The following is a 72089-nucleotide window of genomic DNA, read 5'->3' as shown; positions in this document are numbered from 1 at the left end:
TATGTTATTCTTCTTCGCATCATCTAGCAGCTGCTGGATTGATTTCTTGTGTTCCTTTACAATTTCAAAGCAGTTTTCCTTTTCCTCCTCACTAATTGGAATCTTACCTTCTATATCTGAAATTCTATCCTCACATTGGTTCATTCTGCTGTGCAGGCATTCTATAGAGTTTTTAATCTCTTGGAAATCTGTTTGTATCTGTTTTATGGATTCCATTTTTTTCCTATGTTGGGATTCCATCATATTCCTCAGATCCTCTATTTTTTTATCTGTGTCCTCTCTAGATTAATTAATCATGTCTTGCACCATGAGCAAAATCTTTGCTGTTATCTGAGTAATTATTTCTGATTTCATTTTTCCCAGATCCTCTTTTGTTGTCAGTTCAGGGAGTACAGGTGGTTGAGTATCAGATTGTTCCATGTTGTTTCCCTTTGGGGTTGCTGTAGGTGATCTGGAAGTCTGTTTTTGAGGCTTGTTTATGTGTCTTCTCATTTCCATGGGGGAGGGGGGGGTTCTTCTGGCGCCCACATGGCTCACCTTCTCTGTCCTAGGAGCTTGGGATGGCAGCGGGGGAGCTTCCTTCTGGGTGATGGGACCAGCTCAGCTTCTGTGCCCTAGGAGCTTGGGATGGCAGCAGGTGAGCTTCCTTCCAGGTGCTGGGTCCAGCTGTGCTTCACTGCCCTAGGAGCTTGGGATGAAGAATCATTCCTTTTGACAGCTGTATTATAATTACATTTAATGAGTGTATCATACTTAATTCCACTTCTATATAAAGTCAATACATAACTATTATAATCTTATAATAAATAACTTTGTGCACATGTATCTTTGTGTTATTGAAAGTGTTTCTCTAGGGCAGCCTCCTCAAAGTTAAAGCTCTGATTCAAAGGACATGATTTTATGTTTAGATTTTCTAGATATTTATCAAAATTCCTTCAGAAACAATTATTCCAGCTTGCATTTTTGCTGGTAGTGCATGAGTGTAATGCTTTTTCTAAAACCTCATTGAGGGCGGGGAATTTAGCTCAGTGGTTCCGCTGCCTGCCTTGCAAGTGGAAGGACCCGAGTTCAGTCCCCAGGACCAAAAAAAAAAAAAAAATTAAAAATAAAGAAAAATAAAACCTTATTGATATGCTTTGTTGTTACACTTTTTTAATTCTTGTCCGATTGACATGATATGAAATCAGAGTATTTTAATTTGTATTCCTGTAATTATGAGGGAGTCGAAATGATCTTAATATGTGTGCAATATATATTTTCTATGTCTTTGTGTGGCTGTGGATTATCTATTTTTGTCTCTGTCTGATATTTCTACTGGAGTTTGTGTCCTTTTTTCAAAGTTTGAGACTATTATACATTTAAAATATTAGGTTTGTGAGGTATGTCTATGATTTCTGTTTTGAAGTATATTTCTGAGTTTTTTGGCTTTCTTTTTACTTTTTAAATGTTTCTTGCCAAACACACACACACACACGCATACAAAATCTCAAATATATACATATATACTCAAAAATGTTCAGTCTTTGGTTTTCATTCATATCTATAAATATTTTCTTAACATTAAGAGTAAAAGAGAATTCATTTATTTTTTTCTAGTACTCTTGTATTTTATTGTTGATTTTGTTATTTTAACTTTATATATCTGATCTGTTTGAAGTTTATGTTGTTTATGGTTAGAGGTTTTATTTTAATTTTATCTCTTTTCCAAATGGTTACTCAGTTATTATAATACCATTTACTAAAAATAATAGCAATAATCATTGTCCTCAGTGATATGGGATGCAGCCTTAATCATGTATTGATTTTTAAATGAATTTGGGTTTAATTCTGAATTTTCAATTCTATTCTAGCAGTGTATTTTTCTATGCAAGCATCATTACTATGCTGCTTTAATTAAACAGATATTGTGTTTTAATGTCTGGCAAAGATTATATCATTTTATAGCTCTTTTTTCAGTGTTTTAATCTTGTGTTTGTTTTCCCATATGAATATTAGTATCAGCTTGTCTAATACTATAAAATGCCTTAAATTTTTGTTGTGATTATTTGGACTTTATAAATTAATTGATGAGAGTGGCTATCTTCTAATGCAGAATTACTTTATCCAAGAACAAATTGTGCCTTTCTTTTTGTTTCAGCCTATTTTTGAATCTTTCAGAAGGGTTTTTTAGTGTTCCTCAGATAAATTTGCATATTTCTTGATAAATTTATTCCTAAGAATTTTAATCTCCCATTATTCTTTCAAATAGAGTTTTCTCTAACATTATTTCTCATTTATTATTCCTGTATGTAAAGATAATTGCTTTTAATATGTTAATATATTATTATCTTACTGAATTTGAGTACTGTTTGAGGTAGTTTAGGTTTAAGTACAGGTTTTTCTGGAAATTTTTTGGTATATTAACTTATAACAACTTGCTGTCACAGTAACTAGTCTAGTCCTAAGAGACTCAACTCATCTCATCAAGATCAAATCAAGTCTTTTGAGAAGGGACAAATCATTTCATGAAGGTTCAGCCTCCATGTTTTTTTTTTCCATTTAGTTTATTGGTATATTTTAGGTATACAATACAATTACATTCATCATTGGGATCTTGTACCTTTACATGATGTATCTTGGTTCTTATTTTTTTCCCCATTCCCCTGTCCTCCCTTCACCCCCTCCATCTTTCCCTATTTACAAAGACTTTATTTCCATGTTTTTCCTTTTCTCATATTTTTTCTTTTCCCTTCTTTCCATTCCCATCCATGTTTTAATCATCTCTTAAAAGCCCCACCACCTCTCAGCACTGTCCCCCTGGGAACCAACTTTCAATATGAAATTTGGTATGGACAAACCAAATCCAACTGTAGCAAGCTGCAACCTTACATAGAAGATCTATTATTATACTATCACTCCTTATTTCTGAATCACTGACATTGAGTTTAGAATACCAAGAACCATTTTGTTGAAAAAAAAACCTTCTGGTTTGATCTCCTTCATGCTCTTTTAAGAACAGTGGAAAGACTCATAATTAACTACATGATAAATTATGGTGGTAGCAGAAGTGTCATTGAGAAATGGTGAAAGTTTATACAAATTTTGAAACTAGGGTCAATAGAATTTGTTCTTGTTAGTGATATGTCTTGTGAATGACTCATCTTTAACATAAATACACTCATCTGTAAACAGGAATACAATTATAAGTTTCTCTCATAAGAAAATTGCCACAATTAAGAAACCTGGTATACATAAAATGTTTAGTATAATGATCTCAATATAGTGAGTGATGAACTCAAATCATTTATATTTTAAGGGCCTTATAAGAAATCATATGGCAGTAGCTTCATCAAATCTAATGCAGTTAGCTAACCATCAAGAAAGCCTGGATTTCAAAAATGGGCATTTGAAATGAACAGACATTTCTCAGACAAAGAAGAAGAAGAAGAAGCAAATAAACATGAAAAAATGTTCAACATCACTGGTCATTTGAGAGATGCAGAGGAAAACAACGCTGAGATTCCACCTCACCCCAGAAAGAATGGCTGCTACCAAGAAATTAAACAATAACAAATGCTGGCGGGGGTGTGGAGAGAAAGGAAACCTTCTCCACTGTTGGTAGGAGTGTAGACTGGTGCAACCACTGTGGAAATCAGTATGGATATTCCTCAAAAAACTAGGATTAGGGATCCCATTTGACCCAGCTATTCACCTGCTCGGTATATTTCCAAAATAATTAAAAGCATCATACCGCAGTGATATATGTGCACCCATGCTTATAGCAGCAAAGTTTGTAATAGCTAAAACCTGGAAACAGCTCAAATGTCCATCAACTGGAGACTGGATAAAGATGTATTCATTTGGTTTTTTTTTTAATAAAATGGAGTACTACTCAGCCATGAAGAATGAGAAACTAGAGACATTCACAGCTAAATGGATGCACCTTGAGGCCATACTCTTGTAAAATAAATAGGACACACATGTATAAATAACAAATTCTCTGGTGTGAGAAACTGAAAGTGTAAATGAGGACCAAAATGTATAATAGATATTGTGAAATAGGAGGATGATGTGCAAAGCGGTAGTGGAACTAGGGAGAGAGGCAGGGGAAAGCAAAGAAGGCAAAGAAAAGAAGGAAAAAACAGAAACAAAGCTTGTGTAAATAGGGAGGGGTGGAGGGGTTGAAGGGAAGGAAGGGGAATGGGAACAAATAAGAACCAAGATATATCACCTACAGATACAAATTCCTAATGATGAATGTGATCATAATGTATACCTAAAATGTACCAATAAACTTAATAACGAAAAGAAAGCCCAAATTTATTTTGACTTTACAGCTATGATATGGGCAAAATAAATTATCACTTTTTTTTGTCTCTTTAATTTATGCTCTACTTGATGATTCTTTCATGCAAATAAAGCAGAAATGTGATTGTACAATGGATGAATTTTGAAGTCAAGGTCATTTTCTTTGTTTTCATATTACCGACCCAAAGAGTGAAATTTTAAAGGCCTGGCTCATTCCTAAAGACCTTTTTTAATCTACTTGAGTGGCAGAATCACTAACAAGCTTCTCTTCTTGATTCCATTTAAAGGAACTTGAAGAGCTAATAGGATTGTCTACATCAGGACTAGTCATAGAAATAAGGTACTTTCTATGCATGATATATACTTTTATAGTCTTACTGCTCCCTTTCAGTACTAATAAAGCATTGTAGCTATGTGTAAACAGCCACATCTTTTCTACTACTTCAGCCTCATTCATTTGGTGACATCGGAAAGTTTCATGATAGTCTTTCATATCACTTTTTCTTGAATGTATGTTCTTGTTTAAAAGTATCTGAAGAGCCATAAAGGCTATATTTTCCTCAATGCAATATTCCTTGGATATATAAAATTTTAAATTCAGTTCTAGGAAATTGTATGTGATTTCATTGCACCATTCTTACCGATGCTTTCATTAAAATTATATATATATATATATATATATTTTTTTTTTTTTTTTTTTTTTTTTGGTACCGGGGATCAAACTTGGGACCTTGCAATTGCAAGGCAGGTGGTGGAACCACTGAGCTAAATCCCCGGCCCTAAAATGATATTCTAAGCAACTGATTTGATTCGTAATTTCTAACCAATATTGTTCCATAAGAATTTAGTCTGAGTTTCTTAGTCAGTAGATCCTATATCTACTTAGTTTTCTGCTACCATTTAGTGACCATAGGTAACATCAGCCTTCTCAGCAAACAGATTATTTCTGTATCTACTAGAAATAATTGCTCAGGAAAAGTATCAGCTATGAATCATCTGGTTTTGAGTGAGTGTGTATTGGGGTATATAAACAAGCTTTGGGTAGGAGAATAATATTGTTTTACAGAGGAAGTGGAGAAATTATTTTATAGAAGTAGACAGCAATAAACAATATCTAAATATCTAAACCACAACCAGCAGGGAAATTGATTTGCCCAGAGAGCATCAAGAAGGAATGTAGCTGTACTGGTATTCTGATTTTAACCCTGTATCATATGTTTCCAATCTTCTGATTTCCAGAACTGCAAGACATTACAACACATTGTAGGAACATGTTGTTTTAAGCCACTAAAATCATGTTAATCTTTTATGGCAACCATAGAAAACCAACACATACGGGTACTGTAATAGAGTTCTCCAGAGAAAGAGAACAAACAAAATATATGATGGGTAGGTAGATGGATAGATAGATAGATAGATAGATGATTTATTATGGGAATTGAGAATTGCCATGGTGTAACTTTGCAAATGAGAGAATCATAGACTCCAGTGGTGTAATTCAATCTAACCCCAAAGACCTGAAAACGAGGAGCATGTAGGATATAACACTCAATCTGAGCCCCAAAGCCTGAGAACCTAGGGATGCTGGCATAAGTCTTGGAGTCAAAGAGCTGGAGAATCTGGAGTTCTGATTATTGAAGGAAAGAAAATATGGATGCTCCAGCTCCAGAAAGGGGAGTGAATGTGTGTGCTCTCCTCCTGTTTGTTCTGTTTCGGCACTCAATGGATGGATGATGGTCAAACATATTGGTAAGAGTGATTCAAAAGATGACCAGTTTCAGAACACCTTCACCAGCACACCTAGGAATAGTGTTGTATCAGCTATCTGGATTTCCTTCAAACTAATCAAGCCAAAGACTAAAATTGGCAGTCATATGTCTATCTTTCATCATCTTGATACCTATACACATTTCCTTAAACTATATTCAAATCTTCCATTAAAGATAATAGCAAGGTAATAGTTCCACTTTACAGGATACAGCATCCTATAAACAACCCAAAACATACTAATTGCTTCCCTGTAAAAGGAGATAAAACCCTTAGGTGATGTTTACTCTTCCCCTGATATTCTGTAACATAAATACTATGATGTTAAAATTAATACTAGTAAAAAACTGATATAAATGCATTACCTCTTACATTATAGAATAAGGCAATAAAAGAAACAAAGAAGATAAAGATACTTGCTTAGTATATGTATATATAATAGTCTTCTTAACCAAGTAGGGAGGAAATGTTCCTGACAATTACAATCCTCAATTTTGTAACTGGTCTTGTGGTCACAGTTGGTTTATAACTCCATCTTCCAATCGCCATTCTACATTCTTCACCTAGAAGAGTGAGCCACAGCTTCATTTCTGAAGGGTGTTCATTTTCTATTGCCCTTAATCATGGGGCACAGTAATATTCTGAGATACTTTAAGGTATCTCATCACTTTGGACTCCTCAGGCCTCTGAGTCAGCAGGCCAAGCAGAAACCCTAAGATGGTGCCTTATTGCATCCTCTAGATGGAGCAAACACTGTGTCCTCATATGGCAAAAGGTCAGAGGGGCAGAAGGACCTAGCTAGTCCTTCTATTTCTTTTATAAAGTTACTAATAACCTCCTAAATAACTCACATCACAATACTGTCACATTGGGGTTTAAATTCTGACATGAATTTTGAAGAGGACACAAACATTGAAACCATATCAAATAAGAAACAGATTCTTCTGGTGGGCTCGTAGCATTTCTCATTTTAGCTCCTTTACATCTGGTCCTGTGAATTTTATCCATCAGAGAAACAGCATCATATGTTGGCTGCTAATTCAGAGCATGTAGAATCCTCTGGTGAATCTTGCTCCAGTCCTACAAGATACTGCCATCTAGCTGGTGCTATACTTGAGTTTTAAAATGGCCATTCCAAATTCTATCAAGTTAGCTGCTTCAGAATACTGGGGAAGTTGGTAAGATCAGTGCATTCCATGTGCATGCACACAATGCCACACTTCTATGTCTCTGAAGAAAGTTCATTTATCAGAAGCAGTGATAAGTAAACCTCCAAAAGTTAGTTCTGGCAGAAGCATTGTATTCAGTGAAAGCATGTAAAGATCCAGAGTCTTTTCCACTACAGACAAAATACTTTCTCTTCCACAATAGAAGCATTCCAATATAATCTACCTGTCACAAGGTAGCTGGCTGATCACTTTGTGGATGGTTCCATATTAGGTTCTCAGTGTTGGTTTCACTGCTTGCAGATTGGGCACTTGGAGTTGGCAATAGCCAGATTAGCTTTGATGAATGCAAGTCTGTGTTCCTAAGCCCATTATAACTTCCATCTTTGCCACCATAGCCTCATTGTTCCTCAGCTCATTGCAAAATTGTTGAGTCATGCTCCTTCCAAGCACCTGACCACATAAGCCATTCATTGCCTACAGTTTATAAATAAATATGTAAGTACAGTAAAGCCTTGGTTTGCTGAAAAATTTATTCTAAAAACATGATTGTAATTGAAAGCACTTGTATATCAAAATGAATTTCCTTATAAGAAATAATGGAAACTTAGACAATTTATTCCACAACCTCAAAATATTCACATAAAAATGATTGCAATACAGTGGTACCTTGGTTCACAAATGTAATCTGTTCCATGATTCTGGAAAAATGACCACATTTGTCTTTGTGTGGGAAAGATGGCTGTAGTCCTGTTTGTCACCCAATGCAGAGTTTGCAAACAAAAACTAAATTTTGCCAAACGCCTCTATTTTAAAACCAAATTGTTTGTAAATAAAAGCATTTGTGAACCTAGGTACCACTGTACTGTCATGTAATACAGAATAATAAAGAAAATACAAAATATAAAGAAAAATAAACAAATTAACTTTCAGTTACCTTTGAAAACCTTTGTGGCTGGTATGAGGGAGAAAAGAGAGAGGAGGGTTATTGGATAGGGTGACTTCCATTATCACTAATGGAATCACTGCTATCTATTGTCTCAGTGGGATCTTTTGCTTTTCAAGCAACTTTAACAAGGAACCTATCCAATGACACTTGGTTTTGCCTCCTTTTGAGGATTCTGTTGAAATGTGACATTGCATTGCTGTTAAACAGTTTCATCACTTGCCTGCTACAGCCTTATTCAGGTGGTATTTTTCTACAGAAGTTTGCATTGTTTCCCACATTTTACACACTTTCCAAATCTCATCTGATGCGAGGAATTACTCTGCCTTTTTCTTCTCCTCTTCTGCAGATGAGATCTCCTCCATTACCTCTTGCTGTTGGGAGATGACCATCCACAATCCTGCAGAGAGAGTGGGGGAAGAGAAGAACCATGATTCAAGATAATCCCAGTGAGATACAGACAACTTAAATCCTATAACCTTACTCTTTTTTTCTGATAGTACTGTTATACATATAATTTATAAACATTTAAAACTCAGCATTTTCATTTTTAATAAAACATATACTTTTATGTCATGCTTTAGATTTGACTTACCATATGTGTCATTGTGTTACACATATAAAACTCCTTTGCACAATGCTTTGCTCAATTATTGTCAAATGTGTTGCATTTTTATGTGTTATAGGTCTAACAATATTTATACACATATTGCTTTATAAACTGCTTTTTAATGTTATGTAACATGAAACAGGAAGAAATTTGCTTTCACTATGCATTGCACATTATCTACAAAATTATCTTTAACAGTGGCCTTTGATATTATCTCCTATATCAACATATGCAGTCACTTGCTGGCTTATTCTGTTTTATGCCACTCTAAGAAATTACCACAGACTGAGGAATTTAGAAAGGATGTCAATGTATTGACTCACAATCTTGGAAGCTGGGAAGTCCCATATCAAAATGCTGGCGTCTGGCGAGAGGCTTCCTGCAGCAGCATCCCATGGCAGAAGCCAGAAGAGCAAGGCAATTTGCACGTTTTTCATCCTTTACTTGTTCAGCCTGATACTTTTCCAAATATTTATATTCTGCTCTGCTTTTTATTACAAACCATTTCTTTAAATCACTTCTTGCTTCTCACATTTTGCTCTATGCAGTTGAGATAAGCCATGGAGCACCCTTAACAGTTTTCTGCTTAGACATTTCTTTCATCAAATATTCTAATTTCTTGCTTTAAATTTCTCCCTTCTATGAAGTCCTAGGATATGACATAATTCAGCCAAGTTCTCTGCTCCTTTGTAACAAGGACAGCCTCTCCCTCATTTTCTAATACCTTGTTCCTCATTTACATCTGAGATATCACCAGAATAATTTTCAATATCACAGCCATTTACAAACCTCTAAGAGGAATGAGGATTTCCCTACAGTTTTCTTCTTTTGAGCCTCACAAGAACCTACCTTACTTCTCCATTTGTGACAATTCAAATTTTCCCAATATTAATTTTTAAATGGTTACATTTAAGCTGATTGGCAACTAGATTTGCTTAGGAGCCACCCACTGGATTATTAAAGCATGCCTCTTGAGGTGTCTGTGTGGGTCATGAAGATTAGACCTTCAGTACTATATCTGGTCTGTGAACCTTTCCTCTCTGGCATGAACTGTGATTCCTGGCTTCCTGCTCTGCTTCCTGGCTGCTATGAACTGAACAACTTTGCTCTGCTGCACCCTAACCATGATGTTTCTCCCTTGGAGCCAGTAGACCATGGACTGAATCCCCTGAAACTGTGGACTAAATTAAACCTCTCCTCCTTTAAGTTGTATGCATTGAGTATTGTGTCCCAGTGACAGAAATGATAATGTTCTGTTGCATTCTCTGTCATCTACCTAGTTCAATTGCCACATCCATATTTTGGGGTATTTGTTCTAGCAAAACTTTATTCTCCTGATACAAATTTTTCCTAGTATGTTTGTGCTACTATATCAGAACACCACAGACCATGCAATTTAGGGAAAATAGAAATTTGTTTTCTCACAGTTCTGGAAGCTAGTAAGTCCAAATTAGTAGTAGGTTTGCTTGTGCAAGTAAGGTTGCTCTCCATTCTCAAGATGATGCCTTGCTATGTTCTAACATGATGGAAGGCAAAAAAAAAAAAAAAAGAAAGAAAAGGAAAGTAAGTGTATTGGTTACTTTTCTCATTGCTGAGAAAAATACCTGACACTCAAAAAATACCTGACACTCAAAGGTGAAGGAGGAAAGATTTATTTAGCTCACAATTCGTACATATTTCAGTTCATAGTTGGCTAGTTCCAAGGCAGAGTGGCATGGCAGAGGGGCATCACAGAGGAGAATCAGTTCATGGCTGGAAGAAAGCAGCAAAGCAGCAAAATTATGAAGAAGCAGTAAGTGACCACAGCAGCCCTCTTTCTGTCCCTTATATTATATTTCTATCCAGGCTACATTTAGGGCACATAGCATACACACCCAGGGAAGGCCTTCCCATTTTCCTCACCCAGAACTATGCCACACCAATTGTTGGACTAATTTATTAATCACACACCCTTGATCCCAGCATCACATACTTAATACTAGCATCACACACCCTATATCCAGCCACCTCTGAAAAGCCCCACCTACCACCACATGAGGCTTTGGGGGGGTATCTTGATACAAGCCATAACAGTAAGTGAGCAGATTCCACCACTTCTAGGGCAGAGGAGATGAGCCAATCCCAGTATCCAGGAGGAGGATCCCCTGTTTCCATTCCACGGCTCCTAAGGCAGAAGAGGTGAGCCAATCCCAGTGCCCAGGAAGAGGCTCCCCTGCTGCCATTCCACTGCTCCTAGGGCAGAGGATGTGAGCCAATCCCAGCACCCAGGAGGAGGCTCCCCTGCTGCCATTCCACCACTCCTAGGGCAGAGGAGGTGAGCCGTGCAGGAGCCAGCAGCAACCCCCCTTGTGGAAATGAGAAGACACGTAAACAAGCCTCAAAAACAGACTTCTGGATCACCTACAGCAAATCCAAAGGGAAACGAGATGGAACAATCTGATACTGAACCACATGAACTCCCTGAACAGGCAACAAAAGAGGATCTGGAAAAAATGAAATCAGAAACAATTTCTCAGATAATAGCAAACATTGTGCTGATAGTGCAAAAAATGTTTAATAAATCTAGAGAGGACACGGATAAAAAAATAGAGGACCTGAGGAATATGATGGAATCCCAACATAGGAAACAAACGGAATCCATAAAACAGATGCAAACAGATTTCCAGGAGATTAAAAACTCCATTGAAAGTCTACGCAGCAGAACGAATCAATGTGAGGACAGAATTTCAGACATAGAAGGTAAGATTGCAATTAGCGATCAGGAAAACAAAAATTGTTTTAAAATTGTAAGTGTCCATGAGAAATCAATCCAGCAGCTGCTAGACGATGCAAAGAAGAATAACATAAGACTGATTGGAGTCAATGAAGAAACAGGAGAGAGTGCAGATGACATAAAAAAAAACTGTTCACAGATGTGATGACAGAAAACTACCGAAGCAGGGGAAAAGAAATTGACATACAGATAAAGTGAGGCATATAGGACTCCAACTAGCCTTGATAAAAAAAAAAATCTACACATAGGCATATAATAGTTAGGATTCCAGAAACCCAACAAAAGAACAAAATTCTACAAGCACTAAGAGAAAAGAAATAAATCACATACAAGGAAAGCCCATCAGAATCACAGCAGACTTCTCAATCCAAACCCTCGAGGCAAGAAGAGCTTGGAGTGATGTATTTCAAGCCCTAAAGGAAAAGAACCTCCAACCCAGATTGATGTACCCTGAAAAACTATCTTTCAAAATTGATGGAGAAATAAGATACTTTCATGATAAAGAGCACCTCAAGAACTTCATGAATACCAAACTGGGACTCCAAAAAGTTTTAGACAATATCCTACGAAAAGACAATGAGGATCACAATCCCAGGAAGTCCAGCAGAATGAATCCATTGGGCGTGACAAATTAAACGCAAAGGGGGAGAATCCAACAAAAAGAAAAAGTCATCACAAGGCTTTTAAAACTTTTAACTTCATCTCCCTAACGAGTGTATAATTCAATCTTGTTATTGTACAGATTAGTATTTTTCTGATTCTAGTGTTGCACACCTTTCCTTGTGCTGTACTGGCTATTTATCATCTTGTGTCTACTTTTTAATTGGGTTGTCTATTAATGAGCCGTAAGAGTTCTTTATATATTCTGGTCATAGGTTATATGCATTGTAAATATGGTCTGTTTAAGGACTACTTTTCATCTTAATAATGTCATTTAAAGTTCTAAATTTTAATGGAATCTCATTTATCAAATTCTTTCTTTTATACATCATGTTTTTGGTATCCTAGGAAGTTCTTGCCTACCCTAAATTCTTAAATATTTTCCCTTATAATTTCTTCTTAAAGTTTTATAGTTTTATTCTTTCATATTTAGGTTCATAGATCCTTCAAGTTATTTTTCTGTTTGGAAACAAAGGGTTGAGGTTAATTTTTTATATACGGATACCAGATGTTCTAGTGCCATTTGCTGAAAACACTATCTTTTCTTCGGCTCTTGAATTGAGTTTATATTCTATAAAATGTTAATGTTAAATAATCTTTCAAAGCTCAGTGGACCATATATGTGTGGTTCTATTTCTAGATTCTCTTTTATTCCAGTGATCTATATGTCTTTCCTTACACCAACACTGCCTTGATTACTGTAGCTTTAGAAGAAGTCTTAAAATTAGATACTAAAGGTCTTCCAACAATGTTTTTCTTTCTTTTTCTTTTTACTTTTCTAGGTCCTTTGTACTCCTACATAACTTTTAAATTTCAACATCGAGGGCTGGGGATTTAGCTCAGTGGTTCTGCTGCTTGCCTCATAACCACGAGGTCCTGAGTTCGGTCCCCGGTACCAAAAAAAATTTAAAAAATAAAAAAATTTTAAAAATAAATTTCAACATCCAATTCTTCATTTATAGCAAGTATACATAGACCTGAATTTTTATATGTACCTTGTGTTTTCTAATCCTGCTAAATTAAAATACAAGTTCTAGGGGCTTCTAGAGATTTCTTAGTACTTTCTCTGTAGATGATCATTTCATCTACATATAAAGATTTTGCTTCTACCTTGCCAATCCTATCCTAATTGTGTCATTTTATTGCCAGACTACTTTGATTTAGGCCTATGTTTCAAAGCTTAATGGACACTTGAAGAGTAGGCATATCTGCCCTTGTTCCCCACCTTAAGGAGAAAGCATTGTATTTTCTCTATTCATATAAGGTGTTTTTGCTGGAATTATGGAGTACATGTCTTTAATCTGTTGAGAAGGTTCTGTTCTACTTCTAGTCTCCTGATAGCTGTTACCCTCAACAGCTATAGAATTTAGTCCAATACTTTTTCTCCAACTAGTGACAGGATCATATGACTTTTTCCTTTCCTCTGTTAAAATGATGACTTCTGGGGGTGGATCTTCCAATGCTGAACCAACACTGCCATCCTTATAAAAAAGACCCACTTTCTACATACTGCCAGAAAAGACTTCTAATAGTTTGTTTTGTCAAACAAATTTCTATCTATGTTCATACATTTTTTTCTATTATCTTTATCCAGTTTTAGGATTAGCACAATATTGATTTCCTAAAACAAGGGGAGAAGTGTTCCTTTTTTTTCTGCTTTAAATGTTTGATATAATTTATCAGTTAAAATGTATACAAGCCTGTTGTTGTCATATAGGTAGGTTTTCAAGTTAGGAATATACTTTCTTTAATAGGTGCTATTCAAATTTTATATTTCCTCCAGAGTTAGTTTCATTAATTTGTCTTCCAAAGTACTTCTTAGAAGTTGTCAAATTTATTTCAAAAATATTTTTGTAATATGCTTTCTATCTCCTTTTAAATTCTGTTAAATCTGTGGTAATGCCTCCTAGATCTTAATATTGTAATTTAAAAAATGTATAACTGATATTGTGTAACAGGAAGAAAAAGTCTAAAAGAGCAGAGGAATTGGGAGGGGTAGGGGGAGGGAAAAAAGAGAAAGGAAAAAATATGAGAAGAGGAAAAAAATGGAAACAAGGTCTTTGCAAATAGGGAAGGGTGGAGAGTGTGAAAGGAGGGCAGGGGAAGGGGGAAAAATAAGAACCAAGAGACTCATGTAATGGTACAAGATCCCAATGATGTATTTAACTGTATTTTATACCTAAAATGTACCAATAAACTTAATGGGGAAAAAAAACTCACTACTTAAATATTTAAGGACTTTTATAGAGCTGCTACCATGGCGGGTCTCAGTTAACCTCTATCACAGGCAAGGAAGGCAGACTGGGACATATCCTGCCATGCAGAGGGTTACCCTTGCAGCCAGACACAGCACAAATATTTATAAGTCCTTTGAAATGATCTAAAGGGAATAAAAAAGCCTCTTATGTGAAGGAAATAGCCAACAACTGACTCCTTACAGCAGAAGTTTAACTGGTTAGTAGCTTTGACTTTGTGTTTGTGGAAAATGAAGAGTTTGGGAAAAATTGGTACAAGCCATAAAACTACTTCCAAACACTTAGAAGACTCTAAGTCTGTGTGGATATTCTCAATTGATTAATGTTACCCAGAAACAAGCAAACAAATAATAAACAACCCCCCCTCAAAAAAAAACAGTAAGTGAGCAAATTGGTGTGTGACGTTTCTTTTATAGGATCCTTAATATTAATCACAAATTCACTTCTTCAAGACCCTACCTCATAATACTATCACATGAGAATCTCTTGAATACTGGTGTATTCGAACCACGGAAATTACTTTTCTATTGTTTAAATCTTTTCATGAAGACTTAATCACTAGGGATGGTTCAATTAAAAGTCACAGTTTTCATGATAAAATAATCATTCTGGAGGATACTTAGTTGAATTGGGATTAAGGAATGACACATTTTTAATTATTAAACAAAATAAAATTCAGTGATCAAGATTTCTAAGTAGTAGAAAAAAATGAAGCACCATTTTTTTCTTTTTTCTTCTTCCCTTTCTCCTTCCCCTCCCACCACCCCAAATGAAGCATCTTAAAATGTATTTTTCAAAAATTAGTAAAAATAATCCCAAGAAATTACCAACTGCTAATGTAATAAAGACATAATCCATTTTCAGCTAGACAAGTTTTTTTTTTATGTTTTCAAGTTTATTACAACGTCCTTTGATGACATCTTGAAGATGAAAATTCAGGTTTGTAAATGTTCATTTTTAAAATCTCTTAATACTCACAAATGAAATGTATTTATCATTACATTTATTATACTCCCAAATTAAAAATAGTGTTTAGTTTGAATGGATCATATCTATATCCCTTTCGTTCCTCTAACATCCTACCACCTCCAGTTAAAATTAATCTATTTTATCTATTGAACTAAACTGTAGTCATTAAGATTTATGAGCACCCACAAATGCCTCTCAATTGTTTTTAAACATGAAAAATCCTAATTTTATTGTCCTTGATACTGATATTACTAGAATTGCATGATACTCGATACACCTTGCCTTCGAAAACATTAGATTTTCTTTTAAAATAATCTAATTTATACCTATTTTAAATGAATTCTATAATGTAATTGGAAATAAATTGTTGTTCTTTCAGTGGAATCAGAGGGAATAGTATTAGATAAGTGTATTCCTTTGGGTTACAATTAAATCCTCTAAATGACACTCTATGACCTAAAGAAATATTTTCTTTTATTAACCTCAATTGTGATGATAGAAATTTCAAACTTAATCTCACTGACATTTTAGAGAAGAATTGCAGAGGATGAGAAATGTACTCAGTACAATGTGATGTAAAATAAATCAGATATAAAGTAAAGCACAAATAAATTAGCTGATGATTCAGAGATGGTTTAGACAGTACGTAGCTCATAGAGCCCCTAGTTTTCACATCATAGTTAACGTTAGGCCCCTCTAGTGATTCCTAGCTAAAGCCCAAAGATGGACATCTCCAAAAGTTAATGACATTTTTGGCAGTGTTACTAATCAATTCAACAACACTTTATTGTGACTAGGAACTGCATTGGCTACCCAATGATATAAATATGATAATACCCAGGATATAAAGACATGTCCTTATCACAGAGAAAAGTAAGACTCAACCTCTTTGCTACATACATAGTAATGAAAAATATAAGAATTTTTGTGAGAGATGTAGGATCCCACTAGTCAGGCTGAGGTGAAAGTGTAACCTTGGAAAGTCAGGTTCCACTGCTAAGTGACGAAGTCAAACATTTGAGTGACTGAGTGGTGGGGGAAGAAAGAACTTTCTTGGCAATAAGATGGCAAGTTACAAGATGGCGACTCTTGTCCCTCAAAAAATCCATCTTGCTTAGGGGTTGCAGAAGAATAATTGACTGTATTACGTGATCACTGGAGCAATCACTGATATAATCCACCACATTTGTACAATAGGTAGAGGTCTTCAAAGGTTTGTAAAACCCATTACCTAATTTGTGATTTCCAATAGTTTCATTTGGGATAGCAGATATTTCATTACTTTTCCCACATTACATTCAAATAAATAACAACTACAGTTCTTTAGGGCTTCATTCTTTTTTTTAAATTCTTTTATTGGTACATTTTAGGTACACAATACGTTTACATTTATCATTGGGTGCTTGTACCTGTACATGATGTATCTTAGTTCTTATTTTTTCCCCATTACCTGTGCACCCTTCACCCCCTCCACCCTTCCCTATTTACATAGACTTCATTTCCATTTCTTTTCTTTTCTCATAATTTTTCCTTTCCTTATTCCCTTTCCCCTTCTCCTCCCACCACCCCTACGCCTTTGGATCTTTTCCTATTTCAAATTATCAATTACTTGTTTTAATCATTTTAATCCTTATTTAAACTTTCAGTTTCTCACACTAGAGAAACTATTCTGTATTTACACATGTATGTCCTATTTATTTCACTTAAGAGTATGGCCTCAATATGTATCCATTTAGCTATAAATGTCTCTAGTTTCTCATTCTTTATGGCTGAGTAGTACTCTATTTTATTTTTTAAAAATCCACATCTTCTTTATCCATTTTCCAGTTGATGGGCACTTGGGCTGTTTCCAAGCTTTAGCTATTACAAATTGTGCTACTATAAACATGGGTGCACATATATCACTGTGATATGATTCTTTTATTTTTTTGTGGAAGATATCTAGCAGAAGAATACCTGGGTCAAATAGAACCTCTAGCCCTAGTTGTTTGAGGTATCCTCATACTGATTTCCACAGTGGTTGCACCAGTCTGCACTCCCACCAACAATGGAGAAGAGTTCCTTTCTCTCCACACCCCTGCCAGCATTTGTTAGTGGTTGATTTCTTGATAGCAGCCACTCTTTTTTGGGTGAGGTGGAATTTCAGTGTTGTTTTCATCTGCATCTTGAATGACCAGTGATATGGAGCATTTTTTCATATGTTTATTTGCTGCTTTTACTTCTTTGTCTGAGAAATGTCTGTTCATTTCAGATGCCCATTTTTGAATTGGGTCTTTGAAATTGTGGGGTCTGGTTTTTTTCAGTTCTTTATATATTCTAGATAGTAGATGTTTGTCTGAGGTACAGCAGCTAAAACCTTTTTCCCACATTGTAGGTTGTCTCTTAGCTCTGTTGGTGGTTTCTCTTGAAGTGCAGAAGTAGGGCTTCATTCTTTATATTATTGTACCTCAATGTTTGAGAGTATTTTCTATTTATTTTATGATATTTTTATATTTGTACTATATTTAATGTACAAATCCCAAGCTTGATGTGAGGGGAAGAAGCAGATGTTCTGTGAATTGGGGAGAGAGCTGATATAAGAGGCCCTGTTGATTGAGTAAACTAGAAGCTGGCGGTGTTGTGCCTGAGAAGACGGTGAGTGAGCCCAAGCTACTGCCCCACGTGTTCAGCCAAAGCCCAGAGATGGTAGAGGAAAGAAGGTCGATCGGCTTCCGGGATCCATTTAAGGAGTGACCCAGATCTGAAAAAAATGTTTGATAGAATAGCGCATAGTTGGACATGTGTATGTGTGTGTAATTTTGGGGGAAGTGAAAGCGGTGGAAGTGAGAAAGTTTAGCAGATGTTCCAGACCACAGTAAATAATCAAGAAGAAAGGTACAATCATGCAGAATTTGCAAAAGAAGAAAAATGAGGGGTGAAAAATATAAATAAAAATGAAGAGATAAGAAAGTATTGATATAAGTAGGAAAAAAATCTTCCAACAGGATAAGATAAACAACTGTAGGTAGGGAAAAATATTACTTAGGGTACTGGTGGTCTTGTCTTGTCTGAAACAAAGGATAAGCAAATATAAAGTTAAAACAATGAAAAAGAAAAACATATGTCTACGTTTTAATAGATAAGGCTAACCAAAAAAAGAATAAAAGTGAAATGTGTACCTCTAAGCAAGCAAAATAAAACAAGCTCTAAATAATAGAAGATAGGAGAGAAAGAAAGGAGAAACATCATCCAAAAATACAGTATTTATATGAGATACATTAAAGGTAAAAAATGAAACAGATTTTTAAAATAAAGGGATACCATGTGGTGGATGATTAAAATTGCAAAAAATCAAAATCAGAAAGAATAAAATAAGATGACAGGAGTGAGGTCAAATATTAATGTCAAAAGAAAAAAATAAGGATAAAATAAAGGAATGAAAAATATACCATAAATTTTCAAAAGGAAGCCAAGGTAAACATTTTATTATCTGATGAATAAGACACGTAGTAAAACAATATCATAAAGGACAAAGAAGGAGAGTACTCTCTGGTAAGAAGAAACAATAGATCAAGACGATATAGCAATTGTGAAACTAACAACCAGGCTCAAAATATATAAAGCACATCTGACAGAATTATAGGAAGAAGTAAATAAGTCAGTGTTGCTTTTGCTGAGGGTAACATAGCCTACTAGAAACCAATGGGTCAAGGAGAAAAAGTTAATAATTATATAAAAATATAGCAATGTCAGTAAAAACCCAATAAATGTTATTTATCATTAATGCATAGTAATAACATTATGGGGTATTCATTCTACCTATATCTGAATACTCATAAATAACATGTATATTCTGTTTAAGTGTAAATGGAATGTTCAAAAGCATACATAACAAAATGAATTTCAAATAATCAACAATTTTCCAGCATATATTATCTGATTATCATGCAATACTATTAGCTATCAAAAAATAAAGCAAAGATATCTCTCTGCTTAAGGTGCAGAAAATAAAAAAGAATGTTGTTCAAGCTGAAAATGCTGGATAATCTGAAAAATCACAAGTTCTCTTAAACACATTGGAGAACTAAGGACACAGCACAAACACCCCAAGTAAAATCTAAGTGAGGACAGGTACTTCTTAGGAAAGAGGGGCTGTGAACACTATGTACTGGAAGCATCTACTAGATGCCTAAACTTCAAGGAAAAGATAGCAATATTTTAATAAGTTACAAATCCCAAAATGTGGTCTCACATGAAAGTACAGAACTCCTAGGATATGCAAGTGCAATAAAAACTCCAATCCATTGCAGACTCTTCTGCAATTGGAGATGGTTTCTCTCTCTCAGTGTGGGCCTTGAGGTGGGGCATAGCAGCTCCTTTGGGAAAGTTGCTTAGCCCTGCTTCGAGTTTTCCCTTTTTGTCCTCTATGAGAAAACATCTTAGAGTGTTGGTAGAAGTGCAAAACTCCTTGGTGTTCTGGGGGCACAGAGGAAGCCCCATTATGGCTAGAGGAAGAGAACAAGAAACAAATAATAACAACAGCAAAGCCCCTCTGATCCTGGGGAAGAGAAAGATTCCATCCTGCTGAAAACCACAAGTAGATGTCCACAAGCTGGAGAATGTTCAGCACCACCAAGAAGGCCCCACTTCAGGGGCCAGGAATAAGGTGCTTGCTACCAAACTTAAATGTATCAAGTCTAGTTATCTCAATGGAGAATGTTTCCAAACCCTTAAGGAAGAAATGATACCTATTTTTATGTAAACGCCTCCAGAATGTAAAAGAGAACATAGCTCTCTTAATTGTATAAGGCTGAAAATTACTCTGGCACCAAACCAAACAAAGGCATCACAAAGAATGAAAAGTAACCTTACATGCATTGTTCATAAAATGCCACCAAGAAGAAAATGAAAAATAAAATATAACTACATAAAAAGAATAATGCACTATGACCATGTGGAGTTCGTCAGCTATGAAATTCAATCAATATAATCTGTCATATTGAAAACTGAAAAAGAAAAATCATATGATTGTCTCAGTAGGTGCAGGAAAAAGTGTTAAAATTTTCCTTGCAACTATTCTCTGCAAACTAGTAATAGAAGGAAATTTCTGTGACCAAATAAAGAGTAATTGAAATCCCCTGCAAGTAAATTAATTGTAAAATTTTGTTTAAATGTGACTGAAATTTTTCCAAATAGGATGAAAAACATGTCCAGAATATCCACTCTTGACACCTCCAGCAACAGTGTACTGGTGTTCTGACAATGAAATGAGATTAAAAAGATGTAAAAGATACCCATTTTGGAAAAGAAGAATTAAAAATGCCTTTGTTACTGACTACACTATTAGCTATGTAGAACCCACAACAAAGGTACAAGAATAAATGAAACAAGCAAACTTGTAGATATAAATCAGTACACAAAAGCAAATTGTATTTCTATATGCAAACACAGTCAGACAATGATGATAAAAAAATACCATTGACCATATCATCTTTGATACAAGGTACTTAAGGTTTAATCTCTCAAGATATGTAAAAGACAAGAGCTTAATTTTAAAAAGATTTGAGAAGATATTACAAAAATAGAATACATAGTGAGGACCGTATGCCCATGGGTTAATGGTGATGAACAACATTATGGAAATACAAATTGAAATCACAATGAGAAACTGTAACACTGTATAATTTTTTTTAAATGGCCCAAACAAGTACAGTGAAGCAGTGGTGGGACTAGAATATTCACACAATAACACACTGAGAGTATGAAACTAAAATGGTGCCATGAGTTTAGAAAAGGGTTTGTCAGTTTTGTGAAACAGAATGTGTGCCTGACTTATGTTCTAGATATTTCACTGTTATATTTTCACTCAAGATAAAAACAAATATATATCCACTCATTGACTTGTACCAAATGTTCAAAACAGCTTTATTTGTAATGGAAAAAAAAATTAAAACAACTAAAGTACCCATCAGCAGGTGAATACATAAGCACATTTTGGCATATTCAGAAAATCTAATACTACTACTCCACAGTAAGGAATGAAATACCAATTGTCTGGAATAACATGTATTCATCTCAAAATGGGCAGGGTGATTAAAAGCAGCTAGACATACAATAGTACAAAAAGAAAGCAGAACTTATTGTATGGTGTAATTTGTGAAAAAACATCGGAAATGCCTACTAGATAGTAGTGAAAGAAAGCAGATGAGTAGTTTATTGGGGATGGGGGCAAGGAGGAGTGGAAGAGAGAGACTGAAAAAGGGAAAATGAAACTTATAAAGCTGGTGAACATATTCGTTATTTTAACTGATGGTGGCTCAATGGATGCATATATACCTAAAAACTTTTAAGACTGTAAAATGTAAAGACATGTATGTTATTGTAAGTCAACTGTAAAACTATTAAAAATGAAAAGAAACCACACAGAAAAAAATGGTTGAAAAATTCCACAGATTAGGCCCAAAGTACAGAAGATATTAGGCAAGAAAATACCCCCCTCCAGTGGAAGAAGAAGTGTATTTGACTCATGGAAAGGCATATTTTTAAAGGTCTCTTCTTCAGTGGAAAAAAGCCAGTAATAATTAAAATGCATAAAAACAATTAGAAAAAAACAGTGTACAATTTCTTTTGTTGAGAATTTTATATTTAATTATGTCTTGTATTTAACTATGTTGAACATTTTATATTTAATTATGGCTGTAAAAACAAGAATTTTTAAACAAAGCAATGAGGGTATAAATAGTACAGCTTAGGCACCTACTAAATCACAAAACAAGTGTAATATTTTAATTTTTAGAATTTGTTTTACAGTACAAAAATAATGAACAGTAATTTCATTTTGAAAGATACTGTTCAAATTCAACAGAGTGTTTACATTACAATGCAGTAAAATTTTGTATGCCTCATTAAAAATTTTACATCTTACAGTTCACACTTTCTTTCACTGATTTAGACCTAAAAAAACAATTGGTCACATAAAATGACAGTTTGTAAAAACCTAAGTTCTTTTTTGTTATAATTACTGTGCTTTCATTTTTTTTAATACACTGCTATTTAAAAGCAGGAGAGTTTGTTCATAATTACTGCAGGAATTGTAGGCTGGAGAACATGTGAAGCAAGCTCAAACGACTCCAAGTGATTAAGAACATGCTTTAGAAAGGAGTAGGGAGCAGCTGAATCAGCATGCGTCTAGATGCAGCTTTTTTACAGAATTCTCCAAACTAAATTCCTTATCCAATATACAATTATTAAAATTAGTGCAACATATGCTAATTTGAGCTATAGATGTATTTGTGTGTATATACACATGTGAAGATACAAGGGGAGATCAAAATATACGTTGAATAATATACAATGAATATATACATTTAAAATAATTATTACAATAAAAGACACATTGCCATTAATCCCCTTCAAAGTATTCCCACTTGTTTCAAACACAATTATTCCATCCTCCGTGCCAATTTTTGAAGGAGTTCTGAAAATCCTCTTTCACGACTGTTTTTATGAGGTGTGATAGAAAAAAATATAGTGAATGCTCTTCCTCCCAAGTGCCATCCAAAAGAAAGGCAGGCTCCTAAAAACATCATGATGAGTCCCTGTCTACCTTATTGAAAGGGTCTGACAACATGTGACTTCAGGCTCTTCCTCAAAGTCAAAATGACAGTAAAAGGTAAAGCTTTCGAATCAATTCTGGACATGAAGCCAGCCACAACAGCACAACTAAAGACAGTCATGAATCATTCAAGTTCCCTATGTAAATAGGGAAGGGCGGAGGGGGTGAAGGGTGCACAGGTAATGGGGAAATAAAAAATAAGAAGCAAGATATAACATGTACAGGTACAAACACCCAATGATAAATGTAAACGAATTGTATACCTAAAATGTACCAATAAAAGAACTAAAGAATTAAAAAAATTTCCTTATGTCTCTTGAAGATCATTTCTTTTCCTGTACTGCAAGACAACACTCCTATTCTCGTCCTTTCCCCAAGGTCCACACAGCTCTCTTCAGTTTTCAATTTTCCCATCAGAAATCACTGAATAAACTTGGCCTACTGGGTATGTTATTACTGCATGTTGGAGTCATGTTCATTTTAGGGGGGAAAGTAACCAGTCTTGAGTTTAGTAGTGTCTGAGAAATGGGAGAGTTATTTACATGTTTGAAGATGTGCTAAGTATTTGCAGAAAATTACAGTCTAATACTAATAAATATTTCCAAGAAGAAGCTTGGCTTATTCAGAGGTGTGCTTGTTTCATGCATTGAGCTCTTCTCCAGATGTAGCCTCATCCACCAATTTCTTGCATTGTTTTATTGTTGACGCTGTTAGTGTCCTACCTTAATTCTTTCTCTCAATGCTTCCTGTAATTTTTTTTTCCAATACTGGGGATTGAACTCAGGACCTTGTGCTTGCTAGGCAGGCACAGTGCCACTGAGCTAAATTTCGGGCCCTCAATGCTTCTTGTATAAATGGTGCTTACCTTACATTTGAGACATTGATAAGGTTTGTTTACATAAATAGCTAACTCAGGTTTTCAGTTTTTTGGAGGAAAGATTGTGAATTTGTTTTCTGTCTAGATAGCTCCCAAGGTACAGGGTGTCTCAATCAGCTCTACGACCCTGGAGGAATAGGCTTGTAGGGCTACTCGTAGATCTTATGTTCCTAATCAACTAGCAGGTGCAGCCATATTGCCTTCCTTAATGTCTTCACAAATGTTTGGAGTAGTGAGTATTCCCTTGTGTTTCCTACGGAGTACTCACTGAGTACTTTCATCCATTTTTTATTCATCCAGATGTGTTATGTGCTTAAAATTTTATTTAAAAGAGGGTCAGGAGTATAGAACATAACATGCCAGAAGCTTAATATTATGATAGATAACTTTGAAAATATATGTAACATAGATCTCTCATAGAGGGATAATATCCCCAATATAGAAAGACTATTACAAATTTATAGGCAAAGGACAAAATTACCTGAAACAAAAAGAAAAATCATGAGCAGAAAATTTACAAGAAAGATATAGAATTAGCCTTTGGCCATGTTAAAAGATACTTAATTTCACTGAGGTAAGTAAATGGCAAGTGCTAAGTAAAACTTGCCTGAAAAATCAAAATTGACCTCAAATGGACACAATTGTAGAACAAGCAGTTAAAGGCATGAAATGGTTATTATAATTTTATTCTATATGTTCAATTTAGTAGGCACACTGAAGACATTACAAAGTCTAATTTATATGTGTACAGATGAAAAACACAGTGTTTCTGATGATAAATACAACTAATAAGATTAACAACAAAGGAAAGGATTGCACACTTGAATATTTAGCAGTAGAAGCCGTCTAGAATGAAGTACAGGTTTGTCAATATTTATAAAAGGTAATCAATTAGGATTTGTCAAGGGAATGCAGAGGTAGTTAAACATTAGAAAAGTAATCAATGTGATTCATGATATTAACAACCTATTATTAGAAAATACTGTGATCATGATGAATAATGCAAGAAAAGCATTTTTTAAAGTCTAATATTCCCTTTAAAAACATTAGGAAAGTAGGAATAAAAGAAAATGTTGTTTGAACCTGATGAAGGTGCAAGCATGAGAAGCCCAAAGCAAGCATCTTACTTAACAATGAGAAAAAGAATGTGCTCCAAATTTTGTGTGTGTGTGTGGTACCAGGGAATTAAACTCAGGACCTTGCGCTTGTGAGGCAGATGCGGTGCCACTGAGATAAATCCCCGGCCCTCCAAATTTTTAAAATAGAAAAAAATCTATCCTATTTCTATTTAACAATAGTAAAAATATTTTAGCCTGAACATTCAGGCAAGAATGAAAGAAAAATTTTTTGTAAAAGGCATATACTGTTGGGGAAATAAACAAACCTATTTCTTTGCAAATAACATGATTTTCTGAGAAAAATTTTAAAAGACCTTCAAAAAGGTATGTAGAACTAAGGAATAGGTTTAGCAAGTTTTCAGAATATAAAGTTTATATAGAAAGATAACATATTATTATATACTAATAACAAATAATTGGAAATTGAAATTATAAAAATAACACCATTTATAACAGCATCCAAAATATAAAATGCTTAAGGACAGATCTGACAAAATATGTGTATAGACTTCATCCCAAAGATTAGATTAGAAAACATTGCAGATAAAATTTAAGAAAGATATAAATAAAAATGACTTATATTGTGTTCATGAATCAGAATGCTCAGTATTTTAAAGGCACCAAATCTTTTCAATATATCCCCAATTAAAATCCTGGCTAGCATATTTTTAAATTGGCAAGCACATTTTAAAAATCTTATGGAATGAGAGAGAATATAGAATAGCCAAATAATTTTGCAAAAGATCTTAGTTAGAAGACATCTATTATGTGATATCAAAACATTATATGTAAATCAAAATTCAAAAATAATGAATATGCATATTAGTCATGGTGCTGCAGAAATACATAACAAATAGAATATTTCTGTCAACTTATAAATGCATATATGTACATATTATGTATCAATGTATGTATACTGTATCTATTCTCTAATCTCTCTTTCTTATAAGAAATTGCTGCCACTGTGGTTATAACTTAATGATAGAACATCTGCCTAGCATTCATGAATCTCTGGGTTTGATCCCTAGCACTGGACAGGGAGAGACAAAAGAAAACAATGTAGTGCATTATGGACATCCTGTAATGAAACGACCCATACATTGTTCTCTGCAATCTCATATACTGCCGGTAAGATTATAAAGTGGTAAAAAATAGTTCAGCATTTTATTCCATCATCAACATATAATTTCTATATGTCCCAGCCATCCTACTCCTAAGTATTTATCCAAGAAAACTTAAAATATATATAATCCAAACACTTGCACAAGGGTGCTCATAGCTTTATTTACAATAGAATACTGAAATAAATATTCCTACTGGAGAATTGATAAACCAATTTTCATATATATATATATATATATATGCATTGGAGTCTTCTCAACCATGAAAATGAATAAACTACTAGTACTCTAACAACCATGATGACTGAATGGCATTAGCTAAGTCAAAGAAGTGAGATCTAGGGCCAGGGATTTAGCTCAGTGGTTCCAGTGCTTGCCTTGCAAGCGCAAGGTCCCAAGTTCGATCCCTGGTACAAAAAAACCCCCAAGAAATGAGATCCAAAAGGAGATACTTTCAAAAAGATAGAAAAGAGATTGATGGCTTTTCAGGGCACAAGACTGAAGGAAAATATTCCCTACCAGGGGAGGGAGGAAATATTTTTAGACAAAGGAACTGATTTGAATGTAATTACAGCTATACAACTGCATGCTTTTGTGAAAACTTGCAGTAATATACAACAAAATGTATGAATTTTATTTTATGTGAAACATCCATTAATAAGAAATAAGATGAATTATAACTACCTGTTGGTCTGGTTAATGAAAAAAACATTCTAGTATATAATCCTTCTGGCAAAATGTAAGAGATAGAGCCCAAACATTTTTTTCCTCTCCCATTGGCTTTTGGATCTTCCACCAGTATTGTCTGTTTAATTTCATATCGACCATGTCACACTGATTTGGCTTCCTTAAACTCACACATTCCTTGTGTGGAGCACTTTACCAATGACCTTAAATATTAATGTTTTTAGAATAATGATGCTAAGAGAATAAGCACAAGCCCCAGACTGTGTTTCAGAAATGTTGTGTTCTATTCCTGTCCTTGTCTCTGTTTCACTTTTCCTACCACTTTCCTTCTCAGATACCCAATTTCATTCTCTATAAAATGGCAGAATGAGAGTAACTGATCTTTGAAGGCCCTTTAAGCTTCAATGCTTCATGATTTTTATCTAGAAATCAGATTCAACATATTCAAAATTAAACAAACAGCCTCCTGATTTTGAAAGTCACATTTTCAACTTGAAACTTGGCTTGCCCAATTCATTATAATTGATTATTCATGTAAATAAAATTTTTCAGGCATACATTTTTATTTGAATTAAGACTTCATTCAGAACTTTGATCTTTGTGGAAATAACCTCCTTTAGCAGAAAATTTGTCTAAGCGCAGAGCCGATTAATTGATAATAGGAAGTCATGAAGTTCATCTAAAAGTGGAAAGCTAATTTTCATCCTAATGTTTTCTATATTCAATTTTCAGTTTAGCAAGTGCTTCTTAAGTCTCACTGTGTTTTTGTATCTATATAATGCAATTTAAAAATTGCTTCTGTGCAGGTTAAAACTCACATGCCATTCACGAGCTCCTATAATCTGTAAAATCAATGATTGTCATTGTAGGAGGGGATGGTCATATCAAAATCCACTATATTTTACTTTTTCCTAATTGTAGAAATGCCTTCTGAACCAGAGATTCTGGCATGTCCAATAGCAGCATTTCCCAAACAAATACTATGGTACCCACAGAAAGATAATATTGTCAGGGATCACTGGGTATATGAAAACGGCAAGTCAGGGTACTTAACCAGCCCAGGAGACCCACCTACTTCAGGTCAGAATCAGCCAATTTGATTCATGTGTCCATATCCCTGTAGTGTCTGGCTCTTCCCTGTATGCCACCTTCACCCACAGCCAGTAGGCTACTGCTGTCTAAATATGTCCTGCAGTTGTATGAAAATGGTCCTAAGACACTGCTGGGTTACAGTTCCAGGCACTATTCTGGGTTCTACAGAGTGTAGGAATGAAAAAAAAAGCAGTAGTTCCTTCTTTCACCAAGGTTGCTGACTACTAGGAGAAAGGTAAATAAATCATCTTTAGCATATAGCATAAGTGCCATACTGTATAATCCAACACAGAAAACGGATTAGATTAGGTTCTCTGAGAAGCAGACACCAAGAGAATTTCAGGTGTTCAGGAGCCCTACTGGGGGAAATGATGAGACATCAGCAGACAAAGCAGATCTGATTTCTGTGCAGAAGGAAAGAAAGCAATTCATACTGTGGCACTTTTTGAAGAACAATTTGCCCAGTTGCAAGACATCCTTAAGCTAAAGCTCCGTGTTAGAGGAATGGGCCCACACTAATACCCAAGGGTTAGCTAGGAGGCTGAGAAGACCTCCCCCGCATCTGCATAAGGTGAAATAAAAGCTTTCACAGTTTACTTTTTCTTGTCATGGATCTTTGTTTGAACAGGTGCATAGCCAAGCCTGTTCTTCTTTATTTCATTACCTGATTATAGCTACAGAGTATCACGTTAGTTGTGTGTTTTTCACATGTTCTCTTTATCATGTTTTTGGAAGTTCACTTCTCTTCATTCTCTACTGGGTGTTTTTTGTAATCCATAAGATATTATTGGATTTTATCAAGTGCTTTCTTTCGCTACATAAATTGAAATAATCACTTGTACCTCCAACAGGTTTAAGGCAAAATATTTAATATAACTAATAATCAAGAAAATGCTAATTAAAACCACTATGACATGTGCCTTCACACATGTCTGAATGGCCATTTTCAAGATGAAGGATACAAGTGTAGGCAAGGATGTGGAGAAAAGAGAACCCTGTACATTGTTGGTAACAATGTCAATCAGTGCACCCATTATGGAAAACAGTATGGGGTTTTCTCAAAAAATTAAAAATGGAGCTCATCTGATCTCGCATTCCCAATTCTGAGAATGCTGCACTCCAAAACTGAAGAGATGTCTGCACTCTCCTATTCAGTGCAGCACCCATCGCAGTAGCCAAGATACAAAATCCATCTCAGTGTTTATCAATGCATGAATGCATAAATAAAATATGATGTACAGCGGACTATCCCCAGCTTTAAAATAGAAGGAAATCCTGTCATTTGTGACAGTACAGATGAAAATGGAATACAATAGGCTAAGTGAACATGGAATACAATATGCTGAATGAAATAAACCAGGGACAGAGAAAAAAGCACTGCAAGAACTCAGCATTCTTTGTTTTGCTAGCTTGGTGATCAGCTAATAATGGAACAGAGCTTTCTCTACATGCCTTGAACCAAAAACAATTCCAGGGACTATGTGTACATTTTGGTGCATGCCTTTGAAACACAGCTAGGCAGTTTACAGCTCAGCCTTGGCCATCAGTTTCTGCAGATCAGCTGGAGTGGAAAGACTAGGCCTTCTCAGGTCTTTCTTGAACATGTAAGGCCATTCTGAGTACGTGTGAGGCCTTCTAGATCCTCAGAAATATATTTGATATTATAAAAGTCTTTGTTGCCATCTAATTCCCCACCCTTTCTCCCAAGTTTTTTGCTTAGTATATTGTTTAACCCAAGTGTTATCAGTCACCTCTGGCAACCACAACCTGAGACATAACCAGAGTATGTTATTGACAAATCCCCCGGAGAGGCAGCTTTAGCACTAGACCATGTTCTAGTTAGTTGAAATAAAAACAAGCCTTTTGGGTAGGTCTTCCTGGCAGTACCAGACAAATCAGAAGAAAGAATTAAATCACAATGAATTGCAATTGTTTGTGAATGATGGCAATTCTCCTTACTCCAGTACAGCGTACCAGTATGTGGAATGTCAGCTATGATATTTATGGCTACTGCTGAAACGGGAAGCAGGGGATAGGATCTTATTAAGTTAAGCTGCTCCAAAATTTACCTTTTTTTTGAGACAGCATCTCACTTTGTAGTTCAGGCTGGCCCTGAACTCACTAAGTAGCCAAGGCTGACCTCAAACTCAAGGCGATCCTCCTGCCTCCGCCTCCCGACTGCTGGGATTACAGGCGTGCACCCACCCCATCCAGCCAAATTTTATCATTCTTATAAAAAACTCTGCCCATTATTTTCTCCCAAGATAATTGCAAACCATTGGTTAATTGCTATGAATGTTGCAGAACTTATATTTTAATTTTAACAAGTCTTAGTGGATTCCTTGAGATTTTTCTATATATTAGTTTATGTCTATCTGGCTGCTTTTATATCCCCCACACTAGAACTTTCTAGTACAATATAAAGTAAAAGTGTTGACAGAGGACATCCTCATTCTGTTCACAAATTTATTGGCAAAGCATTCAACCTTTGGCCATTTGGAATGATGCTTAAATTTGTGATTTTTGTAGATGCCTTTTTATCAGAGTAAAGACTTTTCTTTCTATTTCAAGTTTATTGAGAAATTTTTATCATGAAAAGATGTTATACTCTGTTGAATGCTTTTTCTGGAACTATTAAAATAATCATGAGCTCTTTTCCTATAGTACATTAGTGTGGTGTATTAAACTAACAGATTTTGGGATGTCAAACTAAGCTTGTATTCCTAGAAAACATACTACTTCACAAATGTATGCATTGTAGTATTTTTATATGTTGTTATATTTTATTTGCCAGTATTTTTGTAGAAGAATTTTATGTCAATATCTATAAGGAATATTAGTATTATGATTCGGTTCAAAAATGTCTCCTAAAAGTTTCATGTGTTCAGAGGTGGGGTTTTAGAAGGTGACTGAATCAGGGGGAACAATATTCACTTATCAGTGGATTCATCCATTGATGAGTTCATAGCTGAAGGTCCCGTTCAGGGTGGAGCCTGGGTAGAGGTGGTGGGTCACCGAGGGTGTGACCTGGAAGGGTGGATTCTTGTTTCCCTGCCCTTCCTATCACTGTAGCTATCTTCCTGCTCTCTATGCTTCTTGCCTGTGGTGGCTTGAACATCTTTGCTCCACCAGGTCCTTCTGCCATGATGTTTCTGCCTTGGAGCCAGCTTATCATGGACTGAAAACCTTGAGACCATGAGACAAAATAAATCATTTCCTCCTTTAGGTTGTGTATGTTAGGCATCTTGTTCCAGCAACAAAAATCTGACTAATACAATTAGTCTCTAGTTTTATTGTCTGTGATATTCTTGTCTGTTTTTGTATTAGAGTAATCTGGTCTCATAGAATCTGTTGAAAACTGTTTCTTCCTCTTCCATTTCCCCAAAGAATGAGTGCAAGAATAGTGCTATTCTTTAATACTTATTAGAAATTGCCAGAGAAGTCATCTAGGCCTGAGCTTTTTTTCACAGGAAGGCTTTTAAATTGCACATTTAATTTCTTTACTTATTAAAAAGCTATTTACATTTGTTATGTTATATTGACTGTTTTGATAGTTTGGGTCTTTCCAACGATTTGTCATTTCAATTGTGGTATCTATTGATTTTTTGATACAAAATCATTGCTTTTTTCACTTGTTAAAAATACATATGCTTTATATCTCTCTGTCATGAGTCTACTTAAATATTTATTCATTTTGTTGTTCTTTCCAAAGAATCAACTTTGCATTTTGTTGAATTTGTCTAAGTTTTTGAGTTTATTTTCACTCTAATCTTTATGATTTTCTTCCTTGTGAAAGTTTTGTGTTTGATCTGCTCTATTTTCCAGCATCTTAGGTTGGAAAGTTAAGTTGTTAATTTGTGATCTTTTTGCTTTTTGGTATAAACATAAAATTATAAATTTATTTCTAAGCACTACTTTAATGGAATCTCATAAATTTTGATATGTTATATTTTTTCTTTCATTCATTTCAAATATTTAAAAAATTCCTCTTTATTACTTATCTGGTTATTTGAAACTGTGGTTTTTAATTTTCAGATATTTTAAAATTTTTCCACATTTTCTTCTCCTTTTTATTTTCAATTTAATTTCACTATGGTCAGAGACATGTTTTCTGATATTTCAATTGTTTAAATCTGTTGAAGTTTCTTGTGTAGTCTTTTATGGAGAATATTCCACATGGACCTGACTATACTTTGTATTCTCATTTTTGGATGTGATGTTCTATAAATATCTGCTGAGTCTAATTGGTTTTTTAAAAAATTTTGTTAAGTCTTTTAAACCTTTATTGATCTCCCTGTTTTTCTTATACATTATTCAAAGTGAGTTACTCTATTCCTTTCTCTTATGTTGAATTTTCTATTTTTCCTTTAATTTCGGTAAGTTGTTTTGCTTTAAATATCTAACTGCAACATTTTTATTTTTCCTTTAATTTTTGTAAGCTGTTTTGCTTTAAATATCTAACTGCAACTAGAACCTTCCTTTGTTTATGGATTTATGTTTAACTTGAGGAACATTTTTAGGCAGTTTATAAATATGCCCTGCCTTTACTTCGTATGTGCTCCAAGCTCCTCAATCATTCAAAAATGATGATCTAGCTAGGGTTTCTGTCTTGTCTTTGCTGAGCATGTGCAGTCTTGTACAAGTGTGCAACTTCTAGATTCCTGGGGAGAGTCAAAAATTTCTGAAGGCCCATCAGGGCTCTGTTGTGTCCTTTAAGAGACAAAATTCTATTTTTTGGCTATCTCTAGGTCCATTGCTTGCCCCAACCAAGACTTCCACTCTGGCTTGCTGTGATGTTAGCCTTCCTGGGTCTTCTACTATTTGACCTGAGTAGGCTTAATACTGTTTTCAACTACATCCTTCAGCAACAACCCACCACCCAGTATCTCAAGCCCCATATCAAATCAGTCCCTTTTACAGTAAGACTAAGCATCCTTAAAATGTAAAATGTATCTCACACTTGTGGAACCACCACACCATGGATATGGTGTCCACGGTGAAAGTCTCTTCAGTCTAAAATAACTTAGGTGTCCCTTGTTTTCACTGTGTTTCAGTAGTTTTTTCATTCAAAAACAATTTTTAATTTATTGATAACTTGACTGAATTTCCAGAGTCCAGGTACTAGAAGTAATTGTCATGGACAAATTTTTCTACTTTTGTAATTGCTTTTGGGGGTGAGCATTTGCCAAGCTTCTCACTCAGGAATTCTGGAAGTCTAGATTATTCTAGTAGCTCTCTTATAGATCATATCTATAACCCTAAATAGAGTGTAAAAATATTCTATTTCCCCTTTCTCTCCATTATACTTTAAATCTAGCCATGTTTCTTCTATGCTTTGCAGCAGTTCTTTGCTTCCCACCCTACCTTGAGTGCATCTCAGCAATCACCTGATGGTCAGGTCAATCTTCTTTTACTTCTCTACTCTATCCCACACTTTCTGCAGGATTTTCCTTTATAATCCTAAAATGTGTCATGCTGGGATTTTGCTTTTGATATTCCATCTGTTTGCAGTGGTCTTCCACCTGAATCATAACTTTTCACCTCTGAAAGCCTAGCAGGAATATCACTACATCTAAGAAGCTTCATCTTACAAATGTGAACATTTACCCCTGCTTCCATAACACACCTATCATTGCACATACATCTTGTATTGAACAATCGGATTCATACGATCAACGTTCCCAACTAACTATGATTTACTTTGGAAAGGTTAATACATTTTCTTTTAATTCCAGTGCCTAGAAAATTGGTTAGCACATAGTAAGCAATCAATTACTACTGAATTGCACTGAACTTTATCTAAATCAATGTGAAGACACAGATGAGAGCAAATCCAGTCATTACACAAATGACTTGCCATTGTGAATAACATCTTCCTGATTATACAAATAATAATGATGAAACCATCAACAGTAACAATAGCTTCATTTTATTAAATTGCCAAAATGAGCCAGGTGTGGAATAGATTTTTTACTCATTTTCTCATTTAATCTGCACAACAATTATGAGGAAAGCCAGCATTTTTATTTTTTTCAGTTTGGGATCAAGGCCATCTGAATGTGAGGTGTAACCAGCATGCATATTATACTTACTAAAATGACTTTCACTCACTTATTTCACCTTTCTACTCATAATATGCTTTGGCTAAACTCTCTAAACATATATCCTTCCAAATGTCTTCATAAACCTTCTATAATTGCCTTCCTCTACAGGTTTAAAGAAGTGGGTAGAATTTTTTTCCTTTTAATTAGAAGAGAAAAATGGGCAAATTGTTTATATTTACATGTTTCAGCTAGACAATACGTTTCATCAGAGCTCTTTAGAACTAACTTGTATAAGATACAATTTCAGCCATTTTAGAATACAACATATTCTTTCTATGAATTCTAATCCATTTTCCAAGAAAAAAAAACATGCCTTTTTACTAATATACAGGAGACAGTTCTAGTCTCAGTTCTTCACTTCACTCATTTATTGTATTTTATTAGGAATTTCTTCCCTTTTCTTGTATTCAGTTTTCTCAGCTTGGTAATTAAGTCACTGAACCAAAGGATCTAAGGTCTCTTTGAATTCTAATATTCTTTGAATGCTTAACATTATAAGTATATTCATTGAATGAATAAATGGATGTATGATTTATCATCAAAATCCCCATATTCTTATCTCCTAAATGTATGATGAACCTACTTTCTCCTCCTTTATCCATTACCATTCCTGAAGTCAAACATGAATAACTGTAGTAATTTCTGACATAGTGTTTCTGTCTTAAATCTCATACTGCAAATGTTTTTGTACACATGAGTATAACAATACCATTCCCATGATAAAAAAATTCCTTGGAAAAAAATGATGATTCAGGAAAAATCCAAGATACTTATCATAGTCTACAAAGCTGTTCCTGTAAGTAATGATAAATGGAACATTGTTTTGCATTCTATGAAAATATAATTTCACAGCCCAGAACTTTTGTGCATGTGTGCATGGTAATTCTAATTTCAAATTTCTGCTCTCTCTCCCTCTCTGTCTCTCTTTCCTCTTGTCTAAGCTCAAGGAGACACTGAATAACTTAACTACTCTCAGTCGCCCACTTCCTCACCAGTATATGGTGACATAAAACAGATACATGATTTCTAGAAGCCTATTCGTAAGTAAACAATTCTAAGTAAACAAGTAAGCAATTCTCAGAAAAGAGGGACTGGGCAACTATTACAAATAGGTATTCATTATAATCTTGATTTCAAAATATGATTGATCATTATAATGATATAACAAATTGCTTTAAAAATACTGTTTCAAGCCATGACTTTCATGATTTGGGGAAATCAGCTGAAATTAATAGGAGCATTACATTTATTGCTGGCTTTGTGTGTAGACTGACATTTTTCAGTAGTTTGGTAATATGACTTTTTATTGAATTTCTTTATAACTATAATCATAGAATATTCTCCTTAAAACCCACTTAATATAATGTGAACAATTGTCTCATACATTTATTATTGCAGTGATGTAAGAATTAATTGGTATAAATATACCTTATAAAGTTGGTATGAAAGAGGTATAAATAGACCTTATAAAAGGTGTTCCTTAATTCTGTGCATAAATCTGTAAATCTAATTGGCATAAATACACCTTAAAATATTAAAGTGCATTATTATAGAAATGTTGTTATTTTCTTGCTTCTGTAGTCATGGAGCTAGTTGCAATATTTGCTATAATTATTAAACTATGTGTGATTGTTGAAGATATTTTGACAGGAAAAGAAGTATAATTTCTGACAATAAGAAACAACTTTAGCTTTGATTCCTCTCATCACAAATTTTGATTGTCATATATCTTCTCAGATCATTCTTCTATTTGCTGACATGTACAGCTAAAAGAGTGACCTGTGATTAACTTTTTTTCCCACTTAACAAACACAATAAAAATTCTCCTTGAGAAGTCTGAAAAGTAAACAAAAAGCCTGCAAATTTTGGGAGGGTTATCAAAAACTGGGGATGCAACTACAAAACTTAGTTTCTCATTTGTTTTGTTTCCTCAGAGTGTTGCCCTGAGACCGAAACCCAATTGTGAAGCCAGTGTATCCAATGGCTCATGCAATGGTTCACTAAAACACAATTAGAAACCCCATGTTGCTGTCCAAAGAGAAAAGGCAAAGGAGCCCTCAGGGACTGTCAAATGACAAGAGCATCATTGAGCAGACATAAAAGGTGTCCCTTAATTCTGTGTATAAATCTGAAAATCTCAAGATAATTCCTGATCTATTAATGCCTAATAAAGAGAGACTGAAAACAGAGCAGCAAAGGCTTAGTGAACTAAGCTGAAATATAAACCACCACATAAGACTCATACAAATCCCTGAGAGATAAATATATAAAACAAATCAAAAATAGCATCCAAACATACTGACATTTGAATGATTACCTCCTGAGGGTAAAAGAGACTCATACTTTGAAGCTAGGATCATTTTTCAGTTAAAATTAAAACATCACATTTAAGAAGATTATACAGTAATGTGAAACCGGTCTACACAACAGAATACACAGAATTATTGGAACATAAAACAACAAATATCCAAAAAATGTGACCAATTTGCAAGAGAAGAAGGAGTCAGCAGATATAATACAAAAGATACCACAGACATTGAAATTGTGAGACAAATATCATACACCAGCTCTCATAATTATGCACTTTGAGAACAAGGAAAATATATCGCAAATTGAATAGGAAAACGTTGTTTGGAGCCACTGCGAAAAAAAATAATGTTGGAAAGAACAAAATGTTAACTTTAGAGCTAAAAACTACAATACTTGTAATAAAAATCCACTTATGAATTCACTATTAAAATGGAGATAACTGTTATACATGCCATCATCTAATAGGAGTTTTCATGAATATAAGCATGACATACATGACGAGTAGTGGAGTAGACAGTAAATAAACCTACATAGGTAAATGCTCCTACTTTTTACTTAATGTGGCAAAATATGAACTCTAAATAGATTGTGAATGAATAGGTATATAAATTTTAATCCCTGGAATGACCACAAGATAATGGTACAAAGTGATATACCCCAAACACCAATGAATAAATAAAAATAGAATACTAAAGAATTATTCAAATAAGGAAAGCAGTAGAAGAGGAAGACAAAACAGAGGAGGGATATAGAAAACATAACAAAAACAAAGGACTTAAATCCAATCATACTGATAATTACATTAAATCTCAATGATTTAAGCAGGCCATTTAAACTATACACAGAAAATGAAATGGAAAAACCTAATAAAGTGAAAATATATGCCATGCACATTTAGTATTTATTATCATATAGCAAATTACCCCCCCAATTTAGCAACTTATAAGAGCAATGGTTTATAATTAATTATTATTAATTATAATAAGTTAGTATAACTTATAATTTCATGGTTTCTGTGAATCAAGAATTCACAAGTGGCTTAGTTATTGATTCTGATTTGCAATCTCTCATGAAGTAGCAGTCAGGATGGCCAGGACTTCAGTTACCTAAATGCTTGCCCTGAATTGGAGCGTGTACCTCCCAGATGACTCACACAGGTAACTATTTATAGAAAACTGCATTTCTTTGCCAGCTTTGGGTAGTCTTTAGACCCTAGACATATGCACCTCCCATATTCTATGCTCGAGTGTATTAACGACAGACCAAGTGTCTTTCGTCAGAGTGAATAATTGAAGAGAAAGTGTTAACAGGCCAGCCAGGTTCATATGCTCAGGTTTCCTTGCTCGCTGCTGACCAAATCAAAAGAGGCCACTTATCTTGGTAAAAAGGAGAAAGGTTTTACTCAAAGCTATCTCCGCAGCCATAGAGAGGCCCGTTTGCCTCAAATCACCATCTTCCTGCATGCAGGGGGCAAGGGTCCTTTATAGCAGGGACAGAGGAGAGAGGGGGCACAGCGAGATAATGCAGAGCTCCACATCTGCTTTATGGCTTCCAGCCATCTTCAGCTCATTGTCCCCTTTCTCATGGAAAGGACACTGGGCTCCAGCCTCTTGGGGCCGGAATCTGAATATTCTATCCATTCATCTGGTCTGAAGAGACATGGTATAGCCATTTATGCCCTGGGCCTGAGGAAATGTGGGGAACTACTTGTCTCTAAGGAAAAAATTATTTTAATGTTCCCTTCTGCAGTGCAGTTTACAGAAGAAAACTTCGTATATTTTATGTATAAGTATTAGAAGTCATGCCCCATCATTTTTCTTATGTTATCCTTATCACCAACACCTATGTAAGTTCAAAATGTCTAAATGCAGGGAAAGTGGGCTCCGCTTTTAAAAGAGTACTACACATTCTGTGGGAATATAAACAAAATACCACACTATGCATATAGCAAGCCCAAAAAGGCTGAAGTCGCTATTTTAAAGTAAAGCTGGCATTTGGAAGGGTGAAAACCTCGCTTGGAAAGAAAATTAGAAGAGAATGTACTATATGGCCCTCCTTTGATTCCTATTGCCTTATCTTCTGCTGCTCTCAGTCTTGTATACTTTTTAATCATTGTTTTTTATGTGTTCTTTGTCTTTTCTAAAACAAATAAGTCTCCTTCAACTAGGAAGCTTTTGGTATGTGTAGAAGCCTTGGGCTTCTATTGAACGTCACTTTTAAAAGATTAAAATAACTGTGGTTTTTAGGGCTCCTTTGGGGTAGAAACAGATAGCATGTTCTTCTGGCTATGGAGTTAGGAATAAAATAGTGACAGGGTTCCATTTAGACAGTTATTTATTTCACCCCTAAGTGAACCTTTAGAAATGCTTTTGTTGATTAACAGAAGGACATAGTGATAAAATATTTTGTTCTTTAAAATCATGAACTCTCAGAATGTGTGACTGAAATAAAATCAGCAGAAATGAAACATCTTATTCTTGCCAGGAGAATCTGAAAACATGGTCACCTTGACCCAAAAGAAACCTTGATTTTCAGCACAGGTACAGAGCTTAACAAAGGATTTGGTCACATCATTCTATATTTATGTTTTTGTTACTTAAACTTCTATTCGTCCCACAAATTCTATAGTTTTATGCAGAAATCCTTTGCTTCCATTCCTGTTTTGGTCAACTCTCCCATCTCTGGGACAAAATACCTGACACTCATAACTTAAAGGAAGAGAAATTGGTTGTGATTCACAGTTTCAGAGATTTAGTCCATGGTCAGCTGGCTCCAAGGCGGAGACATTGTGGCAGAAGGATATGGTGGAGGAAAACTGCTCACTTCATGGTGGCCGGGAAGAAGAACATGAGAGAAGAGGCAATGAAGAAGGGGCCAGAGTCTAGATATGGTATCCAAGGTTATGCATCCATGACCCACCTTCTCTAACTAGGCCCCAGCCCCAAACAGTCCATTCATTGATCAAGTGATCAATGGGTAAACCCAATGAGGATAATTGTCCTTGTAATCCAGTCACCTCTGTAGGCATTTCTTCATGCAGTCAAGATGACAATCAAGGTTAACTAGCACATTTCTTGTTTGGTTCCTTTTGTGGTAGAAAGTTAATTAATGGAACTCCATTTGACAACAGATTTGTCTCTGGTCTTTTTTCGTCATATGGCAATTATCACCCCAAAATATATATAATTAAACACACTTTACTATCATAAGGATTGTTCTTTTTAAATACCTGAAAATAGTGTGATGGAGAAATTCACATTTCTACTACAGTTATATCGGTGCCATATCATCTACTAATTCTTCCTATGCTCGATTATATAAAAACCTATTTGTACTGACAGAGAATGAAAGAGATTGTCTCTTATGAAAGGAGAAGATTGCTTTTTTTTTTCACTTGATGAAGGAACAGTGAGAATGAGTTCTTAAACAATGAAAACACATATACTTGCATGATAAGATTAGAGCACCAAGTTGAGATCTGGGTAGTAGGAGAGATTTTCTTTACATTCCAGAGGGATTTTGGAGAGTTGTTAGTATGAGGTTGGGACCTAAATAATAAGGAAATTCCTGTACATACATCTGTGTGTATATGTGAATCTATATGACCTCAACCAGTTTTGAATTTTTTTTAATAAAAGAGCTTGCATTATTTCAAAAGGCATTGGTTAATTTCTTACTCTGTACTGTGTAGGAACTAGTGATCTGGTGTAGTATAAGATGAGACTCTTGTTCTTTATTGGTTCAAAGTGTTCAGGAGGAGACATCGATCGAAATATATTTTTTAGGATACTAGGTTAAGTGATTTAGTAAATATCACTGTAAAATACACATGAAGCATAGAAGAAGGAAGTACTCACTGTACCATCAGAGAACCCAGAAATTTTAGGAATTTATGAAAGATAAAATGCAAATGGATATACATGGTGCAAAGTAAAAATATTCATTAGAAGTCTTTTGATATTTGCAAAATATTCAATGAAAGTTCAATCTCAGGCTAAACAAAGACACGAAGTAAAAAGTGGCAGGAGGGAAATCAAGCTACATTAACTAATTCAATGGATACTTCAATTAATAAATTCTATGGAATACAGTCAGAGCCCAGTTGCCAACACACACAAGGACACATGTGAATTCATATCCAGACACGCTTGCAAACAGTAGTAGAAAGCAGCAATAGTGTTCCCATGTGGTACGTAACACCTGCCAGGGAATGACTTCTGTCCTCAAGTATTGAGTAAAGACATAGAAGGAAAGGAAAATTGCTGTAATATCAGTGACTAGAAGGTTAAATATGATTCCTTTCTTCTACTATTTTATTCATTGAGGAGTCAAGAGCCACAGTTTTCCTTGATAATCCACCCCTGTATAATCTAAAATGAAGCCCATAGGTCGACCCTCCCCATAGATGACTTATACAGAGTCTTCCATCCTTTATTGCCCCATTCAAGACAAGTCTATCGGGTAAATAAACCTAAATGATAATGACAGCCTATATTTCTTACTTGCCAGCTACTCATACAACCAAAAAAATCATCAAATATTTACAAAAAATGGAGCAAGAGTAATCAAAATGATGATGATGATAGTGATGATGATAAAATATTTGACATTTGTTGAAGTTTTCCATGTTCCAGATATTACCAGAAGTTATTTTTGCTCTCTTACACATACCTGAGAAACAAAGAGGCTATGAAACATGCTTAAATTCCCTCATTATGTAAATGATGAGTCAATATTCAAGCCCAGGCAATATTTCTCCAAAGTAGTCACTTTTAATCTAAAAGAAAATAACAGCTTGGGGGAGGGGGTAGCTAATTAATGGCAAAAAAGATAAAATATGGTATTCTCACAAAGAATTACCACAAATAATTAGAAAATATCAAGCAATGTAGCATCTAAGTAACACGGAAATAATAAAGAATTTTTGTTGCCTGTAGTTATAAAATAAGGCTCTGCTTGAGGATGTCCTCAGTGTTTTTGTATTGCAAACAACACAAAAGGAAAGCACTTGAGGAAAATAGAGTGAGTGAATAAAAACAGACAGATTCTAAACAAAATCTCAATGGAATAGGGAAGACGAGCTTGTCAAATTAAAGCTCCTTATTTTTTACTGGTTGGGGCTGAGATTAAATATTACCCATGTGGCACAGTGGTGGAAGTTCAGGTTCTGACAGGACAAGCAAAATTTCTCTGGCAGACAAACAGAAAATTTGAAGCCAGATATCTGCAGTCAATTCAAAGGCTGTGGGAGTTGTAGAAGGGAAAGAGCCAGAGAAGGAATACCAAAATTCTGTTCATCACATTTCTAACTAAGTTTGGTTCCGCGCGAGCTTAGAATAAACTTGGAGATCCTTTTCTAAAAATAAAAGGTCTAAAATAGATATCTAAACAGATATAGATAGGTCAGAATTTCCATCTCAAACTCAGAAAATACAATTCTTTTTGAAAACAAAAAGCAAGAATACTCAAGAAAAAAAAATAGCAGAATTCAGAATATTTGTGATTTAATACCAATAATGTCTAAGATGCAATCTAGAATTATCTGAGCTAAGAAAGCTTGAGAAAATGAAACATGTTCACAAGAGAATTTTAAATTAGCAGGCTCCAACCTTGAGATAATTTGGATACTAGAAATACCACGGAATAATTTTAAAGTCTATTGCTATTGTCAATGAAGCAAAAATTACTTTTAACAAATAAAAATATATGAACTATCAAGAGAGTAAACTATGAAAAGAACAAAAATGAAAACTAGCAAGTGTGAATTAAAATGACTATCAACACATAACATAGAAATGGACACATTAAAGGAAGGAATAAGAGAACGTGAAGCTAAATTAATAGAAATTTTCAGTGCAAAGAAGAAAGAGATAAATGATTCAAGAATGTAAAGTGCCTCAAGAGAACTATCAAAAAATAAGAAAATGTCCAATTACATGTAATTCCAAACCCAGAAAGAGGAGACAGAATATGACTGAAAAAATATTTGAAGATGCAATGGCTAAAACTTTCTAAAATTTGAGAAACTGCATAGATATAGTCACAGTAAATCAACAGAATAAACACAAAGAAATCCACATGGAAGAATGTTACAAATTGTTGAAAGCAAAAATAGAGACGAACTTAAGGTAGTAAAGAAAATAAAGTGACACATGGCATAGAGTGCAGCAACGACATAGTTAATGGCCTAACTCCCCTGGGAGACTGAGGCCAAGGAGAAGAAAATTGCGGGAACCATAACACTGATTATGCCCAAAGCAGGCTGTGAAGAGTTAACCCCACAATCAGCTTGTTTTGCGAAGCGAGTCTAGAGCAACTCACACCCAAATACTGTTCCTACAACTAAAACTTTCTTACTAGGACAATGCTCTACCATATATTTTGTCTATTCTGTTCCTAATTCAAGAATGCTTTGTCTTGTCCTGTATGAACCTGTTTACATTAATTTCCATAGAAACCACATGTAGTCTCTACCCCAATTGATTGCCAATAAAAGTCAGTGCCTGGGACTGGCCAGGGCCTTTGTCAGTTGCACTGGCATTGGTTGTCCTGGCACCCCGCTTTCTCTCTCTTAGTTTTGTCCCTTAGTGTATTTATTTCTCAGACCTGTGCCATATACTGGGTAGGGTACTGGAACCTAACTGCAGGAGTCTCCAGTAGGAAATGATATCTTTAAAGTAATGGGGCTAATTTCACTATGAATTACATATTCAGGGAAAAATCATCTTTAACATTGGAAAAATGAAAGCTAATAAAATTTATTACCAGAAGATTGTCACTAGAAGAAATGCTAAAATTCTTTAAAACAAGGAAAATGACACTGGACAAAAATTAAGATGCTCAGAAATGAATAAAGAGCACTGGAAATATGTATAAAAACAAAGGCTATGCTTCCCTGAATTTTTATCTTAATAACAATTAGATCATAAATTGATAGCAAAAATTTTTAGTATGTGTTTAGGAGACTTATATACAGGTATGATACATAGGATAATTAAAATATAAAGGAAGGTGGGATATTGATCTATGTCTATGTAAGATTTTTGTATTTTACACAAATACATATACATTTAAATGTACGTGAGCTGTGAAAAATCAGGATGTACACGCTGGGGATTTAGCTCAATGGTGCTGCCTGCCTCAAAAGTGCAAGTTCCTGAGTTTGATCCCAGGTACAAAAACAGAAAATCAGGATGTACAGGAAAACTGTAGATAATAAGATGATAAAACATATATAAATATGCTTAAAACTCTAATAGAAAAATTAATGTTGATATCAAAGTAATCAAAATACATACATAATTCCTACTGAAGAACTCTGAATATACAGTGCATGACCTCCATAATTAAGGCCCTGTCTCAGGAATGGTATTATTTTTTGCTATCAGTTATAGTTAATGTAGTCAAATTTATCAATATTTTATTGTATTACATTTTGAATTATAGTTCATAACACATATTTTTTAATTTCTTGAAAAATGCACCCATACTTTACTCTTGTTCTATATGATGTCATTTGTCATATTTCTATGGCTGATACACTTCGAGTCTAACTAATCATCTCAAAATCGTTTATTTGTAAATCCATTTTCTTTCAGTGGTTTAGATTACATTTTTATGATGTACCACACTTTTATATAAAGTTAAACCTATTTCTGAACTTATAAATCTATTTTGGTACAATATATTGTTTTTCTACTCATGTACGAGTATAACATTTTACTTAAAATCTTTTAGTATGCCTTAATGTCTTGTGGGACTATTTTTACTCTGTGACCCTTCTTTTGAAGGTTTTACAGTTTTTCTTGCAATTTTTCTTTTAAAAACTGTGATTATTTAGCATAGCTATTTTTACAATGTAAGGCTTTGCACCATTTAAAAGTTTGATTTAATTAGCTTTATATTTCTTCTGTATTTTATTTCTTTACTAGATAGTGGCTACACAACTGTTTTCTGTAAAGTGATTCATTATAATTTGTATTTACATTTTTGTACTTCACTCTGAATGCATTATATTTTATAATACAATATTTTAAAACATAATCTAAAAAAAAACCTATTAAAACAAATAAGAATGCACAACCAGGTATCTGAAAACCATGGTAATGCAGAAAACAATTTGTTATTATGTGTTAGCAATAAAAATGATAAAATGCAATTGTTGAAAAAGAAACAGTTTATAATAGAAAAACAAATGCTAAAATGTAATAAAATAAAGATGTGCAAAAATTCTGGAGTTATAAACCTTTTAGAAAACAAAATATAGTAATAAATAAATGGATTTATTTCATTTAACATTATAGTCTCAAGGTGCATTCATTTTCCTACAAATGGCTCATTTATCCTTCTTTATGACAGAGTAGTACTCCATTGTGTATAAATACCACATTTTCTTTATTCATTCATCTGTTGGTGGATATACATGCTGCTTAGAAGGTTTAGCTATTATGAGTTGTGCAGCTGTAAAAGTGTATCATTGCAATATGATGTCTTTAAGGCTTTTGAGAAGATACTTAGAAGAGGAATGGTTGGGTGGAATGAAGTTTTAGTTTTCTGAGAAATCTCCATATTGATTTCCATAATGAGTGTACTTGTTTACATTTCCACTTTTTCCCTGCAGCCTTATCAGCATTTGTTATTATTTGATTTCTTTATGATAGTCATTCTTTCTGGGATAAGATGAAATCTCAGTGTTGTTGCTGCTGTTGTTGTTTTGGTACCGGGAATCCAACTCCGGACCTTGCACTTGAGAGGCAGGCGCCAGAACCACTGAGCTAAATCCCCGGCTCAGTGTTCTTTTAATTTGCATTTCTCCAATGGCCAAAGATGTTGAACATTTTTTCATATATTTATCGATAAATTGTACTTCTTCAGAGAAGTGTTGTTTTGCTTCAGTTGCCCATTTTTTGATTAGATCTTTTATTTCTAGTGTTCTAATATGTTGACTTCTTTATATGTTCTAGATTTTAGTCTTCTGTCCAAGAAATAGCTGGAAAATTTTTATTTCCATTCTGCAACACAAGCTTAAATATCACATGGCTTCTCTTATGTGAGAAATTCAACATATAAAGTGCCAAATAAAAGATTAATAATAAGAAATAAGGAAATGTATCTTTTCCAAAAGGGAAAGGGACAAGGAGATAGAGGGAGTGAAGAGGGAAAGGAGGGGAAGAGGATGAAAAAACTATGAAGATGTGTTCTGTACATTACCAACTCCCCACCAGGAATGTAATCATTATGTACTGCAAACATGGACTGATAAACAACAAAAATAAGAAATCATGCCAATAATAAAAAATAGATAAATTGAGCAATGCAGCATGTTAAGGATAGGGACAAGTAATATTTTAAACAATTCATCCTCCCCAAACTACATCCAATTAACACTATAGAAAGGATTTCTTCATTACAATTTGAACAGCAATTTTGACACCTGAAAAAAAATAGTAAAATGCAAAAATAGCCAAGATAAATTTGAAAACTAAAGCAAAGAGATCTGCCCCATGAAATATCAAGTCATTATAAAACCATCATAAAGATACTTCTGCATTTTAATATTATAGATATATAGAAAATTAAATAGTACAAATTGATCAACACATGTAGAATTTTATCTATTACAGGAGTGTTACTAGAAATTAGTACATAAAGAAGTGTTCATTAAACAAATAGTATTGGTAGAACTAATTACCCAGATAAAAGAATGAAATAGTTCCCCACCTAACTCCATATAAGAAATGATCCCAAGTAGATCATCCAAGCATTTAAAATTAAACCAAACGTATCAAAAAGACAGCGTTGAGAAAAAGTAGCACTTACACACTGTTGAAAAGGTCTACAATAATCAGTGTGGAAGTTCCTCAAAAAATTAAAAATGAAAATACTATTTGACTCAGTTGTACCATTCTTTGATACCTTCCCAAAGTGAGCATACTATAAAGATACCTGCAGACTCATGTTTATTGTAGCACAACTCAATTGGCAAGGCATGGATCTACAGAGGTGCCTGTCAGTGGATGAATGGACAAAGAAAATGTGGTATATCTATACAATAGAGTGTTATTCGGTATAAAGAAAAAAAATTATAACATTTGTAGGAAAATGGATGGAACTGGAATTCATTATGTTAAGCAAAATAAGCTAGACTTAGAAAGACAAGTATTGCACATTCTTCCAATATTTGAATTCTAAAAACATGGCATGAAAGTAGAAAGTAGAAGGGAGATTATTAGACAAGAAGAAAGGAAAGAAGGGAAAGGGGAGGGGGTATAAGGGAGATGAATAGAGGACGGATATGATGAAAATATGTTATAGGCATATACAAATGCCACAAATTAGCATACAATACATATTTATGTACATATATATGTAAAGGATGTAGCTCTGTGGTAGAGTACCTGCTAGCATGTGAAAGGTTCTAGGTTCAATCCCCAGTACTGTACCCCCCAAAAAAATCACTGGGGAATTTTTTGAAAAGATAGCCCTGAGAACATATTATTATGATACTGGGAAAGCAAATTATTTGATAACCAATCCATAAAAACACACTTCACAAAAAAAATTAGGTATAATATTAAATTGCTTGAGATTTAAAAAATCTTAAGAAGAAACCATAAACAAAAAAGACACACAACAACTTTGGAGGAGATATTTGTAATCTATAGGAATAGCAGAGGATTGAATTGCAGGACAGATAATGAACAACCAAACATTGAGAAGAACAAAAATGGAAAAACCTTGAAAAGTTGAAATATTAATAAATCATGGAAGAAGAGAAACAAGAAGCCAAAATAGATGCAAAGATGCTTAAATTCATTAATAATTAGGTAATTCAAATTAAAGAAATGAAATAATCTGTTCATATCATCCATTTTTCTAAAATTAATGTTTGACAATGCTTCTTGTTTTTAAATATTTGTAACATTAATAATGCTCAAATACTGCTGCAAGAAATATAAATAAGCACGTTACAAGGTTATTTGGTAATATATAGTGAGAGAATAAATTCATGTATATGTTGATCTAGCAATTTCTCTTTCACTTTTATTGCCTACATACTCTTTGGTACACATGTATTCTCTGGCACATGTTACATGCTTGAGATAAATTTCAGGATTCTTCATAATTCCAAAAAGTAGAAAACACTTAAATATTAAAATGGCAATGGATACAAAAATTATGTATCTTTACATAGAAATGCTTTCATGCTAAAAATCAATCAATAATTTAATATAGTAAACTGAGGAAATTCCCAAAGCATAACATTGAGTGAAGATGAAATTATCTGAATATGTATAATATATTAGCACTTACATAAAATTTTAAAATATGTAAAATGGTATTAAACTTTAATAGACAAATGTTGATGTATAAATAATGCAATGATTGAAAAATTGTACCAAAAATGAAGAGAATAATGATCACCCAGTAAAGATCTTCGTTGTCTTTAGACAAAAAGGTGGATTAACAGGCCAAGGAGGCTGAACTAAATTAATAAAATAATATTTCTAAATAAAACAAAATAAAACAAAAATTTTAGGGAATTATGACTAAATGACAATATTTATCAAGGTAGGATGGGAATATTTAATGCTTATTTTTATCATGTCCTGTGTATGTGTCAAATAGTTACTATGAAAAAGAAATACTTAAATTTAAAATTATGAAAAATAATACGATAACTTGCATTGTGATTTCAATTCAAGACCAGTTAAGTTTCGTTGACTGAATTGTGTCTGGTTGCATTTCTATGCTGAACGTCTAACTCTCCACACCATGAGATTGCATTCTAGTTTAGGCCTTTACGAGTCTGATTAAAGTTAAATGAGGTCACAAGGGTTGAGCTCTTATTGTATAGAACTGGTGGCATTGTAAGAAGATAAGATGCCAGAGCTCTTTTTCTCTATCATGTGGGCTGACAGCCATTTGCAAGCGAGGAACAAGGCCCTCACCAGAACCCAACCACGAGGGGACCCTGGTGTAGCACTTCCAGCCACCAATACTGTGAGAAATAAATGTTGTGGTTAAAACCATTCAGTCTATGCAACTTTACTATGCCAGCTGGAGCAGACTAAGATAGATACATATGCGTGCATGGCACAAGTATATGTGTGCATATACTATAGGGAAAATTGGGATCCTTAGGTAAGAGTAGATTAGGGAACTGGGCCCCTTTAACTAGAAAAGAAATAGCCTCTGCATTGCAGCAAGCAGTCGAGCTGGCAGCCCGTGGTTTTGAGACCTGTGTCTGTGTAATTACACTGAGGTGACAGCCTGTGGTGTTGACCCCTACCTCTGTGCAGGCAGCACTGGCCCTCCTAGAGCAGGTTGCCATACCTACCCCAATTCCCCATTAGCCCACAAGACCAAAACTCTAGCAACAAGCCTGATATCCAATCAATCACATGTTGACCCATAAGTGGGTGGAGATGGGACCCCAACCCCATAAAACAGGATCACAGCCCCAGATTCAGCGATGTCCCAGCTCTGGGCGCCCCTACTCCTCTGGGGTGGCTCTTTATCACTTCCTCTTCCAATACCTACAATAAATTACTTTCGCTTTGCACTGGTCTTCTCTGACTCCTCTTCCTATTTCTACATCAGAGAGAGAGAGAGACAAGCCCGGCTAGGGTGAGTCTGGGGATATCTAGACTCCAGACTCACCAGATGTAACAATACACACCTGTGTTGAGGTATGTGAGCACACATAGCTACTTTTGCATACTTTTCTGCATATCTCTTCGGATGGTCTCTTTATGTATGTAAAATAGCAAAAATGTTCACAATTATCATCTTTATGGAAAAATGATAACTATGGAGGTTTGTATCTATCCACACGTTATGTATGCAATATTATACATATGTCCTACTATGTATTATAATATAGTACAGAGGTATAATATAGAATTCATACATATATCCATATAGTGTGCATACATACATACACACATATATTTGTTACATCTGACATGAGAAAGCTTCTGTGGTAGAATGTATTTCTTTACACATGACTATTCCAGATTCACTCCAGTGAGAGACAACAAACAATATTGTTTTTATAAATCAGGATAACTTCTTTAAAATTAACTGATACAAATATTTTTCATAGCAATGGTAAATGAAAAACAACTCAGTTGTTCAAGTGACAAAATAAAAATCAACTATATATTATGTAGGTATCTATTCAGTTTGTGGAGAAATACTGCATTTATAGATATTAGTAAGGAGTGAAAATGAGATTTTTTTTCTCCCTAAGGAAAGAAAGGGGAGAGTATAATTTGTACAGGAGAAAAAGTCTCTGAAACTTTAAATTAAAAAATCAAAGCATTATTTCCAGGATTTAGCAAGTAAACTAAAATGTGTATTACTTAAATGTTTAGCTCTGATAAGGCAAATATAATAATCTTTGCTCTATGAGACGGGCTCATCTTGAGCTTGTCTTCCAAAGACAACATTAAAATGAAATCCTCAGAGGTAGACTGTTTTGCTCATCTAGTTGTCTCTCCAACCAACTCATGTGTGCTATGGAATCTCTGCTAAAGTAAGATCCTCAACGAATAGACTTGATTTCCAATAAGTGGGTCCTAAAAACAAAAGGCGGGAACTATCTGGGCACCAGAAAAAAGTGATACCTTGCTTCAGTGATCTGAAGGTCTCCTCCAAAACTCATGCTGAAGTTCACTGACCTGTAGCAGTGTTGAGCGAGTAATGTCATCATTGTGTGAGTGAGTTAGTCATGATGGGAATGGGCTCTGAATAAAAAGCAAGTCTGGCCTCCTCTTGCAGACTTGCTGTCTTGCACTCTTTTGCCCTTCTGCATTCTCTCACAGTGTAAGGCAGCAAGAAGTCCCTCACCAGATGCCAGCTCCTTGAGATTTCATTTACTAGCCTCCAGAACTACGAGGAATACACTGCTTTTCTTCTAAATTACCCAGTATGTAGTATTTTGTTATGGTGACACAAAATGGACTAAGGGACTAGCTAAAAGTGGAAAAGTCTGGAGCAGATTCCAATGTTTCCCTTCAGAGCAGGGTTGAACTCCATCCCCAGCTTTTTTTTTTTGACTTTTACTTTTTAGACAGGACCTCATAAAGTCACTAAGTTCCCAAGCTAGGCTTGAACTTGTCATCCACTTGCCTCAGAAACCCAGAGTGCTGAGATTACAGCTGTGTGCCACCATGTATGTGAAATGCAGTGGTCTTTTCTACATTATTTCATCTAATAACTAACACTATATATATATATATATATATATATATACATACACACACATACATATAAAACCAGGTATATATGTACTTACCTGTACTAACTTCTATCTGGGTACCTATAAATTGATCTTATCTTTCTATCTAGCTATCTTAGGGATAGAAGTATGCTGAGGAAGAGAGAGTGTGAGACATGCAGAAAGAGAAAGAAGGGAGATAGAGATAAGACAAAACAGAGAGAAAGGAAGAGACAGGTGGGGAAAAGACAGAAGGGAGAGTAAAATATTTAATGTTCTCTAATTAAAGGAAGACCAAATGATTTGTAATTTTTAATTATGAAAGAGTGCTTGATTATTTGCTGGCCTACTCATATGGAAAATAAGACACAATTGCCCTTAAGTTAGATAATGGGCTATATTTGGCAAAAAATTAATAGGATCTCATACTCACGGTAACTTCACTTATAGTATTCATTTAACAATTCTTTCTTCTTTCATTCCTAATTGTGGACTTAACAGATGAACTAATAATGGAGTACACTTCTCTCCTCCCTTTTTTGCTTCTTTAGTTTATTGAGCTTAGTTTGATGGAATCAGGTCTTCAAACAATATAGAAAAAATATACTGGGGAACAATCACATTATTTGCTAATAAAGAGTTTATCTCAGTTTAAAAAAATATTTTTAAAGCATCTTAAAATGTTCCTAGAGATGATCACTCTGTTTTAGTTACCACAAACACAGCAGTTTGCTTTGTATAGCTAGACATGTTGAACTTCGATGGTAGTATATTTATTGATACAAAAGAGAATGATATTATTGAAAAGTAAAAAGTTATTATTTAAAAACAATAGCAAAAAGTGGTTCTGAAGCCTGCCTCGCAAGCACAAGGTCCCAAGTTCATCCCCGGTACCAAAAAAAAAAGAAAAAAAAAAAAACACAAAATAAGCCCTTAAATGATAGATCTCAAAATTAAAAGATAACACTATGTGTTAAAGATAGCATGCCACTAGTACTAATGTATAAACAAGATGATACTTTTCGTAATGATATACTTTTTATATGTGTGATGCTTATGAGCTCAGGAGATGAATACATTCAGTAGCTATAAATATAAAAGCAATAATTCAAAATAAGCATGCAATTAGCTATCTGGTTAAAATATTTTCCATTGTTATTATAATTTTAAATACATACTATTATTTTCTTCAGAATGGGGAATGCAATTTCTAGTAGAGTACTACTACATATGAAATTGAATAAGTTATGTTTCTCTTTCCTAAATATCTTTCTTCTTCAAGGATAAAGGTAAATTTTATAGACAACATACTCCACCCTTCTCTCTCAGTAATTTGCCTTAAACTGTGAGCTTCTGATTCTCATTTAATGAAAAACAGTGATATGTCCCGAGGAATATATTAATGAATGGCAACTTCAATTGAAATCTATATGCTTATCTTGCCTTTTAAAACGTTGTTTTATTTTTAAAGCAAAAAAAAAAGTGTTCTTATGAGGGGTCATCTAGTTCTGAGACCAAGCGTGGAGTAAATATCAATACAGGAATGTACTGAGATGGATTCCACATTTAGGATTTTCTTTTAAGTTAGGATTTCAAACCCATTCCATAAACTGAAGGAAAGCCACTCAGCTCCAGTATGCTCAAGAGTGTTGGGTGTCAATTGACACAGAATCACACGCATAAGATAACGGCTGGAGGGTCACGTGGGCACCCAGGCCAGGACTGGGTGGAGAGAAGCAGGTGTCTGAGTGGAGAAGTCTCAGCCTGCCAAAGAGCAAATGGAAAAGCACTGTTCTCATCTTCCTGTTAATCAGCGGCAAGGTAGTATTCCATAAAACCCTCTTTCTATACTGTTTGTGTAAAGTTAAGTCTTCGAAGCAAAAGAAAGATGCAGAGAAGAAGATGAAGATCCTCAGAAAGTAACATTGTCGGTTTCTTTCTCAAGAATGGATGATGTGACGGTTAATCATGATGTATCAACTTGACTGGATTAAAAAAAAACAAAACCATCCAGCAAATTGGTAAAGCACAGTTCCGGGTGTGTCTGTGGGTGCTTCCAGAAATGATTGGCATGGAGGCCAGCAACTGGGGGCGGAAGACTCACTCGTGAGTGGCACCAACCAATAAGCTTGTAGCCCGGATGGACTAGAAGGGAAAGAAGGGGAACTGGGCTTGCATTGAAAAGCTCCATCCTGCTGGTACAGGTGCATCCTCTGCTGCTGTTGCCTGTAGACATCCGGCTCCAGCTCCTTCACAGTCTCCAGTGCAGACTCAGATGAGAAAATACCCAGAAAGCTTTCAGGCCTTAGGCTCCCATGGGTGCTCTGTTCTTGATCCCTCATCTTCCGTGGTTTCCAGCTTCTTGGACTGAGCAGCTACCGAATCTGTTTCTCCAGCACCCAGGTGGCCGTTGTGGACACTTGCCTCTGATCTTGTAAACCAAACTAAAGAATGAAAAAATAAATAAATTCTATCAAGTATAGAATTCTATCAATTATGTAATAATCTATTGTATAATATCTAATATTAGCACATAATAATTACTTATATTAATAATGATATTTATTAACTAATATACTATTAATTCTGTTCTGATCAATTCTGTTCCTCTGGATAACCCTAATCAATATAGAAGGCAATCTCTCTCTCTCTCTCTCTCTCTCTCTCTCTTTCACTCTCTCTTGCTCTCTCTGACATGGAACTAGTACTTTAAGCATAGAGTTATATCCTTGATTTTTGGCCACCAGCTATGTGTTAAACACAGTAATATACATAACAACTCTATATTCTAAGAGAAGAGATGGTGAACATTACCAAAACAAAATAATAATGATAATAATATTCAAGTTAGAATTCTCCTCATTGACCATGCCGTGTTACAAGTGAAGAGACTGGGACCTAAAAGTGAAAAGTTCTGCACAAGGAAAAAAAAAAAATGTAAAAGGCTGCATCACATTGCAAGGTTTATCCAGCTCAGCTTGGTGTTCAACCACCTTATTATTTTTACATTGGAGTTTAAATTTAAGGAATCTGACAGCAAACAAAAGTTCATTTCCAAATTAAAGAAATCAACTAAGGGCAAAGGAACCTCTTCTAAATCTTTTATAACCCCCAATGCTCACACATTAACATAGTTTCCTCTCTTGGATACTTCTGATGCGGTTACTCATTAATGATTTCTACCCAGAAATACTGAACTAAATCCCTTTTCTCAATGTTATATATAATGCCATATTTGAAAGTCTAAAAAAAGCTATATATTATTATTTGGGATAATCCCAACATAGTGTTAAAAGAGCAAAGACAGATAACACATGAATATTAATAGTAGGTTTGTGGGCCAGGGTTTTAGCTCAGTGGTTCTGCCATCTGCCTCCCAAGTACAAGGTCCCGAGTTCAATCCCTGGTACCAAAAGAAAAAGAAATAGGAGGTTTGTATATCTATATATAAAATTTATTAGTTGTATAGTAATATACAAATAAAATATAATTCATGGAATATAAAATTTACTTATTATTTCTATAGTTTATACTATATATAGACAAATGTCATATAAAAAGTAAATAAACACAAAAGAAAAGATCAATGTTTTTTGTTTTGTTTTTGCTTTTTCCGAGATTGAACTCAGGACAGGAAGAATGAATGTAGGAAACTGTCCAGGAGGCAGTCACTCTGCTTTAAATGAGAGATAATCCCGGCTTGGATTAGAAATTTCTAATGTAGGCATTATTGATATTTTGAGCCAGCTGACTCTTTGCCGTGGGAGGTTGTACTATCTATCTATTGTAGGATGTTCAGCTGGCAACCCTGGCCTCTGTTGGAGACCACAAATAGCCAACAAAACCTACCCCACCTGTGACAACCAGGAGGAGGACTAAAATATGTCCCATATGACAACCCTAGATAAGAGTAATGGCAACGAGATGGAATAAGTGAAGGGATTCTGCATGTGCTTTAGTCACAGAGCTTACTGGATTTGCCAGTGAATTATATATAAGAATAAGGAGAATAGAAAAATTAAATTTAGTATGACTCAGGATTTTTCCCATGTAGTGAATAAGTGGATGTCCTAGATGGTAAAAGGAGAAAATTTGGGGGAATGCTAGAGTATGGGTAGCACTCATTCAGTTATACAGAAATTACATGTCTGCACCCTCAATGAGTTTCTTGAGAGCAGAACCTTGTGTGTGTGTGTGTGTGTGTGTGTGTGTCTTTCTATTCCCAAAACAGCACACAGTGCCAGCATGACTACAGATGCATTATACATTGTAAATAAACGATTTTCTTAGATTTCTAGTTTGGGATAATGACTGGGTGCTGGTTAGATTTCCTGAGATGGAAGCAACTGGAAGTGAGCCGTATTTGAGATTAAGAGTTGCTGAATTCAGTATAGCGCATGTTGATTTGGAAGTTCCTATGTTCTATAACTCAGGATGCACAAAATGCAGACAGATATATTTGTCTGGATGTCAGAAAAAGGATTTAGGCTAGGGATATACTATATATGTGAGAGACTTTAGCAATTAAATCCATTAGAGTAAATGAGACAATCCTGAAAGAGTATAGAGAAGAAGGTAAAGAAAAATAATCATAGAGAATAAAAACCTTTAAAGGATGTACAGATTGATCCTAAGCAAACTAAGAAGAGACAAAAAAGAACAGATACATTGCTGTGATCATGCACGTGGGGGAACAGAGCACTATAGAACAATAATATAATTATTACAGCAAGTATTTATTGAGTATGTGTCATCTGTCAAGAGGGTACCTTATAACGAATTACCTCGTTAAATCTTCCTTGACAATCCTGAAAGATAGATAGGTACTATGTTATTCTCCCCCTTTTTAAAAAAATTCTTTTATTGGTATGTAGGGAACAGGGGAAGGGGACATTACCAGAACCTCTGCAGTAAGTCCTAGTCTCCTGTGAGCCATGGCAGCACATGGAGAATTACAGGAAAGGTAGACAAATGAGACTGAGAAGAAGCTGAGCTTTGGGTCTGATCAGTGCTGCTCTGGGCAGCAAAGACAAAAACCCTCTAGCTTGCAGCACCTTTTATTCAGTACATGGGGAAACAAATGTAACAAGTGAAAAATAGAGTTCAGTACTTCACATTGGGATAAACAAGGTGTAACAAAAAGCTGGGGGGCAGTGGAAATCTAAGAACAATGAGGAATTATGCAGATGAAGATTTGGTTCCTCCCTGGCATCTCCCACAGGTGTGGTCTTGTCCTGGAAACTGCAGCATGGGGGGGATCACTGAGGTCTCAGTTGTGACCAGAGGCCAAAATGCAATTATGTCTGGAATGTCCTAGCTGGGCTGTAGGCAGGAGAACTAGGCCTACTCAAATAATTTTTCCCTACAATTATGTAGCATTGCTCCCAACATTGGTACATTTTAGGTATAAAATACAGTTACATTCATCATTGGGATCTTGCACCATTACATGAGTATCTTGGGGTTTTTTTCCCCTTCCCTTGCCCTCCCTTCACCCCCTCCACCCTTCCCTATTTACAAAGACTTTGTTTCCATTTTTTTCCTTTTCTCATATTTTTTCTTTTCCCTTCTTTCCTTTCCCCTACACCTCCCACTTCCCCTGCTCCTTTAGACCTTTTCTTCCTGTTACACAATATCAATTATACATTTTTAAAATTACAATATCAAAATCTAGGAGACATTACCACAGATTTTACAGAATTTAAAAGGATATAGAAAGCATATTACAAAAATCTGTTTTGAAATAAATTTGACAACTTCTAAGAAGTACTTTGGAAGACAAATTAATGAAACTAATTCTGGAGGAAATATAAAATTTGAATAGCACCTATTAAAGAAAGTATATTTCTAGCTTGAAAACCTACCTGTATGACAACAGCAGGCTCATATACATTTTAACTGATAAATTATATCAAATAATTAAAGCAGAAAAAAGAAGGAACACTTCTCCCCCCATTTTAGGAAATCAACATTGTGCTAATCCTAAAAATGGATAAATATAATAGAAGAAAAAAGTACGAACATAGAAATTTGTTTAACAAAACAAACTCTTAGAAGTCAGATCTGGCAGGACATAGAAAGTGGTTTTATTATAGCGATGGCAGTGTTGGTTCAGCATTGCAAGATCCACCCTCAAAAGTCATCATTTTAACAGAGGAAAGGAAAAAGCCATATGATCCTGCCACTAGTTGGAGAAAAAGTATTGGACTAAATTCTATAGCTGTTCATGGTAAAAGCTATCAGGAGACTAGAAGTAGAACAGAACCTTCTCAACAGATTAAAGACATGTACTCCATACTTCCAGAGAGAATGCCTTATATGAATGGAGACGATACAATGCTTTCTCCTTAAGGTGGGGAACAAGGGCAGATATGCTTACTCTTTATCTGTCCATTAAACTTTGAAACCTAGGCCCGACCAAAATAGTCTGGCAATAAAATGACACAATTAGGATAGGATTGGCAAGGTAGAAGCAAAATCTTTATATGTAGATGAAATGATCATCTACAGAGAAAATACTAAGAAATCTCTAGGAGCCCCTAGAACTTGTATTTGAATTTAGCAGAATTAGAAAACACAAGGTATATATAAAAATTCAGGTCTGTGTATACTTGCTATAAATGAAGGATTGGATATTAAAATTTAAAAGTTATGTAGGAATACAAAGGACCTAGAAAAGTTAAAAAAAAATGTTGGAAGACGCTTAGCACCTAATTTTAAGACTTCTACTAAAACTACAGTAATCAAGGCAGTGTTGGTGTAAGGAAAGATATATAGATCATTTGAATAAAACAGAGAATCTAGAAATAGAACTACACATATATGGTCCACTGAGTTTTGAAAGATTATTTAACATTAGCATTTTATAGAATATAAACTCAATTCAAGAGCTGAGGAAAAGATAGTGTTTTCAGCAAATGGCACTAGAACACCTGGTATCCATATATAACAAATTAACCTCAACCCTTTTTTTCCATACATGAAAATAACTTGAAGGTATCTATGAACCTAAATATGAAAGCCTAAAAGTATAAAACTTTTAGAAGAAATTATAAGGGAAAAATGTTTATGAATTTAGGGTAGGCAAGAACTACCTAGTATACAAAAGACATGATGTATAAAAGAAAAAAGTTGATAAATGAGATTCCATCAAAATTTAGAACTTTAAATGACATCATTAAAATGAAAAGTAGTCCTTAAACAGACCATATTTCCAATGCATATAACCTATGAGCAGAATATATAAAGAATTCTTAGAGCTCATTAATAGACAACCCAATTAAAATGTAGACATAAGAAGATGGTAAATAGCCAGTACAGCACAAGGAAAGGTGTGCAACTCTAGAATCAGAAAAATACTAATCTGTACAATAACAAGATTGAATTATACACTCACCAGGGACACGAAGTTAAAATTTTTAAAAGCCTTGTCATGACTTTTTCTTTTTGTTGGATTCTCCCCCTTTGCGTTTAATTTGTCACACCCAATGGATTCATTCTGCTGGGTTTCCTGGGGTTGTGATCCTCATTGCCTTTTCCTAAGGTATTGTCTAAAATTTTTTGGAGTGCTCCTTTGATATTCATGAAGTTCCTGAGGTGCTGTTTATCATGAAAGTATCTTATTTCTTCATCAATTTTGAATGATAGTTTTGCAGGGTACATCAATCTGGGTTGGAGGCTGTTTTCCTTTAGGGCTTGATATACATCACTTCAAGCTCTTCTTGCCTTGAGGGTTTGCATTGAGAAGTCTGATGTGATTCTGATGGGCTTTCCTTTGTATGTGATTTGTTTCTTTTCTCTCACTTCTTGTAGAATTTTGTTCTTTTGTTGGGTTTCTGGAATCCTAGCTATTATATGCCTATGTGTAGATTTTTTTTGATCAAGGCTATTTGGAGTCCTATATGCCTCACTTATCTGTATGTCAAGTTCTTTTCCCCTCCTTGGGAAGTTTTCTGCCATCACTTCTGTGAACAGTTTTTTTATGTCATCTGCACTCTCTCCTGTTTCGTCATTGATTCCAATCAGTCTTATGTTACTCTTCTTCACATCATCTAGCAGCTGCTGGATTGATTTCTCATGTTCCTTTACAATTTTAAAGCAGTTTTTATTTTCCTGGTCACTAATTGCAATCTTTTCCTCTATATCTGAAATCCTATCCTCACATTGGTTCATTCTGCTGCACAGACCTTTGACGGAGTTTTCAATCTCCTGGAAATCTGTTTGCATCTGTTTTATGGATTCCCTTTGTTTCCTATGTTGGGATTCCATCATGTTCCTCAGATCCTCTATTTTTTTTATCTGTGTCCTCTCTAGATTTATTAATCATGTCTTGCACCATGAGCAAAATCTTTGCTGTTATCTGAGTAATTATTTCTGATTTCATTTTTCCCAGATCCTCTTTTTTTGCCAGTTCAAAGAGTCCAGGTGGATGAGTGTCAGATTGTTCCATGTCATTTCCATTTGGGGGTGCTGTAGGTGATCCAGAAGTCTGTTTTTGAGGCTTGTTTACATGTCTTCTCATTTCTCCAGTGGGGGCGGGGTGGGTGCTTCTGGCACCCACATGGCTCATCTTCTCTGCCCTAGGAGCTTGGGATGGTGGCAGGGGAGCTTCCTTCTGGGTGCTGGGACTGGTTCACCTTCTGTGCCCTAGGAGCTTAGGATGGCTGCGGGGGAGCTATTCTCTCCTTTTAACAGATAATGAAAATGAAGTGCATAAAGGTTAATTAACTGCCCCATGGTTATATTAAGTTGGAGAGATGGATTCAAGTCAAGTGACTAAAAAGCCTATTAACTACTCCGTTTTAGAAAAGTCACAGTAGAAGAGTACCTCAGGGAGAAAGAAATGGCCAATAAGGCTGATTACTAGGAGTACAAGTTACATGAGACCCAAGAAGTACTGTACTTACTTAATGTAGCAAAAGGAGCTCTGTAGAAAGCTTGTGTTTGGACCTACCAAGCTATGAGACATGGAGTGTGCCCTTGCCATTCCTTAAGGGCAAATGAAACATGAAATGGAAGCAGTAACTGGGGAATCTTTTTCAAAAGGACTGTGATAGTTCATTGTGGTGGTAACATGAATAAGAAAAGCCTAACAGACAAGATTATCCCAGTTCCATGTGTCTGGATGATGGACTTACTGAAGATAGAAGGCCCACCCTGTGTGTGGGTGGCACTAACCAATGGGCTTGTGGCCTGGATGGGACAAAAAGGAAGAAGGAGGTCTGCTCTTTTGCTTCTTTGGAGGAGCTCTGGTCTTCACCATCACCTTTGGATGACCATCTCCAGGCTTCCAATGCAGAACCTTTGACGTTCTGATTTGACTCTGCTGTGAGCTCCAGGCCTTGAACTTTTGACGGGATCCTCCAGCTCTCCAGCATGCAGATGGCCCTTTTGCACTGTTCCACCCCTGACTCTACAGGCTGCCATCATAAGCCTACCTTGTAAATCCTTCATATACCATATTCAGTATGTATATGGCTTACTGGAGGAAGATATATAATATCCATCTAGTGAACCCTAGCTGATACAAGGTCTTTGCTTGGGAAGGAAAGCAGAAAGAGTCAGAGTGGAGAGAAGGAGATTTTTCAAGAGGGAAGGGAATGAAGCATCTTCATGTATCAGAGAAAATGGCCTGGAGAATGGTAATGAGTCAAGAGAAAAAAGAAAATAGATGACCAATTCATCAAGGCCTCTGAGAGTACATTTACACATGGACAGGAGAAATATTTCCTTATGTATCTTTGAAAGTGACAAAGTGAGTTTGTTTTTCCTAAATTCACATTGTTCTTTTCTAAATCTCCTGTCTTCAGTCTCATCTCCATTGCTCCATTTCCCAGAGGGATAGAATGACACATACAACACAATACAACACACACACACACACACACACACACACACACACGCACACAATCTCGGAAAGAAGATAAATCTTTTCGTTTATTTTCCCATTTGGGCACAGGGAGATGGAGACACATCTAAATTTGGATTTCTAATGCTCTACCTGAATAAGTATTCAATAATGAGGAGTTGCTGCCTTGCCTCTTAGGGCTGTTATGCGAATGACCATCTAAGTGCTCTCGGCAGCACATAGAAAGGCACAGTTGGCATGTCTGTGTGGTAAGAAGGCACTCCATTTTGGAGGAAGAATAAGAACTAGAATAGGCATTTTCCTAATCATTTTGGACAAAATAAAGTACAAGATAAGCCCAGCACCAAATGTGGCATTTGCTCCTCTTTTAGCATAATGTACGGGCAAGGGAAGGGGCAGCGGTGGGTTTTGAATAGTTGGGTGGCCAATCTAAGGGAGTCAGTGGAGCAGCACTGCTGTGGGTCACTAGGGCAATATGGCATCTGGCTTTCCCAAGTGACAGGCTTTTTCTTTATCCTGTGCTCCAAAGAGTAAGTTTATTTTTATAGAAAGAATGTGGGAGCACTGACGCTTCAAAGCAGCCCGTGCCCATAGTAGAACGATTGAGCCTTCCAAGTTTTACAGCTGCAGATCATAAACTTCACTCCTGAAACCACATGGCCAGAGGTTTCCTGTTAACACTCATAGAAATATTTAACACATGCCTGGTTGAATATGGTGAGGAAAATCTAGGGAATTTGATAATTTAAATTACCTATTACCTCAGGCACTGGCAGAAATTTTATTTCTCCTTTATTTTTGTACCAGGGATCAAACTTGGAACCTTGTGCTTGCAGGGCAGGCGGCAGAACCACTGAGCTAAATCCCTGGCTAGAAATTTTATAACAAAAGAACATTGCTTTGTGAAGACAATAGCCACACACAGTGAAAATGGTAAAATGACCTAAAACTCTAGGGAAGAAGAAAAGCAGTTTTAGAAATTCAGAAATTATAAGAGGAAAACCAAGTCATAAAATAACTGGATGGGGGTGTATGTATTTGAAAAGTTTTCAGTAGAAGAATCACTGACACAGGCCTATTGAATTACAGAAAAAAAAAAAAAAAACTTGAAATAAGGAAAACTAGAAACTGGCCTGAAAGCCATTCCAAATCTGATACAATGAGGTAATTAACAGGGGCCAGCTATTAAGACAGAATTGAAATTTTGAGATTAAAAAAAAAACGGATGAAAAAGGGGCTAGGGATGTAGCTCAGCAGCACAGCGCCTGCCTGGCAAGCATGAAGCCCGGAGTTTGATTCCTGGTACAAAAAAAAAAAATAACAGAGATCAAAGAGACTAACATAGAAATAAAGATGTGATTTTATAACACTTTAGACAATTTTAGTGGATTAGAATCACTAATGTTAGAAAATAAAATTAGCAAATGTAGGATACACTTGTTGCAGAGCAACTGATTAAAGTGTTATATTTATTTATTTTTTTTTTTTTTTTTTTTTACCAGGGACCAAACTCACGACCTTGTACTTGTGAGGCAGGCAGAAGCACCACTGAGCTAAATCCCCAGCTAAAGTGTTATATTTTAAATAGCAAAGACTATTTTTCATTAAATTGTGTGTGTGTGTGTGTGTGTGTGTGTGTGTGTGTGTGTGGTACTGAGGATCAAACTCGGGACCTTGCACTTGCAAGGCGGGTGGTGGAACTACTGAGCTAAATCCCCGGCCCTCCATTAAAAATTTCATAAGAGAACAAAAGAATGAATCATTGGATCCAGTACAGTGTTTTTAAATTTACCAAACACAGAATTTCCAGGTTTTCATAAATCAAGCAAAACATTGCAAAGTGGTAATCACCTTTTTATACAAAAATAGGTGGACAGTTAGCAACTTCAAATTGTTGGCATTAACTTTGCCAGTGAAAGAAATTTTAGATTTTTACATATCCACAAAATGTTTGTCCCTACAAACACAAAATACGCTTTTTCACAATTAGGAAAACACATCCAAATGTGATTTCTTGCAATGTGCTCTACAAGTGATAATACATATACGCTGTCCCCAAAACCATTTGCTGCATACTTCAAGAGTGCTAATAAAGAAAGTAAGATCCTGGTTGACTGGGAATTAGTTAATATATCCCACATGTGATTTTGATGGAACTATTTCCCTTTGATGCCATACTATTAGGAAGAAAAACTTATGTGCCTTTTGACACTCTTTTATTAATTCAGTTTCAGGTCATTATTTCCATATTTTTGCTATAGCTTTAGGTGAAACCTTATCAAAGGTAATTGCTTCTCACTAGTGCTCCCTAAACCCTCTGGATTTCCCAGTATCCATTTCGAAGTCATGATTCATGATGTACTGAGAACTTCCGGGTAACCTTAACTCTGATAGATTTACTGTCATCTCCTGAACAGACATCGCTGTCATTCTATTACAAATTCTTCATGTAGTCATGCTTAAACAAGTTAAATTCTTTTTTTGTTGTTGTTAAATTCTTTTATTGGTACATTTTAGGTATACAACACAATTACATTTCTCACTGGGAATTGTACCTTTACATAATGCATCTTGGTTCTTATTTTTTTCCCCATTCCTAGCCCTCCCTTCACCCCCTCAACCCTTCCCTATTTACAAACACTTTACTTCCATTTTTTCCATTTCTCATCATTTTTCCTTTCCCTTCTTTCCTTTCCCCTGCCCCTCCCACTACCCCTACCCCTACCCCTTTGGACCTTTTCTTCCTATTTTGCATTATCGATGATTCACTCTAATCATTGGTACATTTTAGGTAGACAATATAATGACATTCACCATTGGAAATTTGCACCTTTCCATAATCTCTCTTGGTTCTTATTTTTCACCCGTGCCCAGCCCTCCCTTCAACACCTCCATTCCTCCCTATTTACAAGGATTTTGTTCCTATTTTTCCATTTTCTCATATTAATTCCATTTTCTTTCCTTTCCCCTAGCCCTCCCACTTCCTTCCCCTTTGCCCCTTTTCCTCCTATTTCACATTACCTATTATACATTTTAGTCCTTATTTACTCTTTCAGTTTCTCACACCAGAGAAACTATTTGGTATTTATATATGAGTGTGCTATTTATTTCACTTGAGAGTATTGCCTCAATGTGCATCCACTTAGCTATAAATGTCTCTAATTTCTCATTTTTTATGGCTGAGTAGTACTCCTTTTTATAAATAAAACCACATTTTCTTTATCCAGTCTCCAGTTGATGGCCATTTGGTCTGTTTCCAAGTTGTAGCTATCACAAACTGTGCTGCTATGAACATGGACGCACATACATCAAGGTGGTATGATTCTTTTAATTCTTTGGGGAAGATCCCCAGCAGTGGAATAGCGGGGTCAAATGGGACTTCCAGTCCTAGTTCTTTGAGGTATCTCCATACTGATTACCACAGCACTTGCACCAGTCTACACTCCCACCAGCATTGGACCAGGGTTCCTCTTTCCCAAAAGCCCCGCCAGCATTTGTTATTGGTTGATTTCATGATAGCAGCCATTCTTTCTGGAGTGAGGTGGAATCTCAATGTCGTTTTCATTTGCATCTCTCGAATGACCAGTGATGTTGAACATTTTTCCATATATTTATTTGCTATTTCTACTTTTTTGTCTGAGAAATGTCTGTTCATTTCAGATGCCCATTTTTGGATTGGGTCTTTAAATTTTGGAGGTCTGATCTTTTTAAGTTCTTTATAGATTTGAGATAGAAGACCTTTGTCTGAGGAAAAGCAGGTGAAGATTTTTTCCCACCTTGTGGGTTGTCTCTTCACACTGCTGGTGGTTTCTCTTGGTGTGCAGAAGCTTTTTAATAAGAAGAGATCCCACTTGTTGATTGTTTGTGCTAGTTCATGGGCAACTGAGGTTTTGTTCATAAAATCTTTTCCTACACTGATGTCAAGAGTTCTACCTAACCTCTGTTCCAGCTGGTTCAGAGTTTCTATTTTAATATTTAGATCTTTAATCCATTTTGATTTTAGTTTATTGCTTGACGAGAGATATAGGTCTAGTTTTAATCTTTGGCAAGTTGAAACCCAATTTTTCCAGCACCATTTATTACAGAGGCTATCTTTCCTCCAGTGAGGGTGTTTGGCTCCTTTATTGAAGATGAGATGGCTGGGTGTGTCTGGTGTTGTTTCTGCATCTTCTAATCTGTTCCACTGGTCCTCAGGTCTGTTTCTTTGACAGTACCATGCTGTTTTTATCACAGTAGCTTTGTAGTAGAGTTGCAGGTTGGGGATTGTGATACCCCCTGCCATGTCTCTGTTACCTAGAAATGCTTTTGCTATTCTGGGTCTCTTCTTCTTCCAAATGAATTTGTGGATTGTTTTCTTAAGGTCCATGAAGTATGCTGCTGGGATTGCAATTGGAATTGTATTGAATCTATATAGCAGTTTTGGAAGTATGGCCATTTTCACTATTTTGATCCTTCCTACCCAGGAGCAGGGGATGTCTGTCCATTTTCTGCTATCATCTTCAATCTCTCTTTTCAGAGTGCTATAGTTTTCAGAGAAGAGGTCTTTGATTTCTTTCATTAGGTTGATTCCTAGGTATTTCAGTATTTTGGATGCTATTGTGAAAGGAATTATTTGCCCTATTCCTCTCTCAGTGAGTCTGTCATTCATGTAGAGGAAAGCTATTGATTTTTGTGTGTTGACCTTGTAACCAGCTACTTGACTGAATTTGGTTATTAAGTCTAGAAGACTTTTGGTGGAGTTCTTGGGGTCTGCTATATACAGTAGCATGTCATCTGCAAATAATGACAATTTGACTTCTTCATTTCCTATCTTTATGTCTTTTATTTCTTTCTGTTGTCTAATTGCAGTGGCTAATGTTTCCAAAACTATATTGAACAAGAGTGGTGATAGTGAACCTCCGTGTCTTGTTCCTGATTTTAGTGTGAAGGATTTCAGGTTTTGACCATTTAGTATATTGGCTGTTGGTTTTTCCTAGATGGCTTTTATCAGTTTGAGGTAGAGACCATCTATTCCAATTTTTTGTAGGGTTTTTATCATAAATGCATGTTGGATTTTGTCAAATGCTTTTTCTGTGCCTATGGAGATAATCATATGGTTTTTTTCCTTGGCTCTATTGATATAGTGTATTACATTGATTGATTTGCGTATGTTGAACCATCCCTGCATCCCTGGGATGAATCCCACTTGATCAGGGTGTATGATCTTCTTGATGATCTTCTGCATTCTGTTTGCCAGGATCTTATTAAGGATTTTTGCATCTATGTTCATTAGTGAGATTGGCCTATGGCTCACCTTTTCGGTTAGGTCTTCTCTGCTTTGAGGACCAAGGTGATACCTGCTTCCAGAAATGAATTTGGGAGTATTGCTTCCCTTTCAATTTCACTGAAGAGTTTAAACAGTAGTGGCAATAGTTCTTCTCTAAATATCTTGTAGACTTCAGCAGTGAAGCCAGCAGGGCCCAGGCTTTTCTTGTTTGATAAGGTTTTAATTACATTTTCAATTTCATTGGTTGATATTGGGTTGTTTAGAATTTGTAGGTCTTCTTCATTCAACTTTGGTAATTCACATGTATCTAGGAATCTGTCCATTTCTTCTGTGTTTTCCCTCTTATTGGCATATAGGTTCTGGAAGTAGGTATTGATGATCCTCTGGATTTCTGCTGGGTCTGTTGTAATTTCACCCTTTTCATTTTTAATTGCATGGATTTGGGCCTTTTCTTTCTTTTTTCTGATAAGGTTGGCTAAGGGTTTGTCCATTTTGTTGATTCTTTCAAAGAACCAACTCTTGGCTTCATTGATTTTTTTGTATCCTTCTCTTAGGCTCCATTGCATTGATTTCTCCTCTGATCTTTATAATTTCCTCCCTTGTATGAGCTTTGGGGTTGTCCTGCTCTTCCTTTTCTAGAAGCTTGAGGTTCAGCATCAGGTTGTTTAATTGGGCTCGTTCTGCTTTCCTAACATGTGTATTCACTGCTATGAATTTCCCTCGTAAGACTGCTTTCATTGTGTCCCACAGATTCTGATATGTTGTATTGTCATTTTCATTTAATTGAAGGAACTGTCTGATTTCTTCTTTAATTTCCTCTGTGACCCCTTGGTTATTCAGAAGTGTGTTGTTCACTTTCCATGTGTTTATGAAATTTTTTGAGTTTCTTTTTCTATGGATCTCCAATTTCATCCTACTATGGTCTGATAATATACAGGGGATAACTTCAATTCCTTTGCACTTACCTAAACATGTTCTATGTGTGAGTATGTGGTGTATTTTGGAGAATGACCCATGTGCAGCTGTGAAGAATGTGTATTATGATTTTGTGGGTTGGGAGATTCTATAAACATCTGTTAAGTTCATTTGTTCAAGAGTTCGATTGAGTTCTAGTATCTCATTACTTATTTTTAGTCTAGTTGATCTATCTATTTGTGACAGTGGAGTGTTGAGGTCCCACACTACAATTGTATTAGTGCATAGATGACTTTTCATATCCGTTAGTGTTTGTTTTATATAGTTGGGGCACTAGTGTTTGGTGCATAGATATTTATGATTGTCATTTCTTCCTCTTGGATTGTTCCCTTTACAAGGATGTAGTGTCCTTCTTCGTCTCTCTTAATCGTTGTTGGTTTGAAATCCACTTGATCTGCAAAGAGGATAGCTTCTCCTGTTTTTTGGGGGGTTCTTGCCACATGGAGTATTGTTTTCCACCCTTTTACTTTCAGTTTATGAGTTTCATTTTGAATTAAGTTTGTTTTTTGTATGCAGCATATTGTTGGATTTTGCTTCTTGACCCATTCTGGCAGTCTATTTCTTTTGATTGGTGAATTGAGACCATTAACATTGATGGTTACTGTTAAATTCTGATAAAATGTTTCTTGTGATTTTATAATTTTTCACAACTGCCATTACATCCGATATTAAGTGAACTTCCTTTAATGATTTGGCGGTTTAGATAATTGTTAAACCAATGGATGGACAGCCCATTTTCCCAAAAGCCAGTGATACAAATTCTTTCTGTTTGTTGGGTGTGTGGGTGTGTGTGTGTGTGTGTGTGCAAACTTAAATAAAGATGTTTATCCCATTATCTCACTCTGGCTAGGGAAATTTCTGTAAGAACTGCCATTTAATTTCTTTTGTTGTCTCTACTACATTTCTCTTTTGTTTCACTGATTTCAATTTTGATCATTATTACTATTTCCTTTCTCCTGCTTAACTTTAGTTTAAATTTGTTCTCGTTTTAAATTTGTTCTTCTTTTATTAAAAAACTAAACTGAAGCTTTGGACCTTTGGTTTTAAGCCTTTATTCTTTTTTAATATCAGAATTTAGTAGTACAAAATTACCCCTAAATTCTGTTTTAGTGGAATCCCACAGATTTCAATAAGTTATGCTTTCATTTTCCTTCAATTTCTAGGTGCATTTTAACCAGCATGGTGCCACATGCCTGTGACTGGAACACTGTGGGAGGCTGAGACAGAAGGATCAAAGTTCAAGCCAGGCCTGGGCAATTTAGTGGCTTAGCAAGAACATGTTCCAAAATTTAAATACATACATACATACATGCATACATACATACATACATACATACTTAGTTAAATAAATGGCTGGGTACATAGCTCAGTACTGAGCTCTTACATTAAATTCCCAGTACCACAAACATAAGTAAATACATACATAAACACATAAGTTTTAATTTCAGTTTTGATTAAATGTTTTGAACTATGGGCTATTTAGACATCTGTTCTTTATTTTATAAATAGTGATTTTTTTTCAGAGATCATTATTTTGTCTGTTTCTAATTTAATTGTGGGGATACAACATGAAAAAGAGTGTGCATTCTGCTGTCATTTGTGGGTGTCCTGTAGAAGTTATTCAAATTGGTCAGATCTGTTGTTCAAGTCTACACTTCTCTTAAAGATTTTCTCTCCACTTATTTTATCAGTTATCTAGATAGCATATAAAATTGTGATTTTGTCAGTTTTGCTTGCCTTTCTATTTGTTTTTGGCTTGAGAGACTGGAGGGTCTGTGTTTAGGAGTAGTGATAGTAAACATTTAGAACTGCTGTGTTTGTTTAATTAATTGACCCTTTTAGCCTTATAAAAAGATCTCTATTATTTCTGGTACTATACTTTGATATTAATATAGCCTCTCAGCTTTCTTTTGACCATCATTAGAATGCTATCATTTTGTCACTCCTTCTACTTGTAATCTATTTATTTTAAATTGCATTTCTTGTAGGCAGCATGTGTCTTCTTTGTTTATGATATGCACGTTGTTATACTATTAACTATGCTTTTATTATAATTTTAGAGATGACTTTCCAATTAGTTTCCATTTTTAACTGTAGTCTATTTTCAAATGCCATAGTATCACTATGACACTTTTCGTAGACAGTGATACTTCAGTTCACGAAGGAGTCTGTTGACGAACAGTTCCTTTCCCTGGACAGAAGCATTTTCACTCTGCCTTGGTGAAGAACACAGCCTCGGCCACCTTCCTTCACAAACATGAACATGGCCATCTTTCCCAGAATAGCGGGACGAATGAAGTTTGTGACCCGAGGTACCACTGTAGTATAAAAACTTGTAATAGTATAATTTCATTTTTCTCTTCTTGACCTCTGAGATATATATGCGTATATATATGAAAAATAAATATTATGTATATGCACATACATATGTATATAATCATTATTGAAGTGACGAAAACAATAATAAAAACTCTTCCTTTCTTCATACTGTTGCCATTGTATTCATGTTGGTACCATTTCTGATATTCTCTCTTTTTACCTTCGAAATTTCTATCTGGCATTATTTCTATTCTAGTTCAAAGACTTTATCACTTATTTTAATGCAGCTTATTGCTGATGCACTTTCACATTTTTATTTGTCTGTAAATTACTTTATTGCACTTTAGAATTTAGAATATATTTGTATTGAGTTTTGTTTTCTGTTATTATATTTTTCCTTTCAGCACTTTACAGATGCCACTCCACCGTCTTCAACATTGCAAAACTTTTGCTGAGAAGGCTGCTGCCGCTTTACTCTTTTGTACATAACAGATCCTTTGTCCTCTGGCTGTTTTTAAGATGTCTTTTATTCTTTGGTTTTGAGCAATTTGATTATGATGTACCTTCTTGGAGTTTTTTCTTCTTGGTTGCTGTGCTTGGGTTTCATCAAGTCTTAAACCTGTGGGACTACAGTTCTCATCACATTTTTTTCATAGCTATTATTCTTTCAATTTTTTGTTCCCTTCCCTTTTCAACGGAAACCAAATTTATGTACATTACGCCCCCTGGAACTGTCCCACAGCTCATTGATAACTCGTTATTCATTAAATTTCCTTTTCCCTTGTTTTATTTTGTATAATTTCTTTTGCTGTGTCTTCATTAATAGTGTGTAATATGCTGATGTCGTACAGTGTGTTTTTCATGTTTGAAATTATATTTTTCATCTCTAGATTTATTTATTTATCTATCTATCTATCTATCTATCTATTTATTTATTTATTTATTTTGAGACAGGGTCTTGCTATGTAGTTCAGGCTGGCCTTGAACTCACTATGTAGACCTGGCTGGCCTCGAACTCATAGCAGTCCTCCTGCCTCAGCCTCCCAAGTGCTGGGATTACAGGTATGTGTCACCACGCCTGGCTTGTTTTATTTGTTTTTAAAAAATATTTGCCATGTCTTCATTTAACTATCTGAACTAATGAATATATTTATGGTTACTGGCTTAAAGTTCTAGCCTGATAATCCCAACATTTATCATTTCTGGGTCAGTTTTCATAGAATGATAATTCTCCTCATTATGAGTCTTGATTTCTTATTTCATTGCATTTATGATATGATTAGATATCAGAGATTGTACACTTTTGTACTGAGCGATATTTTCATGTCCTATAAATCTCCAACTTTGTTCTGGGATTCTGTAAAGCTACTTCAAATAAGTTTGTTACTTTCAAATCTTACTTTTATAATTTGTTCTCCAAAACTTTAGCATTATTTATTCTAGATGTGGTTATTTCCCATCCTCACAGCAAGACTTTCCTATAGATGCTACCGAATGCCTTTGAAATAATGGAATTTCTAATTTGCCTAGTACAGAGGCACTATTACCTGCCTTATTTATATACCAGTAATGTTCTTTTGAATCCTGAGTGTGGTGCTTGCCCCAGATTGGGATAGTTTCCTCACTTGCATTCATTGAGCAATAGTCTGGTAAGTGCTTGAAGCACACCATCTCCTTGTGCAGCATTCTCTTCTCTGTTTCTCCATTCACATTCCAGCCTAGTTGGTCTCACTGGGCTCTGAACTCTGTATGCGCAACTCAGAGAGCCAACTGAGCTCTACCTGGGGTTTGATACCTGCATGACAGCTTGGAAACTCTTTGAGGCATTAAGTTGGAGGAAATGTAAGGCTGACCTTATTTGTCTCAACGGTCACTGTCATTCATAGTTTCATGTCCAAAATCATGAAAATTCACTGTTTATATATTGTATCCTTTTATTCTGTTTTAGTCATATAAATAAGTCATGTGACTCCATCTTGTTGGAAAGTATCAATTTCTGTTGGCTTCTTGACAGCCTCAGGTTGTAACCTACCACCCACCACAATCCCATATTTATAGTATAACTGGAGTGATCAGATCATTTCACTCCCAGCTTAATATTCCTCGTGTTCTCGACTGGTTTTGCTATAAACTTCAGACAGTCTGCAAATTGCTGTATTTCTGGCCTCTACCTACCTCATCGCCAACTACTGTCCATGCTGCCATCTGGTTCCGCTGCATCGGCCTATTCTCTTTTACTTGCCTTTTCTTTTCCCATTTCTGGGAGTTTTCTTCTATCAGAATTGCTCATTGTTGGCTCTTTCTAAAATTCCCATTTCAACAGGTATTATTTCCTCAAAGACTCATAGTTGTCTTCCTTAAAAATGTTTCATTTTATTATTAAAGGCTAATTATAAATTATTTAACAATACAGTCTAAATATCTTCATTTCCTTAAAATTAAGAATCCGCATTATTCTACTTTCAGGAAATGTTAGACTATATTTTTATTTTATAAGATACAATTAGTACTTAGGACTTGTGAAAAAAATCCAGATATGGAAGGATCAGTAAAAGTAGAGCATTAACTGAAATGCCATCAGAAACTTATCTATTATTCCTAAAAATAGTATTGGGCTAGGATTGAATCTCAGTGGTAAAGTACTTGCCTACTATGTCAGAGTCCTTGGGTTTGATCTCCAGTACCACAGTAGAAGAAGAAAAAAATCTAACAACAAAACAGCATCTACACCTATAGAACAACTAAAAGTAATTCTAAAGCATTATAGAAAGTATGTTTATAGTCGGGGCCCAAATCAGCCTAAAATTCATTTAGGAAATATCACTGGGGTATGAGACATTGTGGTTTTTGAGTCAGCCTCAGCGATTCCCAACATGTCATAAATTGAAATCCTGCGTACATATTATGATAATATTAAATCCCTTTGTGGATATGGTAATATGAAACATCAGTGTCTTGTATATTTCTAGAAAATGAGTGCAGCCATGTATATTTTGTCAGCATAGCATATACACTGTATCTCATACTCTAAAATTGTTCTGTTCCTGAAAATCAGAAAGTGATGATAATGTATGTGAACATGTGATAAACATGTATAGATT

This window comes from Heterocephalus glaber, unplaced genomic scaffold (assembly GCF_053883595.1).
Source record: "Heterocephalus glaber isolate CG9 unplaced genomic scaffold, H.glaber_assembly_v1.0 deba00001764, whole genome shotgun sequence".
In the NCBI taxonomy this organism is placed as follows: Eukaryota; Metazoa; Chordata; class Mammalia; order Rodentia; family Bathyergidae; genus Heterocephalus; species Heterocephalus glaber.
The sequence above is the reverse complement of the archived record's forward strand: the minus strand, read 5'-3'. Positions refer to the sequence as shown.